Here is a 72,089-nt window from a genome sequence, read left to right on the forward strand (position 1 = left end):
GCCACAGACTAAGTCTTAGATTGCTCCCGAGCCTCAGTTTTCCCTTGTGTTGGGATTTGTAGAGACCTTCCAGACCTAACATGGTTATAATCTCTGAGGCTCTTCCATCACATTTCAGATGGTTTCAGTGGTGTGCTGGTAACTGTTTAACTGGCTCTGGGTAGGGAGTAGGGAGGTGTAGCCTTGATTTGTAGCATTTGTCAATTTCCATGGTGTAAAGCCTCCCATGATGGTCAATTTCAACTACTAACATGAAGTCAACTGGTTGGCAAAAGTCCTAAACATTTACAATGGGCTCTCATAAGCTGGATGAGCTGGCTCCGGCACCTTTGCCAGACCCTTTCCAGAGAGATGGAAGAGGCAAAAAGCCTGGGGTGGGGCACGGGGGTGTGTGTGGTATCTCCCGGCAAGTGAGGAGGGAGAAAAGCTGGGCTTTCTAGCCTCCCCATCTTCCTCTCAACACCGAAGTCATTCCTCAGGGAGAGGCTCAGAGCCTCTCGTCTGCACCTATTGCTCCTCCAACTTTAACCATTTGACATCCTTCCTAGGCTTTCTACCTACTGCGTTTCCTACTCAAAAGGGGTCTGGTACCCACAACCTCTTCCACTTTCCCCTCCTCCCTCTCAAAGGGGCACCTTTACTTGGAAACAGAGGCCAGACAGCCACAGGCCATGTCATAAGGACCCGTAGTCAGGCCACAGCTGTGGTCACTATAGACAGGTGACCCAGATATCTGGTGAGCTCTGCCACCAGCTCCCAGGACGTTCCTCCCCCTACCTGTCCTCAGTTTCCCCATCTGAAAGATAGGTAGCAAGTGCTGGCCTCTCCAAAGGCTCTTTCAACTGTGAGATTCTGCAGTCTCTACCTTTCCTTGTCTCAGCCCTGATGGCAGCTCAGGGCCTCCTCTCTCAGACACATTTCCCCAGCCTCCTAGACCCTCCCTGCTCCAGTGGCCCCCCACTGCCTCTGGCTCCTCAGGCTCCCCGATAAGGGGCCCAACTAATTACATTAGGATTTCATGTCAATTAGCAAACAATTACACGGGAAAATTGGTGCCTAATTTGGAGCAATAACAACAATTCCATTGGACATCTCCACTGGCCAAGGCGAGATAGCTGCAGACAAGACTGCTCAGCAGGTCTGGCCCCATCAGAGCCCCTGCAGGATGGGAGCTGGCTCTCAGCCCTGACCTGAGCCAAAGCCTACAGTTCTCCTTTAAGGATCTTTCTTTGAACAACTTTGTGCTGATGACATGGTCTGCCCAGGCCTTTGTTAAGTGAAGGTTATAGAGGAAAGGAGGGAAAGTGGGCAGTGGGGACAGAGGGGAGCTGAGGCAGACAGGGCCTCCTTCACTGAGGAGGTGGGGAGGGTTTGGGGAGGCAGGGAGGAGAGGAGACATGGTGGGGGGGACAGTAATTGACATGAGCAAAGGCTTGGATGCTGGAGTGGGTGATGTGAGCTCAAGACTAATGGAGAAACCAGCTGGGCCAGAGCACAGTGGGTGGGAGGAGCTGAGGCCACAGAGGTAGGTAGGGTCAGACTGGGAATGCCATTCCAGGGGATTGAAACATTCTCCTGGAGGCCTAGGGAGCCCCTGGGAGCTCAGGCGAGGAAGAGGAGGAGGAGGAGGAGGAGGAGGAGGAGGAGGAGGAGACTGTGCTGAGACTCATCTTGGGTTCCTGACCTTGGACCACCAGCAACTACCCATCTCACCCACAGCTGCTGTGGGGTCCCATCTGATCTCCTCTCTTAACATCTCTGGAACCCACTGCCTTTGTTCAGGACCACAGACATGTAACAGTAGCTGCTAGTCTTGTCCCTCATCCTCTGACAGTATTTTCCCCAGGTGATCACCCTGAAGAACAAATTCAACCATATTCCTCCTTTGCTTAAACCCCCACTGGCTCCCCAGTGCTCTCGGGATAAAGTTCAAACTCCTTACCTCAGCATTCACTGCCTTTTACCATCTGACCCCTGTAGACCCCCCAGCTTTCCCTTTCTTCCTGCCTCCACATCCACCCCATGTCCCAGGATCTAGACCCCATTTTCTGACCCTGCCAGCCTCTTTGTCACCTCCCAGCCTTTGACCATGCTATTCCTTCAGCCTGGATTTCTCAGTGAATCTTTCCAGGCCCCCTCCTCTACCTCCCAGATTCCTCCAGAAAGCATCAGTTCTTCTCTCCTTTGGGCTCCCTTTGTAACCTCCTTCTGTGACACTGTAAACTCTGTTTCAGAGCTCTTAGCACCAGCATCTGCTTGTCCCACTGGACTCAGAGCTGCTCATGGGCAGGGCCTGGAGCTGATTTACTCCGTGTCTCCTTCCTCAGCACCAAAAGTGAACAAATAAAGGAGACAAAGGGATGGGAGAAAAACTTTTTCCCCTGAGGGTGGTAGGGAAGCTGAGGCAGGGACCCAGAGAAATATTCATGAATCTGGTGATGCTTCACTTAGAAAGGAAAGCTGGGTCAGTTTTCAGCCCTCTGTCTGCTAGAGCCAAGCCCTGCCCCCATCCCTCCAGGGTTTTTTCCCAAACATCCTTACAGAGCCTGGAGCACCTCACTTCAATCCACTCTTACCCAGGTGTTTTCACCTCTGCTTTCAACGAATGAGATAAAGAAAGCCCCTACTAAGCCAAGGATACCCCACCCCCAAAAAGGCAGTTCTCAGGAGGGCAATGGCACAGTAAACTGAACTGCAGCGTGAAGGACTGTGGGCAGACTCAAGGAGGAACTTCCTGACCATCAGGGCTCAGCCCCTAAAGTGATCCCTAAAGGAATGACAAAGGGAGAGGGGCGGGGGGCCTTGGCCTATCCAAGGGAGACCAACCAGAGGCCAGGGATGGATACGCAGACCTTCCTGGAGGCAGGGGGATACCTGGCTGACTTTTCTGAGAGCTTGGTTCTCACTTGGGGGGGTTGCCACTCCATCTCAAGGCCCATCATTCACATTAATTACTGAGAAAAAGCTGATTTCTCCTCATCTCCAGACCTCAAATGACAGTATCATTAGGCTGGTAATGTTCAGAGAAATTGTGTGTGTCTGTCTTGGAACGTTTCCTGAGCCAGAATGGGTGAGGGTGCCCCCAGCGAGGCCTTGTCTCTAAGACACTCCGAGTGGCAGAGGGCCAATCTCAGAAAGAGATGCTGTGCCACCAGGGCAGAGGTGCTCTCCCTCTCTGGTGATGGTGATTAAACTATACCAGGCAATGGTGTGCGTAACAGCTCGCACCACAAAAACCCTGCCAGATGTGGACAGAGCCAGCAATTCCCCTCTGGGACTTACACAAGGACACAAACGTCCTTGAGTCAGCTGAACTTGAACTCAGGCCTGACAGTTGTCACAGGCCTTCCCGGTCTTACCTGGACTCTGTGCTCTGAGCTCCCTGCCCACCTCTGGACCAAGAGGCATCTGGGCACCATCTTGTCTCTGGGAAGGGCGAGTTGGCCATTGCCACACATTCCTTCCTCCCTCGGCCCCCTGAACATAAACATGAGCAGACCTCAAACAATACCTCACAGCCCTTTACATGCCTCTTCACACTCTTCATCATGTTTAACCCTCACTCAAACCCACTTATCATATGTGGAAACTGAGGCCCAGAGAGGTGAAGTAATTTGCCCAAATTCAATCCTCCGAGCTAAAGCTTGACTCCAGGTCTTCCCAATGTCAAAGTTTAGGCTGAAGACAGAGTCTTCAGTGAAATCCACCCAGGACACTGGGAACACCTCCTCTGTCCCTGCTCCTGAAACAGAGAATTGGACCCCAACAGACTCTGCCCTCAGAGCTGAGGTTGGTGAGGGAGAGGCAGGATGTAAAAATATAATTATAGCTCACTGTGATCTGTGCATGACACAAAAGAGGAGATACAAAAGCTTTATCCTCACCAGTAATCAAAGACATGCAAATTAAAATAATATGATGTAGTTTTACCTATTGAAATGAATAGTTTTTTTTAAAGATAGCACCAGTGTTGATGAGAACTGAAATCTGGGGCGCTCTCAGCCTCCATTGATGGAAGGGTAAAGGCCATCGGGCTGTGGTGTCAGGAGCTTTTAAAACAGACAGACCCCTTGGTGCTCTTAATCTACTTTTAGGAACTCAATCCAAGAAATAACCAAAGATGTTGAAAAAGAACCACGCATAAGGATGCTTATTGCCATTATTTATAACTGTGAAAAATCACAACCACCATAAATGTCTAGCAATAGAGGGTTGGTTAAATAAATTATGATATATCCATATATAAGAATATTATGCAAACATTAAAAGTCATGTTCTTGAAGAATTTTTAATAACCTGGGGAAAAGCTCATTATACAATGATAAGTGAAACAAAGCAGGAAAAGAAACTGTACATATAGGATATTCTTAATTTTATAATGAAAATATTCAATCAATTCATTTAAAGAAAGTCTGGAAGGAAATAAACAGAGAGTTAAATCTGAAGAGAGGATTATCGGTGATTTTTTTGTTTCAATTAATAATGTTCTGTTTCTTCTAAATCTTCTACAAAATTTTTGGGGAAAAGTCATTAGAAATATGTGCAGTGTGTGTGCAGGGGCGGAAGGGGGCAGCCCAGGATGTCATGAGAACACAGAGGCTCCTAACCCAGCCTGGGCAGTCAGGGAAGGCTTCCTGCTGGAGGTGATGCCTATGCTGAGTCTCAGAATGTGAAAGTTCATCCAAAGGAGGGAGGATTGGCTAGTATAAATGGTAAGTATAATTTTGGATATCTGGGTAATTTCTAAGAAAGATAGGATGCTCAAACATTGGTCATGAGGTATAGTCTATATCTAGCTTTGCTTTTTTTTTTTTTTTTTTGCGGTACGCGGGCCTCTCACTGTTGTGGCCTCTCCCATTGCGGAGCACAGGCTCCAGACCCGCAGGCTCAGCAGCCATGGCTCACGAGCCCAGCCGCTCCGCGGCATGTGGGATCTTCCCGGACCGGGGCATGAACCCGTGTCCCCTGCATCGGCAGGCGGACTCTCAACCACTGCGCCACCAGGGAAGCCCCGCTTCTTATTTTTATATGTTATGAAGTAGTTAGATCTTTGTGTCAGTCAAACTGTCACTTAAGAAGGTATAAAAGGGATGTGTATAGCAGTGGGGGTTATTTCACGTGTTCTTATAAACTCTTTTGGTTTGTGTGAAATTGTCATTTATAATAAGAAATATATATTTTGTCTTCCTCTTGAAAAAAAAAAAAAAAAAAAAAAAAGGAGGGAGGATTGGTCCCAGGCTAGGAAACATTATGTGCAAAAGCACAGAGGAAAGAGAGATCCTTACCTCTTCTGGCAACTCTTAGTAGATGTGTAGCTGAGTGAAGGGGCAACAGGTAAACCCAGTCAGTGAGCAGAGACCTAGACCAGGTTGAGGAGCTGGCGCTTTGCTGTGAGAATAAAGTGGATGGTCCTCTGCAGGGGCTGTAACGTAACAAGATCCAAGTTGTGTTTTAGAAAGATCGTTATTGTGGCCACAGAATGGGGCATGGGAGACAGGGTGAGGCCAGGAACTGGGGAGAGCCATTAGGAGTCTGTTGCATCATCTGGGTGAGAGAGGGGCTTGGCCTGGGCTGGGCGGTGGTGACAGAGAGGAAGAGAGGAGAGGCAGGCTGGAGCAGTGATCATGAGGAGGTTTGACAGGATTCCGTGATTAATTGGAGAGGGGAGGCGGGGTGGGGGAGGGGAGGCTCTGCCTCTGACAGTGACTGTAGCGCGCACATGCAGGCACTCAGATTTAGACCGCACGATTTCAGTAGTGGCTTTCTCCCCCATTCTCCCAAAGGGGCAGATTTGGGGCTTAGTCAATATTTGGCTGAAGACCCTGGAAGAAGCTGACCTTGGCCCAGTCACCACCTGATCCCTGGCTCACGCCGGGCACACCTGTGCCCCTGTGTGTGCCCAGCCTGCTGCGCCAGAACGTGGGGGTGGGCAGAGTTAAGGGGAAGCTCACATGGAGGGGGGCCGTGGGCAGGGGCAGGCACAGAAAGGCCAAGGCTAGGCCTTCCCTCATGACTCAGATACATATGGCCACACACATGGACCAGGATCCACAGAGAGAGGGCACAGTCGTCCACAGGGACTCTGAGAGTCACAGACAGCACAGGTAGAGAGGCACAGAGGCACAGCCTGATGTAGGCTGTCAGACGCAGGTCCTGTCGCACACACGGCCGCATATCCACGGTCAGACAGCCTCCAACACGGTCAGCCCCAGACGGGGCTCACGCTCCGGCCACTGTGCTCAGCTGGAGCCCCCAAGGGCCTCCCGGCTATTCCACCCCCAGCCCTACCACCCCACCTCCCTCCCCAGGAGGATGGGACGGAGGGGCCAGCAGAGGGGACTGGCACAGAGACCAGCAGCCAAACGGGGCAGCCGGGAGGGAGGCCTCTGAGAAGGGGTTGCCAAGGCAACAGGCTCCTGCAGAACCAACCAGGGGCTTAGATTCTTGACTCTTATTTTTAGAAGTTGGGCCTGGGCTGGTTGGACCAGCCAGCGGGCCAGGTTCCCCCAGGCAGCACCTGATGGTATAGACACCAGCCTCAACCCTGTCTCCGGGGGTTCAGGTGGGCACTGCTCCTGCTGAGACTTCCACACACCCGCAGCCTCCTTCCCAGGGACATGCCCTGGGCAGGATCTTCTACTTCCTTCTGTCTTCATGCAGACCCAGGATCCTTCTACCAGCACTAGCATCTAACCTCCAGGCCCCAGGAATGGGGACAGAGCCTGCCCTCCTACCACAGCCTGTTGATGTCTATGGCTTAATTTCTGGTGTGCTGGGGAAAGAAAGGGTGGGGAGCTTGGCCAGATTTGTGTGGTGGTGTGTGTGACACCTGTGTCTGAATAGTGCATATGTGTGTACATCTTAAGGGTGACTCTCGCACTCAACTCTGCATGCCTGTGTGTGTGTGTGTGTGCATGTGTGCGTGTGAATTCTCTCTTCTGCAGGGGCAAGACAGAGTTCTCCCACTCTCTCAGCCCCACTCACCACCACCCCCACCCTCCACCCCTGCCTGGATGTCTTAAGAGTGGGGAGAGGGCAGAGACCTCAGCTGGAAAGGTCATGGAGGGCCTGGGCCCTGGTGTCCCCTCTTGTCCAGGCCCTCTCTGTGTCTGAGCAGATAGCTCCTGAGGGGGGTGAAAGAGTGGCGTCAAGGACGGGAGGGACCAGACACATCCAGGTGGACAGAGACTGGATGAGGGGAGCTCGGGGAAGCTCCAGTGAGCTGACATCATGGCGACTCCTCCAGCTGCTGGGGATTTCTCTGTTAATCTGGGACTGCTCCGTTTGCATCTCATTTGCCTATATTTGCATAACAAGGACCTGGCTGGCACCAAAGATTGAAATTCCTAGCCTGGGTAATTATGTGAAAAAGCCTCTGGAGACCAGCAGGAATGCTGGGGCCAGGGAAACGGAGGCAGGGAGCTGGATGTGTTGATGTTACTGGTACCCATTCAATCCCAGAAGCCTCCACTCCTTCCCCAATCCCTGCTGCAGGAGGGGTGGGGATGTCAGTGAGAATGGGATGGGAGGGGCGACAAGACTGAGAATCAAGTCATCCTTGGGAGCCCCCAACGCCCAGATGGAGCTGGGCACAGAGCATTCCCATGGGGGGGATGGCCTGAATTTGGTCATGGCAGGGTTGGGAGTGGGGATGGAGAAGTAAAACTTAGCAACCTCTGCCCATCCCACCAGCCCCCTGCCCCCCTCAGCCCCCCTCAGCCCCCATCAGTCCGTTAAGAGCTGACTCTAACCAGAGAGCCTGGGATCGTATCCTGGATCTGCCATTTACTAGCTCCAATATTTTCAGAACTGGGCAACCAAGGCCCTTGCCCTGGACTCCCCACTTTAGATGACCCCACTTTGGCCCTCTTCTGCATGGGGTGAAGAATTTGAAGGTCCACAGTGCACAGGGTTGTGCCCACCTGGAGCTCCAGCCCCCTTCTAAACTGTACTCCAACCCAGGATCCTGGAATTCCCTCCCCAAACAGCCCTAAACCGGCCACCAGGGCCTGGTGGCCTCTTCCCACGTCCTTTCTCCTCAAGCTTGAAGGGTGGCAGAAGGGTGGCTCTTTGCCAGGAGTGTGGCAAGCAGGGTCTCGAGTGTCGGGGCATCAACAGGCATGCACACAAGGCCCCTCGTGCAGCCACAGGGAACCCAGGGATGGGAGAGAAGGGAACCGGGTGGAGGGCTAGAGGCCTCCTTTTGTACTCTGCCCTAGGCTCTTTAAACACTTGGGGTGGCTCTGACAAGCTGTTTGACCTTGGGCAAGTTACTTAACCTCCCTGTGCCCTTAAGTGGGGTTAATAATAGTAACTGCTTCATAGAGTTGTTATGAGAATGAACTGAGTTAATTCATGTAAAGCACTTAGAACGGCACCTGGCACAGAGTAAGAGCCTGTAAGTGTTAGCCATTATTACCTATTATCCTGGGACTTGGCTTTTTTTCCTTCCAGCTGCAGAAGAAACACCTTTTTTTTCACTTTGAGAGACTGAGGAAGAAGTAGGGGGTGGGGGATACCCTTTCCACTCGTTCCCCTTCTCCCTCAGAGCCCAGACCCACCTTTTCTCCCTTCCCAGCAATTGCATCCCCAGGCCAGGAGGCCAGGAGGCCAGGAGGGCAGCCAGGTTATTAGCCTGAAAGTAATGATTTGTTTAACGTCCTTATTCGTTGAATGAGTGAGTGAACAAATGAACAAGTGAAAAACAAAGACTGAATGAATAAAAGTCAAACAGAAGGCTCGATTGACTGACAGAAGGAGAGACTGACAGGCAGATGTTTTGGCTTTGGGGGGCCTCAGATCTGTTTCCTGTCTGCTTTCATTAGATGGTGGGAGGCCCAGGGGGAGTGAGGGGCCTGGCCAGGCGATCTGCAAGGTCAGCCCTGGCTTTGGCGAGTGGCTCGTGCCTTGGGAGGGGGTGCCACTGCCAGGGGCTGCTAAAGGGGGAGCGCCAGACACTGCCTGTGTCTGGGTCCTTTTGTGTCCTGTGGAGGTCTGCGTCTGTGTGGGTGGCTCCGTGTGAATCCCTGTAAATGTGTGTCTCTGCTCAGAAGCTCCTCCCTGCCCAACAGTGAGAGGCCCTGGGGCAGGCCGCACCTGGGTCTCGGTGGGTGGGGGGGATAGGGGATGTTGGTGAGCCTCATTACCCCCTTATTTACACCGTGGCCCCCTCTGGAAGAGCCAGGCCTCAATGTGCCCGCCTGTCAGCCAGCGGCTTAGCAGTGAGGGAGAATTCTCCTGGGGCCTGGAGGCCTCCACCATCTGGCCAGACCAGTGTTGGGGGAAGTGGGGGGACCTGTCGCAGGACGACCCTCTGGGTCCTCGGGCTTGGCATTAGGCTCATCTCAGAGAGGGATGGGAGTGTGGGCACGTGGGAGTGCAGGTGTGTGTGGGCATCGCTGCATGGGAGCCCGTGTGTGTGATTTTGTGTGTGAGACTGCGTGGGCAGATAGGTCTGGGTGTGACCATGAGTAGAATTTTATGTGTTTATATTCATGACTGTCTATGTTTATGTGTCTGCATGACTGTATCCTTGTGGTCTGGGGTTTCTGTGTATGATGGCGTATGTCCCAGGCTGTGAGCTAAGTGCATGAGTCTTGGGTCTGGGGGTTTTCCATGGGAAGCTCCAAGGTGGAGGCTGGAGTGAGAAGGGCCCGGTGGGGACTGGAGCTGTGGCCTTGAGAGGACGGTGAGCATTCTCAGTGAACTCCTGACTCGGCTTTCAACCAGGAAAAATTAATCTCCAAGTCCATTCCTTTAGAAACTGTTCTCATTTCTCTCCTCCTACCTGGGTGAGGCCCAATGGTGCTGAGTCCCACTAGAGGGGCTGGAAGTCCCTGTGAGGAAAACCAAGGAGTCCTAGAGGATGTTTGACAGTCTCTGAGCCTTGATCCCTGGAGGCAGACCCTGGAGTCAGCAGAAGTCGCAGGTTCCCCGTGAAGCATCCCATAGAGAATTCCCTCATCTGCCCCAGTACAGAGACAGCACACACATAAAGCCACTTTGAGGTACAGTCACACAGTTACCCAGACCTGGGCACTGACACAGCATCACACATGAACTGGAAACCCACGTGTGTAGTCACAGATCCGCTGCACACAAGCACATGTACCCATTCCCATGCACACATCACAACACGCGGACACTCGTACAGGCACTCAGATGTATAGACACATGCGTGCTTACACACAGGAACATGCCCATACATCGGTAACACACACTCTTGCAAGGACATACATGTTTGGGCTTACATGCACACAGACATGCTTGCATACATGTTCACAAATATTCTGTCCCTTCCTACCCGCACTCCGGTACTCTCAAACCAATGCCCAGCTGCAGCTCTCACCCACTGTGCATGACCCTTTGCAAGGTGGGCATCAAAGGAGGACAGATGCCATATGCATCTGGGACCCTAGGAGTATGGAGCTGTGTGTCTATATATCCAAATTGTATATGTGAGTGCCACTGTGTGTCTGGTCGTCTGTGTGGCTCTGTCTAAAACAGGGAAGTGTCTGTTTATGACACTGTGGGTATTTTCCTGTGTATGTCGGCGCGTATTTCCGAATGACCAATGTGTAGCTCTGTGTTGTGTGAATGTGAGTGTGGGTGACAGTATAGGATGTGTGGATCTGTGTGACTGCACTTTGTGGACTATCTCTGTGAGCATGTCTGTCTATGTGTGTCTACGTTTGTGTATATGCACATTTCCCATGTATATATGACTCTGTGGTCCTGAATCCACAGGCTGGCTGGCCTGACTCCCTCCCTGCAGAGGCTGCAGCCTGGGGCGGGGCCGGGAGAGACTGCACTGAATCCGTCAGCCATTGACAGTCGTATTTGCAGAGCCCCGAGTAGGATGTAATTGCTTCTATTAATCTTTCTCCGGTTGTTAATTGCTCACTTATTGGGTTGTGTATTATGCCGACTGTTGCTCTTAATTCGCCTCCATAGCTGCAGGTGTTTGCTGCCTTATTAACTGTTAATCGGCGCAGCTAGAGATGGAGACTTAATTGGCCCCCAGAGCGGGACACAAGCAGGCCAACTGGGCACTGCCAGGCTCTCAGCCTGTCCCTAGAATCCTTACCTGTGGAGCACAGGTGGCTACGAGGGAAGGAAGTGGCTCACTGCCATCCGCTGGCAGACAGTAGTCCTGCATACAGTGTCAGAGTGACAATGGCAGGGTATGGCCCCCAGGTAATTCCACCTCTTCCAGGAAGCCAACCAACCAATCGGAATCCAGCTTCTATACTCCCTCTTCATCACCAATAACCTTCCTCTACCCAGGATAGGAGCCAATCTCATTTATTTTAATTGTCTGAACCTAACTGAGAACTAAGAGACCAACACAGAGTGGAACTGATTCTCCTCCTTTAACACCTGCCCTGCCTCCCCTCTGACCCTAGCAGTCAAGGATGTTAAGGTTACAGAGACACCAGCAGAAAGGAGGGAGAGAAGGAGCTTCTGCCAGAGCAGGAAGGTAAAGTTAGACCCAGGAAGGACTTCCCAGCTTTTGAAGAGGCTATCTGGAACAATTAGAGTCCAAGTAAGAACAAGAACTTCCAGGAGATCTACTGCTCCATCCCAGCCACGCTCAAGGGGTAGGGTACCTCGAAGCCTCTGCCCCAACAGAAAACTCACTTCCTCCATGGCTCTGCTACAGAGCTGCAGCAGTGAGAGGGCTCTCCATACTGAGCCCTCCACCCCAAATCACAGCAGAGGAGTCCCAGTTGTCCACAATAAGGACCCTGAGGACCAGAAAGGGCAAAGGAGTGGCCCCAGGGTTCCCCAGTCCTCTCTGGTAAAGGCTCAGATATATGGCTCTTCAAGCAAAGTTTCTGACCTTAGCCTCCTGCTGGACCCTGCTCCATCCCAGATATCTCAGTCCTGGAGAGTACTTTCTCCATCACCTTAGCTCTGGTTCTTAAGTCTCTCAACCTCCCTGCTGCCGTTTTGAGACAGAAATGCAAGGTTTCTGGAAACAGTTGGCCACTGAGAGAGACAAGGATGTAAAGGTGTGTGTGGTGGTGATGGTGATGGGGGTGGTGGTGTCCGTGTTTCTCACCAACCTGGCCTCCAGCCTCCAAGAAAGACAAACAGGCAAACTAATAGTCCTCATCCTGTGCTTCGAACCCAGTCTGCCCTGACATCTGGAAGTTCTTCCGGGTGTTTAGTTGTCATGACATGAGCTGCAAAGAAGTCAGTTTGCTTTGGCTGGGGCCTGAGAGGAGCTGGGCTCCATGGAGGGAGGCAGAGAGCTACCACTGAGTGGATCCTGTATGCCAAGAGCAGCAAGAAGTGCACGTAAAAGTGGCATCCCATTGAACCCTCACATAACTTGATGAGTTAGGGATTAGTATCCCTATCCACAGAAAAGGAAACTGAGCCATAAAGAGGACAACTAAACTTGCCCAAGGCCACACAGACAAGAAAGGGCAGAACTGGGATTCCAACCAGGCCTGGCATTGAGTGGTGGGACTGGGTCTTTGGTCAAGGGTACGTGGACAGATTCATCCAAACAGCTCTATGAGGTGACTGGGAGGCCCGGGAACCGGTGGTCACTATTACAGTTCACCCGCCCACCCCAAATCTGGGAACATTAATAAGCAAAACACTCACGCATGCGCGGCCCACGTGCCCATCAGGCGGGATGAGAGAGAAGCAAACGGAACTGTCCAGGGATAGTTGCCCAAACAAGTTCCGGCTCCGCCTCTATGTTAATTACATGCAGATATATGTAAATTTGCACACGCCACCGCTCAAACCTTTGGGAGCAATGGGGTGACACTGGAGCGGTTGCTATGGAAACCCAAAAGCGACCCTCCCTCCCCCTACCGCACAAGCAAACGCGTAGACACGTGCACAAAGACCCAGGGTTCCTCGCTCCAGAGCCCAGAGGATAACGGAGTCGCGGAGGGTGTGACCGGAAGGACCCTCCGGGACGGCGTCCTGCCCAGGGGAAGCTGAAGCCCGCAGAAAGTCGCGGGGAGAGCAGCGTCGACGGCCGCCTTCCATTAAAACCGAGGGAAGCTAGCTGGCCCTTCGGGTCCCCTGATACACCTACTCCGGTCCAGCAACGTGAGCCCCGCCCAGCGTTGCTCAGCAACCCGAGCCCAGCAACCTCCGGTCACGCCCCCTAGCAACAGCTCCCCTAATCCGCGCTCCTGGCCTCCTCTGCCGAAAGAAAGGCAAGGGGCTTGTGGACTAGCGCCAAAAGGTGGGTGGAGGTCATGCTGTCCAGCCCCCAGCCTCGAAGCAGGCTGAGGATTTCGGGGTTCACCTATAGCCCTCTCTGCGGGGCGAGTTGCCAGAGGGCCGCATGATCACTCCCATTTACAGAGGGGAAAACTGACGCTCCGAAAGGCAGTCCCAGCCCAGAGTACGGAGCTTTTTTCCCCCTGAGTGCTCGGGAAGGGAGCAAACGGTCTCCCGTCTCCCTGGGAGGAAGTCCTGGGCTTGGAGGGAGGGGGCGCATAGCCGTCCCCCAACTGCCCTGTGTTAAGGAAATGACCCAGGTTGCTGCCGACTTGAGTCAAGCCGCAGGTTGCAGGGTAATTTGGGTAATTTGCATATAGCACTGAGGCCCTCACAAGGCCCTCGGAGCTCCCCCACACCCCCGGTTCACCTGTCCAGTCCCCCCCCTTGTCCCACCCCCGGCACCCCACCCCACCCACACACGCGCGCCCAATCCCTACGGCTAAATTCCCACACTTCGTCCCGCCTCCAGCTTGGCCTCCAGTCCTGCCAGCCCCGACCTCCATCCCAAGGCCTAGGGCCCCCTCTGCTGTCGGTCGCGGGTAGGGCAGCAGCACAGCTCATGGGGCAGAGAAGTGGGACTCCCCCAACTATTGCCCCATCTTTCCCAGCCCACGGTGAGGCTGGTACATGGGTAGACTTCAGAGAAGGGGTGGGAAGAGATACACCCCTTCAGGCCGGGGCAGCGGTGAACGGTGGGGTCCTGCCACAAGTTCTCTCCTCCAAGCCAGGCCCTGCTTCTGGACCCTGGGTTAGGTAGCGAGGAGGCAGTTAGTTCCCATGGCAATGCATAGACTCAGCTCTCCGGAGGTACACACACACTGAGATGCCTTACAACTGTAGCTGCTGTTAAGAGCTCACTCCAGGCCCCAGGCAAAGCAGCACCATCCTGCCCTATAACACCAGCCTCCAACCACATCCTGAATGTCCACCCCCACCCCCAGGCCAAGACCCTTGGCTTTCTCCAGTATCAGTCCCCAGGAGCTGGCAAGAGGAACAGAGAGGAGACATCCTATTTGGACCTCCCAACTTCCTCAACAGAGACCCACACAGACATATGGTCACAGGCATGCGCACACACAGAGACCCTCAGATACACACAGCGACACGCAGGGATTACAGCGGTAACCCCCGACTATCCAAAGGAAAAAGTCTTGGTAACTGAAAATTTTTAAATCCATTGCAACTTGCTCTTCTTTTCCTCTCTAACAATCTCTAAGTGTCTATGCCCCTTCAAAAGCCTCATTTTTCTCTCTCTCCCCCCAACCGAGTGCTGCCTTCTCTCCCATCACTTCTTCCACCCAGTTCAAAATACTTGCAAAATGCTTCCAGAGCCCACCATGGCAACAGCTGAACCCTGGCGCACAGTGATGGTTAAGGACCTCAGACAAGCAGCTGGCAAGGCTGCCCCCTCCATCCCTAACACGTTAGCTCTGCTATATCTGTGCACAGAAACTCCCAGACACACCCACGCCAACCCACACGTGGCCAGGCCCAGGGTCCCTCCTGTCCAGCCAGCAGATGCAGTCTCAACTTTGCCAAATTCTTTATTAAACCAAAAATTAACACCAAGCAAACTGCAGAACAGGAAATTCAAACAGCTAACCGTCCCCTTCCTCTGCCCCTGTTGCTCTTTCTGGAGCACCTTAGGGTTCAGCACTGGTTAGGGAATTAAAGCCCCTCTTTTGGTGGGTAATGAGGGTCAGGTCTCTGCAGGAAGGGGACACTCAGAGCCGGCTCCATCTGTAGACCCCAAAGAGGAGTCAAGGGATGGGCCAGGGGGCTCTGGAGCTGCAGGGGACTGGCAGAGGAGGCCAAGAATCCCAGGGGCTGCAGGAGGCTGGGCAGGAGGTCGGGGAAGTTGCTCCTGGCCTAGGGACCTCAGTGAGGCTTGGAACAGGTGGCTTATGGCCACCAGGGATTTGAGATGCTGGAGCAGGGCTTGGCGGTGACAGGAAGCCCTGTGGAGGTGCTGGTCATGGCCAGCTGGTGAAGCTGAATAGGGATGCCAGGACTGATGCCAGCCTGGGTTTGGAGGCCGTTGCCCTCGCCCAGGACCCTGCCAGGTCTCACACTCTCCCCACAGTCTCCCCCTGCCTCTGGGAGGCCTCTGCCAAGCACAGATTCCCCTTGGAGCCAGGCTGCCTTTGCCCTGGCCCTGCTGCAGGGCACCCACCGGGGGAGGGGATTCCTTCAGGGCCACGTCTGGCCCCGTGGCCTCTGGCTGGTAGCATCTCATCTCCGCTTTTCTGTTGAAGGGGAGCATTTTGCGAACCTTCCCCCACAAGGGGCTGGACTCTGCTGTGGCCAGAAGCCCTGCCTTGGGGAGCAGCACAGCCAGCAACAGGTTTGAGTGAGTGGTTTCCAGGCCTGGAGAAAGAGGGGGAAAGAGACCAAAGGCTTGGATGGAGAGAACTCATAGCCCCCAGAAGCTGCATTCTGGCTGTGGCAAGAGGTCTGGAGGTTAGACCCCAAGAAGAGCTTTCCAGTAGTGAGATGGGGCCCATGAGATGCTGGGAAAGTAAGTAGGAGGGTGTAAGATTTGCTCTCACAGTGTGTGAAAGGGTTCACTTGGCTGAGACTGGGGCATGGATGGTTTAATCTCAAGACCGTATGATTCATTCTACCACACTGTCCCCAGACAGGCAGCCCAGAAAGATCAAACACTACTCAGCAACAGGTACAGTCCACCCCTTGATACCCCCTCCAGCCCCCTCCCATGCTTTCCTGGATCCACGCCCTGGAGGTTATCCAGGAACAAAAGCCAAGCTTGGCCCAGGATAGCTGTGGTGAAAACATCTCTCCTTCCTCTTTTATTTAGGTCCTAATTTCAGCCAGTTGGTGGTTCCTGCCTCTATTCTGCTATGCTGGGGTCAAATGTGATTGGTGAGTTTCTCATCAAGGTGCCTGATTGGAGAGGCTGTATGTGTGGTGGTTAGGAGGCCAGTTTCTGCTACTGCCTGGCTCTGTGACTCTGGACATGTCACTTGCTTTCTCCCTACCTCAGTTTCCTCATCTATGAAGTGAAAAAATTAATAGCACCATCCTGAAGGGGTTATTTTGAGGACTAACTGAATTAATATAAGTGAAGCTTTCAGAATGTTGTCTGGTGCATAGTAAACAATATACAGGTCTGAGCTCTTCTTGTTTTTGTTCTCACGTTTGCCCATCTCAGAATTTCCCTTCTGAGATGTGCCTGCCTCCATGGAGACAGGGGTGACTGTGTCTACAAAGCCTGTCTGGTCACCAAGTGATGGGAGACAGGGCCTGGGATGGGCATCGGGCACTCACCTGGGCCTCCAAGAGGGCGCAGCCTGGAGGGCAGGGGCTGGAAGGCAGGCAGGGGCAGTAGGACCACCCCCATCTGTTCCACAGCTGCCAGGCCATGGCGCTGCTTGTTGTTGAGGTAGGAATAAAGCAGGTGGCAATTCTGGGTGTCCCGAGAGCCCTGTGGGCACAGGCTGACCACGCAGATGTCCTGAGGTTGCAGGAAGGAGAGCAGGTTTAGGAACAGTCATTCTTTGCTCCTGTGAACACCCCTGGTCTCATCTGAACCTCTGAGAACCCTGTGAGGAAGAGTGGCCCCATTTTCCAGAGGTGGAAACAGAAGGACTTGCCCAGGGTCACACAGTGAGTCTGCAGTCACAGTGGGAACTGGACCCGGATACCTTAAACCAGGCCTCTGCTCCAGAGCTGGAGCGAAAGAGAGCTCAGGGCTGGGGATATGGTGCTAGGAGGAGAGGTGGTGCCCAAGGGTGGGTGGTTACCTTGGCCTTGGCTGGGCAGATGCTGGCCAGAAAGTCCCAGACAGCACTGGGGGGGATGCAGCCTGCGGAGCGGATCACCTGGGGCAGGGCCTGGGGACAGGTAGGAGGCCAGTCAGCCTCCCAGCTTCCCGCCCACTTTAGGCAGACTCAATACTGGCTACCTGGAAGCCACAGCCTATGGCCAAGAGGATTGACAGGCAGTATATCAGGAGCCCCAGTGGCTGCTGGAAAGCCCTAACTACCCCTGGAGGCCTACAGCCTGTCCTGGCCAATCTCCTCCACTTCTCAGAAGCCCCTCACTCCCTCCTCTAACCCCCTACCCTCATCCAACACTTGGCTGATCATTCACTCACTCAACAATAACTCGTAAAACCCTTCTCTGGGCCAGGATGCACCAGACCCTTTTCCTGGGTCCTTCCTGCTTTATGCCTTGGGTTATAGGGAGTCATTTGCGCATGTGTCTCTGCAGGAGTGGGGCTGCATCTAGCCTAGCACAGGGCCAAGCACAGAGAGGGAGCCAATGACTTGTTTCAGAAGGAGTGAGTGGGTGAATGAATGAACGGGGGTGTGTGTAGCTGACTGGGCTGGTCAGTGTGCAAGGGAGTCTTCAGCGAGCCGGGCAGGAGTACCCGGATGAGCCAAGAGCTGTGCCCCGAGACCAGCTGGGCCTTGACCCGGAACTGCTTAATGGAGAACATGTCCAGAGACCCCTCCCAGGGTGGCTGGCTGGGCAGGGCTTTTGTGGACCCAGCAGGCATCTGGAGCCTAGAGGGAAGGACAGAGAGAACAGGGCCAGGTGAACTGGTCACCAGGGCTTCCCCAGCAGCTCCTTAGTTTTCAGAGAAGGTCCTGTGTCCCCACTGTGGGTGCCGGAACACTGGTCCAAACATGGCCTTATGTGGTAGAGACCAGTAGGCAGGGATGATTAGTTCCATTGCACAGATGGGGAAACCGAGGCCCACATAAGAGGCAGGATTTGCCTAAGGCCATATGGAAAAACCCAGCCTGTGTCTGCTGCCCCAGCAGGTGGCCTCCCCCACCAACCCTGCCAGTTGCCCACATCCTTGCCCGCTGCCCCATACCTGTCCTTGGGCTCTGTGGGAGGCTTCTCCTTGGTTTGGGGCATCTCTGGAGAGGACATAGGGACTAGGCTTGGGGCTCTCTGGAAAGCATCATCCCTCATCCTCCTGGTGGCTATGAAGGAGGCTGGCCGCTCATACAAGGGCTTCCAGTCTGCAAAGAGCAGAGGCAGGAGCTGAAAAGGGGGCCGGCAGCTAGGCTGAAGCCAGCCCAGGGCATTAGAAACGGAGTTTGAACCAGGTCCTTTTTGAGGTGACCTGGAACACAGGTACCCCCGCCCCACCACCTTCTCCCCAAGCCATGAATCCCTGTTGCCAGTGAACCCCCCACTCAGCCCCGGCCTACCCACCACCCCTGTGCCCCTCCTGTGTCTCCCTCCCACCCATGCAGATGCGGCAGCTGGGGTCTAGGAAGTGGTGCTTGTGCTGCTCTGTGGTGTCCTCGTGCTGCTCCGTGGTGCCCTTTGACGTGGCAGGCAGGGCCAGTGGGCCGCAGTCTATGGACACCTTGGGTCCCTGGGAGGCAAAGGAGGAGAGAGGGGTGGGCTGGGAAGGCGGCTGGGGAGGTCAGCAGCCCTCCATGAGTAGGGGGCCCTCAGGGCTGTGGTTTTATTTTTCTAAATAATATATTCTTTAATTACAAAAGTATCGTGAACTTGTTACAGAAAATTTAGAAAATATAGAAAATTTGAAAATTAAAAAAAAAAAAAATCACCCCTTGTCCCACCACTCAGAAACAACTGTTGATACTCCGGGTATTTCTTTATAATAGTTTATCTATACACAGAGTTTTGGGGGTCCTTTTGTGGCTCATGTGTCCATGAACCAGAGCAAAGGTATCTGCCGTGTTATACCGTCCCTGTAGACATTGCACTGATGGGGTGGGCTGGAGTGTACGCATAACCTCTGCTGCTAGACAATCAGGTCGTTCCCAGGCTTTCGCTGTAACAAATAACACTGAGGACATCCTTATGCTGAAAGTATTTTCCTAAACTTTCAATTATCTCCTTAGGACGAGTTCTTAGAGGCAGATGACAGAATTGGGGAGAATGAACGTTTTTAAGAACCTTGATGCCCAATGCCAAATCACCCTTTTTCCTCATAATAGAAACAGCTTTAAACACACAACAAATATTGATTGCTTCAGGAAGATTTGAAAAGATCTTGAAACTCTCACTATTGCCTTAAAACCACCTCCAGAGCAGTGACAAGGCACAGGCTTTGGAGTCAGAGAGCCTGGGTTCCAGTCTCCCCCACTGCCAACTAAGTGACCTTGGGCAAACGGTTTCAGGTGCCTCACCCAGGAAACTGGCATCACCCATCTCGTAGGTTATATCGTGAGGTTTGAATGAGGCATTGTTTGTAAAAGTGGCACACAGTAGGTGTTCAATCGGAGGAAATGTTACTATACTGTGTTATCTTCCCCTCCCCTACTCTGCCGCCCGCTCTCTCTTCCCTCTCTCTCTGGCTCCTCCCCCTACATTTACATTCAATTTACTCAGGGAATACAGGTTGGTTTGGGTTGGGGAGCAGCCACGCCCTCTTAGGTCTCCTCTCCGCACAGCCAGGAGGTCTGGTTGTTGGCCTGGATACTGGTGAGGGAGAGCAGGGGTTTTTGTCGGTCAAGGTCACTGCCATTTCCCCAGCGAACGAACATGGCTCAAGGGACCCTGCGCTCCCCCATCCTGGACACACAGCTGATTAGACCAGGGTGAACATCTGACCCACGGGACACCCAACCAAAGCCAGAGCAGCCTTCTCCTGAGAGCGACTGAAGTGAGCCAAGGGGGCGCTCTGATTGGCTGCAGAAGGCTGAGGGGATGGGTTCATTGATTTGAGGGCTGCTGAGCCATCCTGTTGAGCCATGTGCAAGGAGGAGGAGCCAAGGGGGAGGAAGAAGAAGGATGGACAGGAGGATGGGGCAGATCCCCCACAAAGAAAAGGACACTCTGCACAGGCTGCTCTGGACTCCAGGTGGTGCCCTGCCGGCGCATCCCTAAGTCCTTCTGCTGAATAGAGCAAGTCTCTGCTCCTTACATCCCAAAAGTCCCTGCCTCAAACAGTGTGTCCCTCCTGCTTCCCAACCTGGGATCTGGTCGGATTGCCTGAGGTTGGGGGGAACTGTGGAGATAGGACTCACTACTACTCACACGAGGTGCCTTGGGGTTAGGCCAAAAGGAGGGGAGCAGCACTGAGAACGTGCGGACAGGCCCGGTGCCAGCGTTTGTCTCACCCCGTGCTCACCCAGACCCTGTGCGGCGACCATCATTCCCCTATTTACGATGAAGACTGTGGGCCTCAGTGTAGTCAGATGACTTGCCCAAGGCCACACAGCTGGTGAGGTGAGGGGTGGGATCCGAGGGCACAGGCCCTGCCTGGTACCACATCAGGCTCCCACTTACCACCCGATCCTCCAGGGTCAGCGTCTGGTCCATGTCCTGCAGGATCTCGACTTCCCCCTTGTGGGTCAGTTTGGAGGCCGGGAGGCTGCACGGCTCCTTCTGTAGCTGCTCAGTGATCTCCAGGCCCTGAGGGGCGGGGCAGCCCCAGCTCAGCCAGGGTTGGAGGACTTTGGCCACCAAGAGCCCAAGTGCCCCCTTTCCTCCCTTGAGGCCCCTCCGCTGTGGCTCCCCTTCCGTGTCAGCCCTTTCCTTTCCTCCACGTCTCTGCTTCTGCCAGTCCCTCACCTGGAGACCCCCCACCATCCGCCTTACCTCTCCATTTTCCACTCATTCACCCTTCAACTCAAACACGGCCTCCCCCAGGAAGCCTTCTTGAACTTCGCCTTCTCGCACGAGCCAAATCTGCCCCTGACTGTATCCCACCCACCCTCTGCCCTGGGAAGAGTGTGGGGTAGTCGAAAAGAGCACAGGCGCTAGAGCACCAGCTGTCATTAATAAAGACCCACAAGATGGTGTGGCCCTGGGCAAGCCCTTCATTGCTCTAAGCCTTAGTTGATCTGTTCTCTAGAAATGAAATTAAGAGCATCATATTAAACAGCTTATGTTGAGTGCTTAGCCTGGAGCCTGGCTCACAGTAAATGCTACTTGTGATTCTTATTGTTGATAAGTGTCATCCTATCTGAAACGATTCCTGAAAGCCTGTCTCTTCCTTTCTAACAACCCCTGGAGGACAGAAGCCCTGTGCTCCCAGCAGGGTTGGCTTCGTGGGCATGGGCTCCATGCAGTAGCCCAGGGCCCTGCGCCTTGAAGGGCCCCATGCTAAATACTGCTGTCATCTTGAAATTCTTTTTTTCTTTTTTTCTTAGCCGCGCTGCCGGCATGCAAGATTTTACTTCCCCGACCAGGAATCGAACAAGTGCCCCCTGCAGTGGAAGCATAGAGTCTTAACCACTGGTCCTCCAGGGAAGTCCCTGAAATTCTTAATCATTGAACAAAGCACCCGCATTTTCATTCTGCACAGGCTCCACAATTTACATAGCTGGTCCTGGTCACCCACAGTGCCCGGACAGAAGCTCAGAGTGGACAGATGCTCCTAATGGATTCCAGTTATTAATTCTAACCAGCCCAGTGTCTGTCAGAACAAGGGCCTTAGTGCCCCAGCCCAGCCCACAGGCCCTGCTCCCTCAATCAGTCCCTCCCTTTCTCACTGGGACACCAACAAACATTATGCAAGCATCTCCTGAAGCTGGCTCGGTGCCCACCCCTTCCCTGCCCCTGTGCAGTTCCCTGGGAGAGAGAGAGACCCACGGACGCAGGGTGTATGGGGTGTATCTGTGAACTGCTGGAGGCTGTGGGGTTCCTCACTCAGCCTGGGGCACTAGGAAGACTTCCAGCCTTTTCTGGAACCTCTGGGGCTGGACTGGAGCAGGGGCATCACACTGGGTCTGTGCCCCATGGATGGCGGATGACAATCCTGGATTCCAGACTCTGGGCCAACATCCCCAGTCCCCCCACCCCCGAGCCCAGCTCCATAGAAAAGCAAGTGGAAGACGACACCCCCGGGGGCGTCACCTCTCTACTGAGCTCTCCATCTCCAATCCCCTTCATTTCTGCCTCTTTTCCCTTTTTTTTTTGGTGGGGAGAGTCTCTCTGACTCTCTCCCTGTCTGCCTGATCTTTCTGTTCCCTCGTTTCTGTTTCTGTCTGTCCTGTGCTCCCCTGTCTCATCACCTTCCTCCTCACTCTTTGTCTCTGTTTCTCCCGCTCCATCCTTGGGCCTCCCCCTCCCCAAACCCCTTCTCCATGTCCTGACTTGACCCAACAGCTCACCCTCTTTTCCTCCTGGTCCCGCCAGCGGGCCAGCTCTTGGGGGGCCAGCTGGGCCGAGCTCATCCGCACCAGGCTGTGGGGGCTGACGTCTCCGTGAACCACTTTGAGAAACAGGTCCTGCAGGGGCAGGGGCTGCACCACACCGCTTGGAGAGCCCCACCCAACATCCTGCCAGGGCTTCCCACCTCTGAGGGGGACCCAGCCCAGCCCGGAGCCCTACTCACCGGGTTCCTGGGGTCCCGCAGGTTGAACAGCAGGCTGCGGTACTTGTTCTTGTAGCGGCCGTTGGTGGCTTGTGTCAGGTCGAAGAGGGCTGCCTCAATGCCGGCAGCGATGCCCTCCACCGCCTCCTCACTCAGCACCAGGTCTGGGCGCTCCTGAAGGCTGTGGGGCACAAGGGCAGGGCCAGGGCACCGAGCCCGAGAGGGAGACATGGGTGGAGAGCAGGGTCTGGGCCAACTCTGGTTTCTATTCTGAACATTTTCCTCCATGAACCCATTTATTCTCCCCCCAACTCCGTGAAGAAGAGGTATTATCATTCTCCATTTACAGATGGGGTGACTGAGGCTCACAGAAGATAAGGGGCTTGCCTGAGGCCACACGAGGAGTAGAAAAGTAAGATCGGATTGCTCAGCCCCTGCTCGATCCCTGGCCAGTGAACCGGGGTATGGAGGGAGGGGAGGAAGCCTGGTGGGGGGAGGGTAAGGCATTGGTCAGGGGAGGGGATGGAGCCCTGACCCTGGATGTAACCCTGAATCTGCTACTGACTTGCTGTGTGACCTTTGCAAAACCCTGTCCTCTCTGGGCCTTGGTCTCACCATTAGTAAAATGACAGCTCTGTGCTCAGATCTCTGAGATAGTCCCAACTGTGATAGTCTCACTATGTCTGAAAGCATTTGCTGTGGGCGACGTCCACGAGGACCTGAGCAGACACTGAGAGCTGCAGCAGCTTAATGAGAAAGCACAACCCTGAAGCCAGAGAGACCCAGGTTCAAACGTGTGGGCAAATGACCTCACAGGATAAAATGGGGTTAGTCATACACACAGAAGCCCTTAGAACACGGCACAGCCCTGGAAGGTGGTGTGTGTGAAGGCAGCCCTTCAGGATGTCCTGGATGTCAGGGAACGAGGAACAAGGCCTTACCGACTCCACAGCGCCTCCCGCATGGCACGGACCACAGTGCCCCGTACCCCAGTATCCAGGGGTAGCTTCTCCTGTTGGGGCTGAAGCTGAGCTGTGGGGAAACAGAGTCTCTGGCGCCTAGTGGATGCTCAGGGGCAAGGGGAGGGGGTGACTCAATCCTGAGGGGCTTAGGCAGGCACGGGAGGGGTCCCACCCTCAGCGACCCAGGGCGTCTAGGATGTCTGTCTGGGAGCCGAGTCCAGGCAGCCAGCGGTCCCCACCCCTTTGGGGAAGGACTACAGGCTGATTGGGGGTGGGAGAGGAGAGGAGTCTTAGCAGGGGCTGGGGCCCGGAGCTGGGTGGGAGCCCCCTGCGTGCTCAGTAGTCCCTAGAAGACAGACAGCTGCTAAGGGGCACCCTCCACGGCCCCTCACCTGAGTCCTCTCCCCGCACTTGCTCACCAGGCTCTTCCTCTTCAGCCTCCACTGGGCCACACTGTAGGGGAGGGGTGAGGAACCGAGGCCTTGTCCCCGGGTGCAGCCTCCCAGCCCCAGGGGGACCCTGCTTCCCCAGCCACCTCCCCAGTCCCACATTCCCCCTACCCGTGCTCCAGGGAGGGATGCCGCGTGGCCAGGGCAGAAGCACTCACCCCCGGACACTCAGCACCAGCCTCCTGAACGGGAACCCCCTCCTGCAACAGAATGAGGATGTGGAGAAGAAGGTGGAGCCCCTGGGCAGAAAGGAATGACTCCTCGGATGGTGGAAGGGGTCAGAGAGGCCACCAGAGCCCCATGCTGTCCCCCCTGAGGGAGGCGGCTAGAGGATCTTGGGATGGCAGGACATGAGGGCGGCCAGGCACAAAGGTCAACAACTGCTCTCTCCCCAAATGCATGGAGGCCCAGCCCCTCCCTTCCTCCTCCGCTCCGGTCAAGCTCCTGAACTCAGCAGTGCAAGAGAAGGAATGCACAGACCACCGCCCGGGGGCGGCCAGCCAGCAGAGGTCTAACCCTGCCTCTGGCTATTATGTTCTGTGTGACCACGTGCAAGTCACGGCGTCTCTCTGGGCTGCAGCACCATCTCTGTGAATCAGGTGTGCATGTGCCTCTCCCAACAGGATGAAGAGACCTGTCAGTGTAAAGAACATCTTCTGTACCTGGCACCCCGCGGGGTCCCGGGCCATGGGCCTTTCCTTCCTTCTGGGCATCGGGACAGGTGAGGCTGAGTTGTCTTCCATCATGTTCTCCAGAACCTCCAGCTTTGGAGGCAGGAGCCCCCCTGCCTGGCCGTAGCCGATGGCCCCCAGGAGGTGGATCACTGCCCCAGAACCAACCTGCCAGGGGAGAAGAGCCCTTCAGAGCACTAACCTCACCTGCCATTGTTTACTGTCCTCGCTCTTCCCCACTGAACTGTAAGCTGCTTGAGGACAGGGAGCATGTATGTCTTAGCCCCCACTGTATTCCCAATGCCCAGAAAAGGCTGGCACAGAGGAGGGCTCTATAAATGTTTGCTGACTGCCTGGCCTCCATCCCAGGAGAGAAGTCTGTCTTCATTCCCATCCTCTCGGCTTCCCCTCTCACTCCCAGCCACGTTCAGAGTTACGTGGACCCTGTACTGAGACCCTTCTCACCCTTCTGACCAGAGATGCATCTTACCAGGGAGCCATATCCTGTTCTGAGCCCACCTTCTCTTCCTCAAAGCTCTGTCATGCCCCTTTTCCAGGGTCACTGACTTGCCTTTTGCCCTGAAACAGCCATGTGGCGAACACGTCCACTACCCCCTCTGAAAGACTGCTGATCACCCCTCTATTGCCCCTGAGAGGAAGCCCTTCATGACCATTTCAAGATGCAGAGTGGTTCTGGGTCTTCTAATGAGCTATAGAATCTCTCCTGCTCCCCTTTCTGCATTGGCTGCCAGGAAGCTTAGTATTAACTTTAAGCCTAGACGATGTACCTTCCCAGGATTGGCGGGGGGGAGTGCTGTAACAAGATTTCCCCTTCTCCTTCCCCTTTTCTTGCTTTCTTTAGACTTTAACCCATTTGAGTGTATTTTGATTATTTTAATTTATTACAAACCACAGGGAATTGTTTTGAAAGTAGATAGGTCTAAAAACTAATCCTTGAATGAATGATCATGAATGGTCAGGTTCCAAGGTTTGGGGGAAAATAGAGGTCTGAGATTCACATCATAGGAAGTGGGGAGTACTAGGAAGCTCCGGAGGAGGGCAGGCTGGGGCAGGGGGCTGGGATCGTCTCTGGGGAGGACCCCTCCCACCCCACCACACCTCAGGAGAGAGAGGAAAAACAGCAGTAATAAAAAGGAAAAACCTACGTAACACACATGCTTCACCCCATGGGCCATTTTCATTGCCTCCTTGGAGAGAAAGAGGAAACAGACATTAGAATTCAGAGGACCCAGTGACCCCACTGCAGGGAATTCACAAGAAAATACACACAAAGTTGAAAGATGTACATTCAGTGTTCACTGGGTTGGCATTTATAACAACAACAAAAAAATTGGGTACAATCCAGTGTCCATCAAAAGGGTAATGGTTAATAAATGGTTACATATCATACTATGGATTCTAAGTGGCCATTAAAAAGAGTGAGTAGTAATAAAAAAACTACCATTCACCAAGGGCTTATAAAGCAGCTGACCCTGGAAGAAGCATGTCATACATGATCTTATTAAGGTCTCAGAACAACACTATGAACTATGTACTATTTCCATCCCCATTTTACAGATGAGGAAACTGAGGCTCAGAGAGGCTCTGAAAAGTCCCATAGCTACTAAGTGACAGAGCTAGGATTAGAACCTAGTTCTGTCTGACTCCAAAGCTCAGGCATTTAACTGCTGGGCTATGTGGAGAGCACTGACAGACATGGTAAGATTAATGGAAAGATGTCAAGCTGTATTGTTTGGAGACAAAGAAAAAAATAGGTTATGGAGCAGTATGTGTTGCATAAGCCCATTTATGTAAATATATATTTATAGATGCATACTGGAAGTTATCTCTGGGGAATGAAATTCCAGGGGCATTTTCACTTTCTACTTGTAGACACTTGAGTATTTATGTTACTCAGAATAAGCATGTGTCTCTTTTATAAGCACAAACATACTTTTCAAATTAAAAGACAAGTTCAGAACAATGTGTGTAGTGTGCTACCATTTGCTTTAAAAAGAGAAAGATTTTTTCATTGTATTTGCTTGAATCTGCATGAAATATCTCTGGAAGTATCCACAAGAACCTGATAACAGAGGCGTCCAATAGGAAAGGGACTGGGAGTTGGGAAGGAGACTTTTCACTTTTTTTTTTTTTTTTTTAACCATGGGAATGAATCAGTCTTTCAAAAAAGTAAATTGAGATGGGGGGGGGCGGTGGCAGAGAGAAAACAGGGGACATCTGGGAAGGAAAACAGGAAAGAGATTAAGAATGGTCCTTCACAGTTTAAAACCTTTTGACTGGCCCCTGTTCTCAGGGGTCCACATACCAGTGTTATGAGGCTCCAAAACAATAGGCAGCAGAATCAGACCAGCAAAGACTTTAGATACTGGACTTATCAGACAAGAATACAACATATGTATGTATGATATGTTTAAAGAAATAAAAGGCAATGTCGAACATATGAGTGAAGGGAAAAACTATGTATTAAAAATATTATGTATATATATAAAATCTGAAGGGCAGATTTGATTGGGGACAAAACACGACTTCTGGAAATAAAAATATGATAATAATAACTATTAAAATTTTAAAGTCAATATATAGTTTTAATAGCATATTAGACACAGCTGAAAAAGCTAGTGAACTAGAAAATAGACTTAAAGAAATTATCCAAAATATTTACAGCACAGAGACCGTGAAACACAATCAAAGAGACACAAAGGCTAGAGCGAAAGGACTAATATCACTCTGAAACTAAAGTTCCAGAAAGAGAGAGGAGAGAATTGAGCAGAGGGAGTATTTGAAGATAGACGGCTAAGAATTTTCTGGACTTGATACGGGACGACAATTTACAGATTCAAAAAGCTCAGTGAATTTCAAAAAGTTTAAGTAAAAGTAAATCCACACCTAGACACATCATAGTGAAACTGCTCCATACCAGTGATAAGGAGATCCTGGGCTTCCCTGGTGGCGCAGTGGTTAAGAATCCGCCTGCCAATGCAGGAGATACTGGTTCGAGCCCTGGTCTGGGAAGATCCCACATGCCGCGGAGCAACTAAGCCCGTGTGCCACAACTACTGAGCCTGCCCTCTACAGCCCGCGAGCCACAACTACTGAAGCCCGTGAGCCACAATTACTGAAGCCCGCACACCTAGAGTCCATGCTCCGCAACAAGAGAAGCCACTGCAATGAGAAGCCCGCGCACTGCAATGAAGAGTAGCCCCCGCTCACCGCAACTAGAGAAAGCCCACGTGCATCAACGAAGTCCCAACACAGCCAAAAACAATAAATAAAATAAATAAATTTATTTTTAAAAAAAGGAGATCCTAAAAGGATTGAGAGAGGGGGAAAAAATCTAACACTTTAATAGCACTGAAAATGTGCTACCACTGTTCTGAATGCTTTCCTTGTTAGTTCACTTAATCCTCATCACAACCCTGTGAGTTAGGTACTGGTACCATTATTGCCTCCATTCTACAGAAGAGGAAACTGAGGCACAGAGAGGTTAATCAGCTTGCCCAGTGTCATACAGCTAGTAAACCAAAGATCTAAGATTTAAATCCTGGCAGTCTGATTCCAGAGGCCACACCTTTAACCGCTAATGCTATAATGCCTGCCTCTCACAAAAAGACATTCTACCTACAAAGGAATGGTAGTTAGACTAACAGCTAACTTGTCAATAGTAATATGGAAGCAAAACATAGTAGAATAATATTTTCAATATGCTTAAAGAAAATATCAATTGTGCACCCACACAAAACATTTTTTGAGAATGAAGATAAAATAAAGATATTATAACTTATTTACAAAACAGAAATAAACTCACAGACATAGAAAATAAAGTTATGGTTACCAAAGGGGATAGCGGGGGCGGGGAAGGATAAATTAGGAGTTTGGGATTTACATATACCCACTACTACATATAAAATAGATAAACAATAAGGACCTACTGGGTAACTCAGGGAACTATATTCAGTATCTTGTAATAACCTATAATGGAAAAGAATCTGAAAACAGATTCAGTGAACTGAATCACTTTGCTGTACACCTGAAATATTGTAAATTATACTTCAATTTTAAAAATGGTTTAAAATAAAAAATAAAGATATCATAGAGAAAACAAAGAGAGTTATTGTTTTTCTTGATAGTTTTATTTTTCTCAATAAACAAAATGTTAAAGGATGAACTTGAGGCAGAAGGAAGGAAAAATGATCCCAGATATAAAAGCTGAGATGTAGAGAGGAATTCTGAGCAAAGAAAATGATAACTATGTTGTTAAATCTAAAAAAACACTAATTATATGAAACTATAATATTTGTGTAATTTGTGGGATTAAAAAAATAACTTAGGACCAACTTACTAGATAACAACAGCACATAAATTGGGAAGGTGCATGCTTGGAACTAAAGCATTCCCAGATCATCATATTACTTCAGAGGAAGATAAAGACAGTAACTTCCTTTATACTTTGATAGGTCAGGTATTTGTGTTAACATTTCTACAACAGCCACCAAAAGAATACAAACAGGGCATAGAAGGATAAAAAGGAATAAGAAAAAGTAATCAATCTAAAAGGAGGTAATAAAAGGGAGAAAGTGTATAAGAAAATGCAGGATATATGCAAAGCACAAAATAAGACAGTAGGAATAGTCAAATAAATCATAACTACAACAAATGTAAATGGACTAATATTTCAGATTAATGCAAAAATTATCAGAACTTTAAAGAAAGGAAATCAAATTATAAGACACTTATAAAACCTATTTCTGAAACAAAACAATGCAAAAAGGTTAAGAGAAAAAAATGGAGTAATATGTGAGTGGGCAAATACTAACAAAAATAAAGTTTTGTAGCTATACTAGTCTCAGACAAAACGGACTTTAAGGCAAAAAATAATTAGAGGCAAAGACCTCATTACATAATGATTAGCAATTTCACCAGAAAGCTATAACAACTCTAAATGTATAAGCGTCTAATAACATAATCTCAAAAAACATAAAGTAAAAATTGACAAAGCTATGTGGAAAAAGACAAAACCACCACTATAGCATGAAATTTTAATGTATTTCTCTAACTATTGCTAAATCTAGCTGACAAAATAATCAGTAAGGATAAAAAAGATTGAATGAAAACTGCAGAAGCTTAACCTGTGTAATATATAGAACACTGTTCTTAATATACACATTCTTTTCAAGTATACATGTAACATACATGAAAATTAAGCACAACCTGAGTCATAAAGCAAATCTCAACAAATTTCAAAAGACTAGTATTTTTTAGACCAACACTGCCCAATTAATTACAAATGTGAGCCACAGGTGTATTTTTAAGTTTTCTAGCCACATTAAAAAAAGGTAAAAAGAAACAAGTGAAATTCATTTTATATTTTACTTAACTCAAAATAAACAAAATATTATCATTTTAACTTGTAATCAATAAAAAACATTATTAATGAAATTTTAATTTCTTTTTTTCAGTGACTAAGTCACTGAAATCCAGTATGTATTTTACGTTTAGAGTACATCTCAATTTGGACTGGCCAGCTTTCTTTTTTTTTGCCGTGCCACGCAGCATGTGGGATCTTAATTCCCAGGGATTGAACCCACACCCCCTGCATTGGAAGCATGGCGTTTTAACCACTGGACCACCAGGGAAGTCCCCTGGCCAACTTTCAAGTACTCAGTAGACACAAGTGGCTAGTGGCTACCACATCAGATGACTCAGATAAAGATCACTTTCTCAGACCACAATATGATTAAGTTAAAAAGCAATAACAAAAAGAAAAACATAGAGAAAGAAAGTAAAGAAAGAAACTCATATGAATGGAAATTAAGAAATACACTTCTAAATAACACATAGGCCAGGGACTTCCCTGGTGATCCAGTGGTAAAGAATCCACCTTCCAATGTAGGGGACGTGGGTTTGATCCTTGGTTGGGGAACTAAGATCCCACAGCCGAGGGGCAACTAAGCCCACGTGCCACAACTACTGAGCTTGCGCACCTCAACTAGGGAGAAGCCCATGTGCCACAAGGAAAGATCCCGCATGCCTCAACGAAGATCCTGTGTGCCGAAACTAAGACCCGATGCAGCCAAAAGATAAATAAAATAAATAAATATACAATAAATAAATAATACATAGGCCAAAGGAAAAATTGTAATAAAAGTTATGAAATACTGAGAATTGAATGATAATAAGAAAGACATATATTAGAGTGTGTGGATGAAGCTAACATCATCATTAGAGGTTCCTTTATAACTTTAAATGACTATTAGAAAGGAAAAAGATAGAAAATTAATAAACTAAGCATCATTCTTAAAATATTATAAAAATAAGAGAATAAATGGAAAGAACGATGATACTGAAAACAAACATATAATGGAGAGGATCCACAAAACCAAAAATCAGGTCTTTGAAAAGACTAAAAAAACAAACAATTCTCTGCCAAGATTAAGGAAAAGAGGGAAGGGACAACCAGACAATATTTAGAATGAGTAATCATGAGTGCACAGATATTAAAAAGAGAAGAGGCTATTGTGAAATACTTTATGCCAACATGCAAGTAGATCTGAAAACTCAGATTAAATGGATACATTTCTAGAAAAATGTAACTTACCAAAATTGACTCAAGGAAAAAAAATTTTTAACTGAATAAACCTATAAGCATAGAATTAATTGAATCAGTAGGGAAGGAATCATCTTCCCTAAAGAAAACACCAGTCGAGACTTCTTTTTTTTAACCAGTGATGCTACCGAAATGTTCAAAGAGCAAATAATTCCAACTTTATACAAATTACTGCAGCAAATGGAAAAAGGGAAAACACTCTACAATTCATTCTATGAGGCTGCAAAACTGAATACCAAAACCTCACAAGGACACTATAAGAATAAATCATTTCAGGCCAGTTAACTCATCAACAGAAATACAAAATTTCCAAACCAAATATTATCAACATGAATTCAGAAAACATAAAAAAGATATAACATGATCAATTTGGGGTTTATTCCAGAAATGCAAGATTGACTTAATATTTTAAAAACCCAACTCATTAAATTAACATTAGTAAGAGAATAAAAATCATATTATATCCAAAAATGCAGAAAATATACTTCTTAAAATGTACTGTCCATTCAGAATAACAAGCAAATCAGGAATAGAAGGGAGCTTCCTTAACTTGATAAAGTATCTATATAAAAACACACCAAACATCACACTCATGGTGAAATAATGACCACATTCCCTTTGAAATCCAGGACAAGACAAAGTTCCCTGTTACCCTATTACTACTTCTATTCAATATTATACTAAAGGTCTTAGCTAGCACAGTAAGGAAAGGGGGTGGGGGAGATGTGAGAATTGGAAAGGAAATAACAAAACTCTCATTATTTGCAGGTTATATGACTATCTACATAGAAAACAAAAAAAAATCCTAATAGGTAAATTATATAAATTAATAAAAGATTTCTGCAAAATCAACTGCATGTTATACGCCATCAATAGTTAGAAACAGCAATTTTTAAAAGTTACCATTTTATAATACATAAAAACATAAAGAAATAAAATCAGACAGTATGTGCTTTCTGATGGAAAGACCACACCACCACCTAAAAAGCAGTTGGCTCCAAAACTTTGAATCCAAATCTAATCAAAGCTCCAGGTTTAACCACCAGTTCACAGAAAATACAGAAGACAGAGGAACAGGTTTCACTATACAACAGCGATGCAATAAGCTACGGGAAAAACAGCCTAGTTTCTTCAAAAATGACTGCAAGAAAAACAAGATTGGAAACAGACCTATATGTTAAAAGAGGCTTACAAGGCATATCAACCAACTGCAACATGTAGATTTTACTTAGATCCTGACTTTAAAAAGACAAAGTATAAAAATAAATTATCATCTTTATGAAACTATTGGAAATTTGGATATTAAACAAATATTTGATATTAAGGAATTATGGTCAACCTTTAGAGAAAATAATGCGTGGTTGCTAGAGTTGGGTGATGAGTACAAGAGATTTCATTCCAGGGGCTGGTAATTTTTTTCCGTAAAGAGCCAGAGAGAAAATACTTTAGGCTTGCTGGCTATACAGTCTCCATTGCAATCACTCAACTCTGCCATTGTGGTAGGAAATCAGCCATGGACAATATGTTAACAAATAGTTGTGCCTGTGCTCCAATAAAACTTTATTTACTAAACCAGCTGAGGTGACCAAAGCGTGGGTGATAACTTGCCAACCCCTGCTTAAAATTCAATCTACTTTTACATATATGTGAAATTTTCCATAACAAAAAATTATATATAGATACAGTATTTAGGAATAAATCTGAAAAAGATATGCAATTCTTTTATGGAGAACGTATAAAACTTTATTGAAAAACAATAAAGATGATCAAAATAAATGGAGGAATATACTATGTTCATGGATTGGAAGACTCAATATTGTAAAAATGTTAGTTCTGTTTAAAATGATTTACAGGTTCAGTATATTTCCCATTAAAATCTCAACAGGTTTTTTCAAGTGTGGAAATTGACAAGCTGATTGTAATATTTATGTGAAGGAGAAAAAAAAAGTAAGAGTAAAGATCCTCCTGAAAATAACAAAATTGGGAGACTTTTCTTGCTAGATATCAAGAATTATTAATAGTTATTATAATTAATATAAAATATATGCATAAGGAAAGAAATTTTAAACAAGATGAGCATAGGGAGAACAAAACCAATCCCACATATATGGAGACTTGATTTATGACAGGGTTGGCATTGCATATAACTGGAGAAGGACAGAATTTTCAGTAAATGGTGTTGAAACAATTGGGTATCCATATAAAAAAGTGATATACCCCATATCACTCACAAAAATCAATTCCAGGCAGATTACAGACCTAAGTATAAAAGGAAACACAACACTACATAAAAGAACATCTTCATGACCTTGAGATAGGAAAGAGATTCCTTAAAAAGATTATACCTATTAGGATACATATAAATTAGGATACATTACAATTAAGAATTTCTCCAGCAATTCTACCTCTTTTTAATTCCAATTCAATTCAACTTCCACTTCTGGGTATAGACACAAAAGAACTGAAAGCAGAGACTTGAATATTTGTATACCAATGTTCACAGCAGCATTATTTACAATGGCTAAAAGGTTGGAAATAACCTAAATGTCCATCAACAGATGAATGGATAAACAATATGTGGCAAAGGCATACAATGGAATGTTATTCAGCCTTAAAAAGGAGTGAAATTCTGACGCATGCTACAACATGAACCTTGGAGACATTATGCTAAGTGAAATAAGTCAGTCACAAAAGGACAAATATTGCACAATTTCAATTATATGAGGTACCAAGAGTAGTCAAATTCATAGAAACAGGGCTTCCCTGGTGGCGCAGTGGTTGAGAGTCTGCCTGCCGATGCAAGGGACACGGGTTCGTGCCCCGGTCCGGGAGGATCCCACATGCCGCGGAGTGGCTGGGCCCGTGAGCCATGGCCGCTGAGCCTGTGCGTCCGGAGCCTGTGCTCCGCAACAGGAGAGGCCACAACAGTGAGAGGCCCGCGTACAGCAAAAAAAAAAAAAAAAAAAAATCATAGAAACAGAAAGTAGAATAGTGGTTATCAAAGGCTGGGGGAAGGGGAGAATGGGGAGTTATTGCTTAATGGGTACAGAATTTCAATCTGGGAAAATGAAAAAGTTCTGGAGATGGATGGTGGTGATGACTGCACAACAACGTGAATGTACTTAATGTCACTGAACTGTACACTTAAACGTGGTTTAAAAGGTATATTTTATGTGATGTATATTTTACCACAATAAAACAATTTTTAATAATTAAGAATTTCTATCCATCAACAGACACCATAAGGAAAGCAAAATATGAACCACACTTTGGGAGAATATATTTGCAAAACATATAGCTGACAAAGGAAGAGTATCTAGAATACATAAAGAACTCCTACAGATCAGTAAGGAAAAGTTAAAACCAAAAAATTTTTTTGGGCAAGACTTAACCAGAAATGACTAGAATGCATGCAAAGATTCTTCTTAGTAATAGGGAAATGAAAATTAAAACAACATTGAGACACCATAGAGTATCCCTATTTTGGCAAAAATTGAAGTCTGATAATATCAAGTGTTGGTAAAGATGTGGAGCTACTGGAATTTTGCACTGCTGGTGGGAGTACAAACTATTTTCAACCATTTTAGAAAACATCTGGCACTGTTTAAGTTGAATATGTGTATACCCTATAACCCAGCAATTCCACTCCCAGGAATATTCCATGGAGCCACTCTTGCCCATATGTACCAAGAAACATACAAAACTGTTCATCATAGCAGCACCATATGTAATAGTAAAAAACTGCAAACAACTCAAATGTCCACGTGGAGTCAAGGAATAAATAAATTATGGTATATTCGTGCAGTAGGATACTTACTGCCAATACCTAGGATATGTGTGATCTTGGGAAAGTTACTTAACCTCTGTGCCTCAGTTTTCTCATCAGTAAAATGGGGATAATACAAGTATCAACCTCATAGTGTTAATGCAAGGATCATTATCATTATTCAAGGCTCTTAGAACAGTGCCTGGAACTCAGCAAGCTCTCTCTATAAACTCTGATGTTGTTAAGTTTCCTTGGCTCCTGCCCCTGAGAGAGTCCCTCCTGGTACCTGACCAGACTTCAGTCTCTCCATTTCCCTTTAAGCAATGTTGTCCTCGATGATCTTTCCCGCCTTCCTCCCCCCCTCTTGACCCTACCCCCCCACTGCTCTGCTCCTGTAATGCTCCAAGCTGCTTCCTGTCTCTGTACTTTTACATGTGCTCTGCGTTCTTCCTAGTATGCCCTTCCTACCTTCTCTGCCTACTGCACACCCACTTCTTTTGCCCAGATCCAGCTCCCAAAGCCCCCTCCTGTGCCCTACCCTACCTCCAAGCCCTCCCACACACCCCTCCCTAGGGAAGACTCAATTGCTCTCTGGGTATCCAGAATCTGCTAGGTGTCGATCTGAATCTCAACTCTGGTTACTTGTTTGTCTCCCCACACTGGACTTTGAGATCCTGGAGGAGCACCCCCTGTTTGCTGAACAAATAAAGCCCCATAAAAATCTAAATCCCTTAGCCAGGCCTTTAGCATCCTGGCTCAGTGCACAGAGTGGAATTGAACAGGCCTGGATTCAAATCCTGACTCCACCACTTACTTACTGCGTGACCTTGAGTGAGTCACTTAGCTTCTCGGAATCCCAGTTTTCTTAATCAGCAAAACAAGGGTATTAACACTGACTTTTCATGCTATTGTGAGGATTAAACATGAGATGATGACCTATGTGAAGCTCCTGGTATACAGTAAGCACTTAAAGAGCTATTCTTAGGCTGTCCATCTGCTGGAGACATGCTCCTCCCTCACACAACTCCTGATGCTTCGTAGCTGCAGACGGGGTACCTGAGTGTGGGAGCCTAGGTGGGGCCGGAGGAGCTGTGTGCCTCCCGAGCTGTGACAGGCAGAACAGGGGACACTGCCAGAGCTGCCCTCCCCATGTCCCCGCTATGCCATCCACTGAGTGGCTCCAGACCTAACTGACCACCGTGGGGATCAAACAGAGAAGAAAATGGCACTTCAACCAACTTCCCCACCCCCCTCTAAGAGTCTCTATCTCATACTAAAAGAATACAACACAGCCAGCCTCTCATACCAGATTCCCAGCAGTTCTGGGGCCCAGCTGATTCCCACATTTCATAGAGGAGGCAACTAAGATTCAGATAAGAGACATCTCTCGTCTAAAGTCACTCCGTTGTTAAGAAGAAAAGCCTGACCTTGAACCTGTCTATCTGCCTCTGACACGAGCCAAGCTGCCTCCAGGAGAAGGTGCAGGGCCCTCAAAGGAGATGCAGACCAGCTGGGCACTATGCCCATGCTTGCCCACGCCCCACTCAGCCCTGTCCTCAACCACCTGCCCGTCCCTGTCACAGCCCAGCCTCAATTCTTCTCCTGCAGCTGGCACCAGCTGCCATGGCAACAGGTTGTTTGGGAAGCTGTGGGATGATGGGCTGTGCCGCAGAGTCAAGGATGGGGCCTGGAGGAGAGAGCAACTGTGGGCTGCTTCCAGTCAAGGTGGGCAGGAACCTGGCTCCACCACCAAGCTCAAATACCCCCTCAAAACGCTGCAGACCCAGGGATTCCAATTCCAGGCATCTGGCCCAAATAAATAATCTGAAATGGGGAGAAGCCAGATGCACAGGGGTGTTCACCCCGGCAGTCCTTAAAGCAGGACAAAATTGTATACATCAATAACAGGTAACATTTTTTAGTTTCTTCTTGTACCAGGCACTATGCTAAATACTGAACACACGTATGTGTCATCTCATTTGCTCCTCACACCGCCCTATGAGGTAAGTACTTTTAATACCCCCGTTTTGCAGATGAGGAAATTATACTCAGAAAGGTGAGGCCGCTTGCCTAGGTCACATTCAGAGAGCGGCAAAGCCAGGACTGAATGCCTGTCTGTCAGCCTCTGAGCTTTGTGCTCTTAACTTACATGACAGTGGTCGGAAATGAGAAGAGGAAGACCCAGCCCATCTTCCGGTCCTGGCAGTGCCTGTAGACCGCTATGATGCAGGGTTCAGGGAAAGCACAGATTTGGCAAAATTGTATGTACCAACAGGGAAACACCTTCAAATACTAAAGCACTTGAAAATTAAAGTATAAGTCCCAGAACAATGAGGCATGGCATGAGCCTACTTATATATAAAAAGGTGCCTTCAATATACAGATGTTCATATATGTATAGAAGTTATAAAAAGGATACTGGAAGGATGCTAACCATTAACAGCAGACAAAGGGCAGTTGGGCGGGAGGCATTAAAAGGGATTTCCTCACTCTGTGTTAACAAATTCATTGTAAAACAATTTTTTTAATACCTAAAATATCAAGTTATAAATTGTGACATGGGGCTTCCCTGGTGGCACAGTAGTTAAGAATCTGCCTGCCAATTCAAGGGACATGGGTTCGAGCCCTGGCCCGGGAAGATCCCACATGCTGTGGAGCAACTAAGCCTGTGCGTCACAACTACTGAGCCCACGTTCCACAACTACTGAAGCCCGCACGACTAGAGTCCGTGCTCCGCAATGAGAGAAGCCACGAAAATGAGAAGCCTGTGCACCACAATGAAGAGTAGCCCCTGCTCACCGCAACTAGAGAAAGCCCACGCACAGCAACGAAGACCCAACACAGCCAAAAATAAAAACAAATAGATTAATTACTTTAAAAAAATTTAAAAAAATTGTGACATGCATGATCCCCTTTCTAGGCAAAGAAAAGACATATATGCATAGGAAAAAAATGGAAGAAAGGACATATATCAAAATGTCAACAGGATGGAACAGAATAGAAAGCCCAGAGATAAACCCACGCACATATGGTCACCTTATTTTTGATAAAGGAGTCAAGAATATACAATGGAGAAAAGACAGCCTCTTCAATAAGTGGTGCTGGGAAAACTGGACAGCTACATGTAAACGAATGAAATTAGAACACTTCCTAACACCATACACAAAAATAAACTCAAAATGGATTAAAGACCTCAATGTAAGGCCAGACACTATCAAACTCTTAGTGGAAAACATAGGCGGAACACTCAATGCCATAAATCACAGCAAGATCCTTTTTGACCCACCTCCTAGAGAAATGGAAATAAAAGGAAAAATAAACAAATGGTACCTAATGAAACTTAAAAGCTTTTGCACAGCAAAGGAAACCATAAGCAAGACAAAAAGACAACCCTCAGAATGGGAGAAAATATTTGCAAATGAAGCAACTGACAAAGGATTAATCTCAAAATTTACAAGCAGCTCATGCAGCTCAATAACAAAAAAACAAACCACCCAATCCAAAAATGGGCAGAAGACCTAAATAGACATTTCTCTAAAGAAGAAATACAGATTGCCAATAAACACATGAAAAGATGCTCAACATCACTAATCATTAAAGAAATGCAAATCAAAACTACAATGAGATATCACCTCACACCAGTCAGAATGGCCATCATCAAAAAATCTACAAACAATAAATGCTGGAGAGGTTGTGGAGAAAAGGGAACGCTCTTGCACTGTTGGTGGGAATGTAAATTGATACAGCCACTATGGAAAACAGTATGGAGGTTCCTTAAAAAACTAAAAATAGAACTACCATACGACCCAGCAATCCCACTACTGGGCATATACCCTGAGAAAACCATAGTTCAAAAAGAGTCATGTACCACAATGTTCACTGCAGCTCTATTTACAATAGCCAGGACATGGAAGCAACCTAAGTGTCCATCGACAGATGAATGGATAAGGAAGATGTGGCACATATATACCATGGAATATTACTCAGCCATAAAAAGAAACGAAATTGAGTTATTTGTAGTGAGGTGGATGGACCTCGAGGCTGTCATACAGAGTGAAGTAAGTCAGAAAGAGAAAAACAAATACCGTATGCTAACATATATATGGAATCTAAAGAAAAAAAAAGGTTCTGAAGAACCTAGGGGCAGGACAGGAATAAAGACACAGACGTAGAGAATGGACTTGAGTGAGGACACAGGGAGGGGGAAGGGTAAGCTGGGACGAAGTGAGAGAGTGGCATGGACTTATATACACTACCAAATATAAAATAGCTAGCTAGTGGGAAGCAGCAGCATAGCACAGGGAGATCAGCTCAGTGCTTTGTGACCACCTAGAGGGGTGGAATAGGGAGGGTGGGAGGGAGATGCAAGAGGGAGGGGATATGGGGATGTATGTATATGTATAGCTGATTCACTTTGTTATAAAGCAGAAACTAACACACCACTGTAAAGCAATTATACTCCAATAAAGATGTTAAAAAAAAAGAATATTAACTGTATCTTATAACTTAACATATACTAGGTTCTAATAGAATTTTGACATTATTAATAAAACTTGTTGCAATTACAAAAAAAAATGTCAACAGGAGATAGCTGTGAATGTTGGCATTATGGGGATTTTTATTTCTTCCTTATTTTCTACGATAAACACATATTAGTTTTTTTTATTAAAAATTAATGTTTTTGAGTGATGTTTGCAAAGACAATGTAACAGCACTTCTAATGTAATTATAGTACCAAATGGTGGTAAATCACACAGGCAGCTCATTGGTTCCTATCCCAGTTCTACTAATTTGCTGTTTGGTCTTGACATAGTCACTTTACCTGTCTGAGCCTCAGTGCCCACAACATTAAAATGGGTATACATCATTAGCATCTACCTCGTATGGTTGTTAGGAAGATGGAAGAAAGAGCTCGGGAATATACCCAGCTCATGGTAGGCAGGCCAGCTGCTATTACTGCTGTGATGCTAGCAGGGAATGTGCACAAGCAAGCAGTAGAGCAAGCTCTCCAGACAGACTGCCTGGGTCTGCATCCTGGCTCTGTCATTTACCAGCTGTGGGACCTTGGGCCTATAACCTTACCTCTCTGGGCTTCAGGTGAAGACTAAACCAAAAGCACTTAGCACATAATACATATTCAATCAATGTGATAAAAATTTAACTATGTGACTACTATATATAAAATAGATAACCAACAAGGACCTACTGTATAGCACAGGGAACTAACTATACTCAATATTTTGTAATAACCTATAAGGGGAAAGAATCTGAAAAACAATATATATATAACATATATATGTATATATATGTGTATATATATATATATATATATATCACTGAATTGCTATGCTGTACACTTGAAACTAACATGATATTGTAAATCAAATACTTAAATAAAAAAAATTCAACTATGTGAGAAATATACATCAAACACAGGTAATGCCATCTTCTACCTTTGGTGTACAAACATGTTAGCTATGATTATTTATAAAATGACAAATATTACTATCAGTAAAAGAACAATGGAAAGGGAAGCAGTGAATACAGAGAACACAGCCAGGCACTGCCTCCCTTGCTGTGTGAGCTTAGAGAAGTTTGATAACTTCTCTGAGCCTCAGTTTCCCCATCTGGAAATACGGGGCTAATGCCCGGCTCATAAGGCTATTATAACACTCAAGGAAAAGCAAATTTAACATAAATGGATTTACCTTGTGCCTTATGCTAGGCACGTTAGTTTACACCATCATCTCATTTAACCCTCAAAACCAGGGGTCCTCATCCCCCGGCCACAGACAGGTACTGGTCTGTGGCCTGTTAGAAACCAGGCTGAACAGCAGAAGGTGAACTGCGGCTGAGCGAGCGAAGCTTCATCTGTATTTACAGCCGCTCTCCATTGCTCGCATTACCGCCTGAGCTCCGCCTCCTGTCAGATCAGCGGTGGCATTAGATTCTCATAGGAGCGTGAGCCCTACTGTGAACTGCGCATGCGAGGGATCTAGGTTGTGCACTCCTTATGAGAATCTAATGCCTGATTATCTGAGGTGGAGCTGAGGCAGTGATGCTAGCACTGGGGAGCGGCTACAAACACAGATTATCATTAGCAGAGAGGTTTGACTGCACAGAGACCATAATAACTCAATTTGTTGCAGACTCATATCAAAACCCTATCAGTGAGTGGCAAGCGAAAACAAGCTAAGGGCTCCCACTGATTCTGCATTATGGTGAGTTGTATAATTATTTCATTATATATTACAATGTAATACTAATAGAAATGAAGTGCACAATAAATGTAATGCACTTGAATTATCCCAAAACCATCCCCTGACCCCGGTCCGTGGAAAAATTGTCTTCCATGTAACTGGTCCCTGGTGCCAGAAAGGTTAGGGACTCCTGCTCAAAACAACCCCATTGGGGCTTCCCTGGTGGCACAGTGGTTAAGAATCTGCCTGCCAGTGCAGGGGACACAGGTTCCAGACCTGCTCTGGGAAGATCCCACATGCCATGGAGCAACTAAGCCCGTGCGCCACAACTGCTGAGCCTGCACTCTAGAGCCCATGAGCCACAGCTACTGAGCCCCCGTGCTGCAACTAATGAAGCCCACGTGTCTAGAGCCTGTGCTCCGCAACAAGAGAAGCCACCACAATGAGAAGCCCGCTCACCTCAACGAAGAGTAGCCCCCACACTGCAGGTAGAGAAAGCCCACGTGGAGCAACAAAGACCCAACACAGGCAAAAAATAATAATAAAATAAAATAAATTAAAAAAATAAAATAAAGTATAGGATGTGGATGTGTGTAGGTTATATGCAAATATTATGAAAAAAAATCCATTAAATTGGAATTAGTATTCCCTTTTTACAGATGAGGAAACAGGTTAAAAAATATTCCAGGGTCATTCAACAAGGAAGTGGGCAGAGATAAGATTTCAATCCAGGACTCACTGACTCCAAAAGATAATGATGCCCTTCCTATCTCAACCTTTCAGACTCAATCTACCAGTTTGGGGCAGTCTCCTGAGCTGGACTCCTCTGCCTGGTCCTGGTTGGAGTCGTCTGGGCATCTGTCAGTGCCCTGGTCCTGGGCATGGGGTACCGGGCCCCTTCTCAACTGTTTAGCACACTCGGATCTTCTCTGCCCCATGGATGGGCCTGAGCTAGCCTTACTGGCTACAGGCTGCAGGGCAGCAGCGAGTCCCTGTCCTGGCATCCCCCCAGACACTGGCTGAGCCTTGACCTCCAACTCCTCCTGGTTGTGTGAGGTGGCAGGGCCATCACCACCGCCAGGCCCCACGATGTGTCTGGCTTCTTGCTGCTCTGTGGAAGCCTTTCTGGACACTCCCAGGCACAGTACAGGGCTCTGTGGAGGATCCCGGGCAGCTGGCTGAAGGGACTCGCCTCCACTGGGCAGTAGCGACCTGACAGGGTCACAGGGGCTGCCTGGCTGGGTCCCGCCCTCTGAAGTGGGCAAATATTCAAACTTCTCAATCCCTGAGGCACAGCTCACCCAACTTCCACCTGGATCTCCAGGCCCACACCCAGTGTCCTTGCAAGAGAGAGGACTGCAAGGGCCTCCCAAGGACTCCACGTCAGCACCTTGGGGGGAGTCTCCCACAGACTGGGGCTTGTCCCCACCAGGGCTCTGACCAAGCCACAAGAAGTCATCAGCCCCCTCCTCATCCTCTGAGGGGGCCTCAGACCTCCTGCTTTTCTGTCTTGTTCCCACAGACACACTACAAAGATTCCTGGGCCAGCTTCCAGCTAAGATGTCGTGCATTGTAACCTGGAGCCTCTTGGAGGCCTGAGCCTTCCCGTGGGCAGGCACTGTGGGCGGCTGGATGCGGAGCCTGGGGCCGGGCATCGAATCCTGGCTCTCTCCCATAGCTTGCAGCCCCAGGACCACCACGTGGGCCTTGGCCTCCAGGCTAGTCCCAGGAGCACCCACTACCTGGGAGCTGGCACCTTGATGAGCCTCTTCCCTGAGGACCCTCTTCCTGCTGCCCACCCAAACTGGGGCCCCAGAGCTCTCTCCTGGCAGGTCTGGTGCCAGGCCTACCATGGAGCTGGTTTCTTCCATATCCTCCTGGAAAAGCCCACAGCTGTTGTGGAGACTGAGAACGGGGTCCTCTGTGCTGGAACCCTCTGCAGCTGCCTCCTGAGACATGTCTGCCCACCGACAGGGGCCCAAAGCAGAAGGCAGGCCCTGTGAGGAGACAGAAAGGGACTTCATCACGGAGGGTCTGACCCGCCAGCCCACTCAGGACACCAGGCCAGTGGGAACCTGGGAGGCAGCCTCCCTTACAGGTGGCACCTCCAGGTACCACTGATGTAAGCACCCCAGGTGAGGGAGGGGAGGCCTGTCTCCAAGCAGGGTTGAGCTACGGCCACCTTTAAGGTCTTCCCCTCTCTGAGAGTTCACACTTTTGCTTAAATGGGCCATAATAACAGCAGTTATCATTTATTAATTAGTTACTTCTGTGCATTATTTCATTGCATGCTGGCAGCCACAGGTGAGGAAACTGATATTTAGTGACTCGCCCAAGGACACGCGCAGATAAGAATCCCGGCTTCTCTCCCCAACAGAAAGCCCCAACAGAAAGCCCAGCCCTAAACCACTCTGAACCAAGCAGACCCGTAATGAGGTTAATTCCCATCACCCTGAACGTCCCCGCCTCACATCGAGCCGGGTCTGACAGCCACTCCAGTCAGGTTCCCAGGCCTGACCCGGCAGTCCCCCACCGGCCCACATGCTCTCACCTGGGGTCTCTGGGCTCCAACTCTCGGGGTTCCACCCCCAACTGTAAAGGGCCTGAGAACACGTGAGGCGGGCAGCCCTGAGGGAGGGATGGGGGCGGAGTCTGTTGATACGCAAAGGGCGGTACCCCAGGCGTGCTGGCGTCCCTGTTCCAGCAGAGGACGCTCTCCCCCACCGAGGGCTTCCCGGAGGAGGTGCCTGGTGACGAAGGACCTTGAATGCCTGCCTGCCTGCTTGCCTGCCTGCCTGAGAGTTTAAACTTGTTCATAAGGCGATGGGGAGTTCCTGAAAGTGCCTGAACCTCTAGAGGAATGTCAGAATCAGATCTAGATTTTTGCTCAATTATTTATTTTAATTATTGTTATCTCAAATATAATTCATATAGATGAAAATGCACACCCGATGCAATGCCCAACAGAGAGATTAGAAATAAAAAGCTAAAAATGTCATCTCACTCCCCAACTCTTGGGAGCAACCTTCCTTCCTTCCTTTCTTCCTTCCTTCCTTTCTTTCTTTCTTCCTTTCTTTCTTTCTTCCTTTCTTTCTCTCTCTTTTTAAAAAATTCATATAACTATGAATAATATACTCATGCTTCTATTACTTGGTTTATTATTGTTAACAGTATCTATTGACTACCTGCTGTGTGATTTCATTAATCAACCTTTCCCCCTTTCTCCTCCCAGTTTTTGTTTTTATATTTATCTTTTTTTTTTTTTCCATTGGTTGCTGTTACAGTCTTCTCTCTGTATGGGGGATTCGGTTCCCCAGCCCCCAGGTGTACCAAAATTCCCGAATGCTCAAGTCACTTATATCAAATGGCACAGCATTTGTATATAACATATGTACATCTTCCCAAATACTTTGTCATCTCTAGATTATTTATAATACCTCATAGAATGTAAATGCTGTGTAAATATTTCGCATGTGCCCAGCAAATTCAAGTTTTGCTTTTGGGGACTTTCTTGAAAATTTTTAAAAAATATTTTCCATCTGAGGTTGGTTGAATCCAGATCTGGAACCAGAACATATGGAGGGTCAACTGTATCAGTTTAAATAATAATCTTAAATGTCTGTTTCTTCTTTAGATTGTATCTCTTGACTCTCCTGTGTGAAATGAATAATTTCCCTTGATTTCCCCTCCCCGCTTCTGCCTTCCTCCATCAACTCAACCTTAACTTTTGCTTTAAGGTTGTTAGCATGTACATTCTCTCTTGTAAACATAATTCAGTTTGCCATACTTTGCCTGTATGTATTTCTTAACATTGAAAATCAAATGACATTTATAACATTATGACTATGTAAATACTTTCATTTCAGAACCAGGGATTTGATAGACCTCACTGAGAGGGAGATGGAATTCCCCAGCACTAAACCTGTGACATGTGAGGCTGAGAAGCTTCCAGGTCAATGAATTACTACACCCAGTTAGAATTAATACATTTAGATATATGTAGATTAACATGGATGTATCTCAAAGACATAATGTTGAATTAAAAAAGCAAATGTTAGTGAGGGAAACTGAGTGCTGGGTATATGCAAACTCTCTATACTAATCTTCAATATTTTTCTTTAAATCTAAAACTCTTCTAGAAAATAAATTTTAATTAAAAAAAAAAAGGAAGTTGTAGCGTGATCCATATTGAAAACTCTCACGATATGGCTGCCAGGGTCACAAATGAGGTAAGAGTTGAGATTGGATGTCACCAATGACCACAATTACTGCTCTAAAGAAAAGAATTTTTGGAGTGAGATGACCTCCCACTATGGAATGTCCTGGCCATAATAGCAGAGACGTGGACCAGGGCCCCTAAGACCAAGTGGACTGTTATTCTGGTCCATTCAGATAATGGATGTCTCCCACCACTGGGCAAAGAAAGGGGGAATGAAGGTACCACGTGGCATAGAGGATAAAAGGACAATGGTGGCTAATACAAATGGTGCTACTTCAAGCCAGGGATTGGTCTAAATCCTTAACCTATATTAATCCTATGTTTATCTCTTTTAATTTACCTATATTAATTCTTATACCAAGTCTAAGATACTGTTATTATCCCTATTTCATTCTTTAAAATGTATTTATTTTTATTATTTATTTTATTTTTGGCTGCATTGGGTCTTTGTTGCGGTGCGTAGGCTTCTCATTGCGGTGGCTTCTCTTTTTGCGGAGCACAGGCTCTAGGCGCGCGGGCTTCAGTAGTTGTGGCTCGCGGGTTCTAGAGTGCAGGCTCAGTAGTGACGCATAGGCTTAGTTGCTCCGCGGCATGTGGGATCTTCCCGGACCAGGGCTCGAACCCGTGTCCCCTGCATTGGCAGGCGGATTCGTAACCACTGTGCCACCAGGGAAGTCCCTAGGTTTTCTACTCCTTAAAATGTTTGGTGAAATTCATTGGAAAATTATATGGTGCCATTTGGTGAATGAGACATTTTACTACTACATTGATTTATTAAATGACTATTGGTTTGTTCAGTTCTATTTGTTTTTGAAACAATTTTAGCAATTTATATTTTCCTAAAATTTGTCCATTTTATCAAGGTTTTCAAATGTAATGGCACAAAGTTGTCCATAGTATTCCATGATTCAAAAGATCTCTGTTGTATCAGAGTTATATTCCCCTTTTCATTCCTAATAATGTTTATTTGGGCTTGTTCTCTTTCTCTCTCTCCTGATCAGTCTTTCTAGGGTGTTTTTCAAAGAATTAGACTTTTGTTTTGTTTGTTATCTCTTTTTTTTTGTTGTTGTCATCATATATATACATATATATATATATATATATATATATATATATATTTTTTTTTTTTGGCCGCACCACACAGCTTGTGGGATCTTAGTTCCCCAACCAGGGATTGAACCTGGGTCCCAGCAGTGAAAGTGCCGAGTCCTAACCACTGGACAGCCAGGGAATTTCCATTGTCATTATATTTTCTACTTCCTTATCTTCTGCTCTTTCTTTCATTACTTGATTTCTTCAACTTCGTTTGGTTTACTATTGTTCTTTTAACTCCTTCTTAACCTGAACCTTCAGCTCATTTTAAAAACTATTTTTATTCATAATTAATTCATTTAATGCTATACATTCTTCTCTAAGTACTTCTTTAGCTGCATCCTACAAGCCCTCATAGGTAATGGTGATGCTTTTATCGTCATTCAGCTATAAGTATTTTATAATTTGTTATAATTTACTCTCTTATTCATGGATAATTTAGAAGTTTATGTGTGCATTTAGGGTTCAAATAAATGAAAAAAATTAAAGCTACCTGTTATTATTGAAAATAAATGTAATTTTACTGCATTGTGATGAGATAAAATGGTATATAATGTTGACTTTGAGAAATGTTTAAGATTTCCTTTGTGAGCCGTTAATATTTGTTGTGTGCTTCAACTACTGAGCCTGAGTGCCACAACTACTGAAGCCCACACACCTAGAGCCCATGCTCCGAAGCAAGAGAAGCCACCGCAATGAGAAGCCCACGCACCTAAACAAAGACCCAATGCAACCAAAAATAAACAAATAAATAAAAATAAAATAAAATAAATTTTGAAAATATTTGTGTGCTTGAAATAATGTAAATTCTCAGTTTAATGGTGTAAGCTTTTCTTGCCTCTTTATATATTAAATGTTTATAACCACATTTTCAAATCCATAGTAATCTATAGTAATCTGAATCTGTAGAAATCAGCGTTCAGTGCAAAAGACAGAAACCACTCCAGGTAGTTTAAGCAATATGAGCATTAAGTTTTTACAGAGTCATTGGAAGGGCTGTAGGAGTGCACTTGAGGTTGGGTCTCTGGGATGCTATCTATCCCTAGAGCCACGTTTATGATACACTGTTGTAACAAGCCAAAGAGTGGAACACAAGTACTGCCAACACTGACACTGCTTCCTAACATTCACAAAACCAGAGGCCAGTCATTGACACAGAAAAACTCGATGGCTCTAGGATTGTGCTTGTAAGCAATAACAGCCCAAGGAAAAGGACAACGATCTCTGCCTCTCATCCACCTTCTAGATCTTGCACTGTGGCACCAAGTGGTGGAAACTAATCCACATCTGGAACACTAGCTGTAAGAGACTCTGGGAAACAGTTTTTAGCTTTCCATCCTCTGCACACTAGGGTGTGGGAATAGATGCCGAGTGAGTCCTACCACATTTTCCTCTATAATATATTAATTTTTCATTTACTTGATCTATCAACTTCTGAGAGGTGTGTTTTTAAATCTCACACCATTATTGTGGACTTGTCAATTTCTCCCTTTACTTCAGTACGTTCCTGCTGTATATACCTCAAAACACTTTTTTTTTTTTTGCGGTACGCGGGCCTCTCACTGTTGTGGCCTCTCCCGTTGTGGAGCACAGGCTCCGGACGCGCAGGCTCAGCGGCCATGGCTCACGGGCCCAGCCGCTCCGCAGCATGTGGGATCTTCCCGGACCGGGGCACGAACCCACGTCCCCTGCATCGGCAGGCGGACTCTCAACCACTGCGCCATCAGGGAAGCCCCTCAAAACACTTTTTAAAGTGCATACAAATTCATAAATAATTTTAAATCTTTTTGGTACATTATAACTTTCATCAATGCCAAATGTTCTTCTTTCTTCTTATTAATGTTATTTTGCTTTAATTCAGTTTTTCTGATATTAATATGAATACATTTCTGCCTTTCAGTCAGTATTTACCTGGTGTAATTTTTCTATTATTTTCAACCTTTATGTGTAGTTTTGCTTTTCACTATTCGTCTTGTAAACGGCATATAGTTAGGCTTTAGAAATCCAATCAGAGCCTCTTTGTCTCCCATTAGTGTGTTTTACCTATTCTTATGGTTGGGACGACTGATATATTTGGTCTTATTTCTACCATTGCTCTTTATGCTTTCTTATCACGAATTCTCTGCTTTCTTTTTATTCCTTTTGCCTTCTTTAGGACTTGTCAAATTATACTTACCCCCTTTATTTTCCTCCACCAGATTGGAAATTATATTTTCCTATTTCTAATCTTTAACAGTTACCCTTAAATTTATAACATATGAACTTTCATTTATATTTATCCAAGAAAGTCTACATTGACATTTTTGTTCTTCTCCCGAGTAAGACAATTTCCTTTAACATGACTTCATTCCTCCTAAAACATCTCCATTTCTTTGCTATCTTAATTTCACCCTTTTTTCTCTTTCTTTTAAGACATATAAAATTATTCTTTAAATTTTACAGTCAATACTTACTTCAATTTATCACCAGGATTTACTTTTTTTCCCCTCTCAAATGCTTCTTGCATTAAACCCATAGAAGTGAAACTAGAGATGGAGTAACCACATGGGAGGATGCAGACAGGATGCAGGTGTCAGATGGTTTCTTTAGAAAATACCTATTGAACATTTGCTATGGGTCAAGACTTTCTGTATATTAATCTCATTTAATATTCTCATCAGCACTATAAGGCATCATTATTCACTTTTTACAGAAGAGGAAAGCTGAGGTTCAAGTAGGTGAAGTAACTTCCCTAGGATCATGCAAGATCTGAAGAGAAGTAGAGCTGGTAGTTCAACCTCAAGCCCAACTCCAAGGAAAGAGTATTTTGGTTTCTGTGAGGTTTTTTCCCCCCTACTAATAAGTCATTTCTCTTGGAATAATTTTAGGCTCCCAGAAAAGTTACAAACATAATATAATACATAATTAGGTTTATCATAGTCATTGGGTATATAGTACACATTCTCATCACTGGTCCATACAAGGCTTCCCTTAAATTGCTTATGAATTTATGTATTTATTTTAATAATATAAAACAATCCATGGAGTCACTGCCCAATATGAAAAATAAAACACTGATAAGAACTTGCATCTACAGTCTGGTCCTCCACACTTCAATCCACCCAAAGTGAATTTGAATCCTGTGTTCAGTGTTCTCTTGATTTCTTTTTTATGTAGTTTTATCAAATCTATATCTATTTCCCAAAAGTATATTTTTTCTAGTATTCAATTTTTATAAAAAGGGTACCAGTTGCGTGTGATATTTGGTGATATACTTTTATTTTAATTAATTAATTAACTTATTTATTTATTTATTTATTTTTGGCAGAGTTGGGTCTTCATTGCTGCTCACGGGCTTTCTCTAGCTACAGTGAGTGAGGGCTACTCTTCATTGCGGTGCGCGGGCTTCTCACTGAGGTGGCTTCTCTTGTTATGGAGCACGGGCTCTAGGGTGCGGGCTTCCGTAGTTGTGGCAAGTGGGGTCAGTAGTTGTGGCGCACTGGCTTAGTTGCTCCACAGCATGTGGGATCTTCCCAGACCAGGGCTCGAACCTGTGTCCCCTGCACTGGCAGGCGTATTCTTAACCACTGCACCACAAGGGAAGCCCCTGGTGATATACTTTTTTTTTTAATATAAATTTATTTATTTTTGGCTGGGTTGGGTCTTCGTCGCCACGCACGGGCTTTCTCTAGTTGCGGTGAGTGGGGGCTGTTCTTCGTTGTGGTGCTCAGGCTTCTCAATGTGGTGGCTTCTCTTTGTTGTGGAGCATGGGCTCTAGGCACACGGGCTTCAGTAGTTGTGGCATGCAAGCTCAGTAGTTGTAGCTCTTGGGCTCTAGAGCTCAGGCTCAGTAGTTGTGGCGCACGGGCTTAGTTGCTCCATGGCACGTGGGATCTTCCCTGACCAGGGCTCGAACCCGTGTCTCCTGCATTGGCAGGCAGATTCTTAACCACTGTGTCACCAGGGAAGTCCCCCTGGTGATATACTTTTCTTTTTCTTTTTTTTTTTTTTTTTTTTTTTTTTTTTTTTGCGGTACGCAGACCTCTCACTGTTGTGGCCTCTCCCGTTGTGGAGCACAGGCTCCGGACACGCAGGCTCAGCGACCATGGCTCACAGGCCCAGCCGTTCTGTGGCACATGGGATCTTCCCAGACCGGGTCACGAACCCATGTCCCCTGCATCAGCAGGCGGACTCTCAACCACTGCGCCACCAGGGAAGCCCTGGTGATATACTTTTATCACTCAAAATTATGTTGCTAAATTCCATGCAGACTTGCACTTAACCTTACTGCATTCATTTTGACTGCTGTATAATACTCCATTGTATGTTATTCTAGAATTTCTGTGTCTGTTCTCCTGCCAGTGCTTTTGTGCCAACAGGAACATTCTTGTATCTCCTGATGTACCTGGTAAGATTATCTCTTGAATATGGAGCTAGGAGTGGAATTGCTGGGTCACAGTTGTCTTAGTTTGGGTCCCCTAAAGCAGAGCCTGAGACAAAAGGGATGCTGATAATTTATTTGAGGAGTCATGCCAGGAAGCAGGAGAGAGTGAGACAGCGAAGGAGGAAAATACAACATAAGGGAGAAATATTGAGGTGACTGCTGGGGGCTGGTCCCCAGAATTGTGGGCCTGAAGGATGGACAGCAGGGGCATTTATCTGCAGGCTCCTGAGCCCCATTGATCAAGGGATGCCCCCAGGATGTTAACTTCCCTACATTTCTAGGCTGTGCTTGTGGATGGGCTGAGTGCTGCTGCCCCCAGCCACCCAGTGGAGAAAACCCTGGGCAGAAAATAGAAAAATGTGTACTTATGCTGTGTGGGGAGCTGTCAGCACACGTGAGTCCTGAGCTAGGCGGAGGGGGATTACAGCTGTGGCTTAAAGGTGAACTAAGGGGATGTGACACTGGCACCAGAGGCGACTACTAGATAGGATGGGTGAATGTTGGAGTTTACACACTAATGCTCAACGGTGTTCCTAAGTAGTTGTGCCAACTTACACTCCCACCACCAACGTGGGAGAAACCCAATGACTCTGCATCCTAACAGTGCCGTTTTCTCACTTCTTAATGACCACTTTCTTTTTCTTTTTCTTTTATTTTACTTTTATTTTATTTTATTGAAGTATAGTTGATTTACAATGTTGTGTTTATTTCTGCTGTACAGCAAAGTGACTCAGTTATACATATATATACATTCTTTTTCATATTCTTTTCCATTATATTTTATCACGGGATATTGGATATAGTTCCCTGTGCTATACAGTAGAACCTTGTTGTTTATCCATTCTATATAAAATAGTTTGCATCTGCTAGTCCCAAACTCCCAATCCATCCCTCCCCCACTACCCTCCCCCTTGGCAACCACAAGTCTGTTCTCTATGTCTGTGAGTCTCTTTCTATTTCATAGATAAGTTCATTTCGGTTAATGACCACTTTCTAATTCTTAGTAGCCTGCCTCTCTCTCTCTCTCTCTCTCTCCTTCTTCTTTCTTTCCTGCAATAAATATTTTTTGGGGGGTCATATATTTCCTTTACATTTTTAAGGAAAAACAAATCGTTTATTTTTTCAAGGAGTAGTTTATCTGTTGAGAGTGTCAATTGCCTGGGACTTCCCTGGTGGTCCAGTGAGTGAGAGTCTGCGCTCCTAGTGCAGGAGGCCCAGGTTTGATCCCTGGTCAGGGAACTAGATCCTGCATGCATGCTGCAACTAAGAGTCTGCATGCTGCAACTAAGACCCGGCGCAGCCCAAAATAAATAATAATTTTTAAAAAAGAAAGTGTCAATTGCTACAGAAGAACCTGGAAATATAAAGACTAAGAAAAGGCCCAGCATATCACTTGTATGTGGAATTGAAAGTATGACACAAATGAACTCATTTACGAAACAGAAACAGACTCGCACACACATAGAAAACAAACTTATGGTTACCGAAGGGGAAAGGGGGTGGGGGAGGGATGAATTAGGAGTTTGGGATGAGCAGATACAAGCTACTATACATAAAAGAAACAACAGGGCCTTACTGTATAGCACAGGGAACTATATTCAATATCCTGTAATAAACCATAATGGGGAAAAGAAAAAAAAGAAAGGGCCCATCGTGAAGCCTGGGGGGTATTGGTGACTCCAGCAGGAGTGGCTGGGCTGGGTGTGCGGGTAAGGGGTGAGGGTTGAGTTGATCAAAACTCAGAGGGATAAGGGGTGGGGTGACAGAGGGAACCAAGCTGGCAGTTTGATAGCAAAAGGAAAGAGAGGATTGCAAGGTCAAGGGTAGAGGATTTCCAGAAAAGGGAGCATTGAGTTTACAGCCAAGTGAGAAGGAAGCAGGGAAGAGGGGATGATGGAGATGCAGGAGCAAGGGGCTGCCTCAGTGTTTAGAGCACGTGGGCAGTACAGCTGTCTCCTCTTGCGCAAAGAGCACTGACTTTGGAGCCAACCAGATGTAGGTTCAAATCCCAGGGCTGCCATTAGTGAGAGGGCGGCAATGCACCTGGCAGAGTGACATGAGGAGCACCTAGACCAGTAGCTACTCAACACTTGGTGGTTCTTTCCCTCCCTTCCCCCTCCCAAAGTGTCTGAGGCCCAGTCTAGATTGGCAAGCTGGGAGGTGACACTTGGCTGAGTGGCTGGAGGGCTGGAAATTCCATGCATCGGAGGAAGGGAAGGGGATGGGGAGAGCTGAGGCCTGGAGCCCAGGTGGGAAGAAACAAAGGGGCTCCTGAGAATCAGGGAGAGACAGGGTGCTGATGGAGGAGGCTGAGGTGCTGCTCGTATGGCAGAGAAGTTGCCACTGATTGAGGGCTCCGGGGCTGGGCCTTCCTGGCTGGGCACCAGCCGAGTGAGTAGATGTGGAGTCCTGACACAAAGGGCTTTGTCCTCCCTGTCCAAGAGGCGCCATCTCCACTCCCAGCCTCTAGCCAGCTGCTGTGACCCATGCTGGGTTCCTGCCCCGCCTGGTCCTCCTCCTACCTCCCCCTCCCAGTGTCCTGGGGTCCATCCACTGAGTCCTCCCAGCCAGCAACCTGAAAGTCAGACTTCCCTGTCATCAGCTGTAAGGTCTATCAATTCCACCTCTCCCTCTGCTTTTCCCAGCAGTTCCCAGGGTTGGGGGCCTTCCTGGGGCACCAGGCAGCTCTCATATGGCAGGATTCCCTCCAGTCAATTACTCAACAGGCTGGGCCTTGGCTCTGCTGTTTCCCTCTGGCTACCACACTGGATTCCACTATGGATTCATCTAGGGGGAAGCTCAGTCTTCACTCCCTGAGATGAGCTGATTTTTGTAAATTGGCTTCTCCAGCAGCTGGGGAGGGCCAGAGAGGACAAAGTTCATTTTCCATGGATGCCTTTGTGCACTTTCTTCCACCTGGCTTCACAAGCTGTGGAACCCAGAGAATGAAGGGACTGAGCTGGACCACACTGAGCGGCCAGGAGGCGAGCCCCTGGAGGGAAAACAGAAGTCACGGGGAACTAAGCTTCCCGGGAGGCACCCCCTGCACGGCCAGTTCCCAGCCAGCTCCTGCCAGCCAACAGCAGCACTACTGCTGTGCACTGCAAGCCCCAGACCCAGAGATCTTCAGCAGAAGGCAGTGGGGCGGCTCGCTCGTAGGTCACCATGCTGTCCCCTCCACCGAGCCCAGCCTGGACGGGCCTCTGGCTCAACGTCGCTCCGCCTCCCAGGTTCCCTGATTTGCTGAAGGACATGTTCCAGGTTGTTGACTCATGAACTGGAAAACCAGAAGCAGACCCTCTGGGCCCCAGGCAAGAGGCTCCAGAACACAAGGATGCAGCTCCTTGTCCTGAGGCTTGGTCTCGTCTGAAGGTGGAGATACACCACTGTATCTCAGGACTCTGCTGAGGCTGCCAGCTGCCTGGACCCCAGCCCCAGGGGCCTCCTCTGGGCACTTTTGCTCCTCTGACTCAAGGTCATGCCACTGGCACTGTGAACTCTATAGCCAGGGATCCCAGTCAAGGTTGCTGGGCACTGCTGGGCCTCTGAGAGAGCCCTCCCAAGATGCTGCTTGAACCCGGCTCCCCCTCTAAGACCTGGGCCATGGTTGAAGGGACTGGATTTCCTGTGCCTCTGAGCTCTCGGCAGCTGAGGCGATCAATGGCCAGATGCTCCAGGGTTCCTGGTCCCCATCCCACAGGGTCGTGGACAGATGCAGTCAGCAGTAACCCCGGGCTGTGGCCGCTGCAGGTGGGCATGCCTGGTTTTTGTTTGTTTGTTTGTTTTTGTGTGTGTGTGGTACACGGGCCTCTCACTGTTGTGGCCTCTCCCATTGCGGAGCACAGGCTCCGGACGCGCAGGCTCAGCGGCCATGGCTCACGGGCCCAGCCGCTCCGCGGCATGTGGGATCTTCCCGGACCGGGGCACGAACCCGCGTCCCCTGCACCTGCAGGCGGACTCTCAACCACTGCGCCACCAGGGAAGCCCTCATGCCTGTTTTTATTCAAAGCTGCTGGCACCCTGCCCAAGACTGCTGATGGACACACGTTGTATCAACATGACTACTTAGCACTGTCGACCTTGATCACCTGGCTGAGGTTGCGTTTGCCAGGTTTCTCCGCTGAAAAAGTTACTCTGTGCCCCCCTTCCCCCCACCATTGTACTCAGGAAGGCAGTCACTGTGTGTAGCCCACACTTAAGCAGTGGGGAGTTATGCTCCACCTCCCTGAGGGCGGAATGTCTACATAAATTATTTGGAATTCCACATGGGGCATTTGTCTCTTCTTAATCATTTATTTACATAATTTATTCAATCATTTATTTGTATCAGTAAGGACCCATGGATATTTATTGTACACTTTGGGTTGTAATCCAATGCTACTTTATTTCTTTTGTCACTCAAACTGGTCCAGCTTTGGTCACCAGGAGCTCTTTCAATTGGCTCCTATGTCCCTTTGACATTTGACGTACCCCATTATTGTATGTGTGTCAGGGGATGGGTATATTTCCTATCTCCTTGGAGACTTTTTTTTTTTTTTTTTTTTTTTTTTTCGGTACGCGGGCCTCTCACTGCTGTGGCCTCTCCCGTTGCGGAGCACAGGCTCCGGACGCGCAGGCTCAGCGGCCATGGCTCACGGGCCCAGCCGCTCCGCGGCATGTGGGATCTTCCCAGACCGGGGCACGAACCCGTGTCCCCTGCATCGGCAGGCGGACTCGCAACCACTGCGCCACCAGGGAAGCCCTCCTTGGAGACTTTTGATGTCAGATATCAGATGCAGCTGAGTCTCAGACTGACCCATCCCCCTTCACTCACCCCTGCCTCTTGCTACTGGGCTTCCACATCCCGAGCCCCGGCTGCACCTCTGACCATGGGGGACCTCAAAGCTGCTGGACACACCTGAACTTTGGACCCTGCCCTTTCCTCCTTCCCCAGCCACTGCCCTGCAGAAACAATGCCCTTTCCCCTGGTTGAGTCTGTCTGCCAGTTCCGGCCCCAGAAAACTTTGTAACCGTAGTGACGTAACTGCTGTCCTCAGTGTGTGTGAATAAACTTATTTAAAGAACAAAACAAAATAAAAATTCTGCCTCTCTATGATCTTTGCAACCTACCTTATCTTCTTCATTCCTGGACTTTAGATAAATGTCCTTTTGCCTAAAACTGTTTTTATTACTCACCCTCCCATCTGGTCAGGGTAGCATCAAGGTCTCTGCAATCAACCAGACTCGGATTCCAATCCTAGTGGCCCTGGGCAGTTATTTGACCTCTCAATACCTCAGTTTTCTCATCTATAAAAGAGAAATAATAATAGCCTCCAAACAGCTACCATTGAATGAGCCCCCCAAAGTATATTAGGTGATAACTTATGAGATGCACCTAATACTCCTAACACACATAGTAGGTGCTCAATAAATGGAAGCCATTACCACTATTAGTAGTGGGAGTAGTCCCAGTCTCTCCCTCAAATCCATCCTCTACTTCTAAAGCTCATACATGACAATATCACTCTTCCATTCACAATCTTTCCAGAATCCAGAATCCAGAACCCCCTGGGATTCAAGATCTTACAGAATCTTGCCCTGCTCTAGGCCTTGGGCTCATCTTCCTTCTCAACCCAAATCTCACTAGACTATTCATTGTTCCCCAAAGAGGCTTGCACTTCACACTTCCCTGCCTTTACCTGTGCTGTTCCCTCTGCCAGGCTTTCTTATCTGGAGACTCCCAGGTTGGAAAGAGCATGGACTTCGAGTCCCACAGACCTGGGTGTAATCTGCATTTGGACCCTGACTCTGCAGCTTATCAGCCATGTGACCTCAAGCGAATTCTCTAACCTCTTCAAGCCTCATTTTCCTTACTCATAAAATGATGATGATAATAGTAGTCATTTCATAGGAATGTTGTAAAGATCTCAGTAGATAATCCATGTGAAGCATGCCGCATAATGCCCAGCACACAGAAAATACTTAATAAATGGTCTCTGTCTCCCTTCTTACTAATATCAGGCAGCCAGAAGTTGCCTTCTCTGCCGGGTTCTGTTTATTGATGGATTCAAGGCTAAAAATAGAACTGCAGCCTTGGGGAGTAGGTCCTTCTGGAGCTGGGAATTGATGCCCTTGGTCCAGTGGATGGGGAAGGAGACAGCTTCTCCCTCTGGGGGCTGCTCAGAGAAACACAAATCTTAGTGCCTCTGGCCTTTCTCCGTTATTCCCAGGGCAGGCATGTGGAGGCTGGACCAGCCCAGGCTGACGAGCTCTTCTAGCAGAGCGTTCTGCAATCCCACAAGCTGGCTTCTAACTCCAGAGCTGACATTCACTGGCTCTGTGACCTTGGGATGGCAACTTTCCCTCTCTGAGGATCATTATTACTCCTAGCCCGGGAAACTGACAATGGTAATAACAAACAGCTTACATGTACAGGGACATTGAAGTCAAGGACCAGCTCTAGGACTTTGGGTAATGACTCCCCTCTCTGAGCCTCGGTTTCCATATCTCTGAAATACTCACAGTAGTTCTGACCCTACCAGGCTGTCATGAGGGTCTAGAGAGGCCATGGCCAGCAGTCGCTGACAGCAGTGGAACCTGATGGGAACCTGAGTTATCTAATGGCGCATCTTCCCACCTGAGGGTATAAGGAGCTGAGACAGAAATTCATTTGAGCTGTCTGTAGCTATTGATCCACCAGCTTTGGAAAATGCAAAGAAATGCGTCCAGCAGAAAAATACCTCGTGTCTTTTGCTGCTAACAGGCAGGCCCTGCTGTGGATAGACGACTTGTGTGCAATCGACTTCCCTTGCTGTCAGTTCAGTGCTCTGGGCGAGTTGTCTTGTCTCCCAGAACAAGATGCTGAGTTAACTAAAGCAGATCCTGAATTGCGGGCAGGAGTCTCCATTTTCCCTTCTGCAGTAGTAGTCTTAACAGTGAGGTCAAGGGCAAGCAGCTGGCTTCCAGGGGCATTGAGCCCTCCTTCTCCACAAAGACACAGACGTGGGGGGCTCGGATGGCCCACAGCCTCCAGGCCACACAACCTGGGTTGTTTCTCCCCTTCTTCCCTTCCTGCGACAGGCCCTGTCAGGCTGTAGCCCTCCCTTATTTCTGACCATGAGATGGATATAGAATTGCGTGACAGTAACATTAACGAAAATACACAATCCCATCGCCTTGCAGTCCTCAGGGCAGGAAGATAGTACAGCTGTCGCTGCAAGAGATCAAGAGCCTGGGACCAGGGCGCCACATGAAAAGGCTTCCTTCCCAGCCACCTGCAAACGGTGCGCCTGACAAGGGGAGAGGAAATCGTGTTCTTCTACATGAAAGGTGGAAGACTGGATGGTCACCTAAGGCCAGCAAGCCCTGTAGGACTGAACCCACTAGGCAGGGGGCGCTGATCCAGTGGCATCTAGGAGGAGATGCTTGCTCTGGATTCTCACTCTCCTGGGTTCGGATCTCGGCTCCACCACTGGGGAACCCTGGGCAAACCCCCTGGTTTCCCCGGTGTGCATATTTATTTGTTTGTCGGCATATTCACAGTATTCTTGCTTGCTGACAGTTGAGTCCACTCTGGCCAATTTAAGTAGAAAAAGAATTTACTTAGGGATGTTAGGCTCATTGGATGATGGAGAACTGAGCTGTAGATGCAGCTCAGGAGCATCTCCAAGAAGCACATTGCAGAACTTGGACTGATGGGGGAGCTGCTGCTGTCACAGACCCTGGAACCAGTACTGCCTTGGCCACCACCCAGGCCAGCAAAAGGTGTGCCCCACGTGTAGCTGTTCCCACACATAGCCCATCTCCTGGTTGGTTGGTCTCAGGGGGTGAGTGTGATTGGAAAAAAGTAGGTCACACGTCTGTACCCTTCAAGGGGGGCTGACTTCTGCTTCGGGAAGGAGAAACTCAAGATATAAGGGCTCATCAACATATAGAAGGGAATTTTTTTAAACTGTTAAGCAGTGATGAATGACAAATGTTCAGTACATCTTTCTTGTCTGTTTCCCCCACCTTGAACGAAAGCTCCATGGGGCAGGTATCTTGAATGTCCTGTTCGTCTCTGTATCCCTAGCACCTAACATGGAGCCTGTGATGAATACACAGATAAATAAAATGTGGGTAATGAAAGAACCACCTGTACTTTGAGGCTACTGGCCAAATTACAGTCTCTCAGGGGAGTCACAGCTTCATGCCTTTGGAAAAGCTGCTCCTTCTTTATGGCATGCCCGTTCCTCACAGACCCTTGCCTGAGGGTGAAGTTGTCTTCATCTTTCATTTCTCAGTTTCGACACCTCCTCCTAGAGGCCCTCCTTGATGTACAGCTCCATCCCTACCACTGCTGTCCTCACCACCATCACCACTCTGGGGATGCCCTGGGGAGCTGGTTTAGTCTGGTGGTTAGGAAGGCAAGCTCTGCAGCCTGACTGGCTGATTTCAAATACTGGCTTCAGCTCTTACTAGCTGTTGGAGCTTGAATAAGTCTTGTAATCTTTCTGAGGGTTGTTCTCCCCATCTATCAAATGGGGATAATAACAGTATTTAAGTCACAGAGTTGTTGTGCGGCTTAAATGAGAGAGTGTATGCAAATTCTTAGAACGGGGCCTGGCGCAGAGAGAAAGCTCAGTCCACTGCTGGTGCTGGTGCAACCTTTACTGGTCTGGCACTTACTGGGCAACATCGTGACTGTGTTCATGTCTGTATCCCCAACTTGAGACCTTCTGGAAATCAGGAGATGGGGTGTCCTTTACTCCCTCCCCCCACCTCTCCATGTGCCTCTTTTACACATGGTGTTTGTTGGTTAAACAATGAACTCAACCAAGGAAATCACAAACACAAAGACTGATAGATGAAACACCTAAAGTTTGTCTATTAGAAAACAACTAAAATTAAACTGTCCCCATGGAGTGGGGAAAATGGCAAATGGTTAATGTCTATATTATGTAAAGATTTCATACACGGCAATAAAAAATATCTGAGTTGCTAAGAGAAATCCGGACAAAGGTCATGAGCAGGCAAGTCAGGTGAGGAAATAGAAGGAGTAAGTAAACATGCAAGAATATTCAACCTTCAGTAGGAGAAATACAAATGAGATACCAGTGAAAGCAACAATAACATAGTATACAGAATTCGATACGGAATTATTTACAACACTGAAAAATGTCCAATAGCAGAAGAATGGCTACATAAATAATGACACATTGATTCAGTCGCACGTCCACTATGAAATAATCATGAAAATGTTGAAACAAGTGCTTAGGCTACAGTAAGTGTACAAGCAGACTGCAAAATTAAATTTAAAGCATGATCACAAGTGCAAAATGTTCATCTGGACTTGATGAAGCCTTGGCAGAAGCTTTCTGAAAATTTCAAGAAAATGAAAACAGTTGCCTTGATTTAAAAAAAAAAGAAGCTTTGCTAAGTATCCACCATACACCAGACACTATGCCAAACGGCTTCCACGTACGTGATCGCACTTACTTCCCCAACTGTCCCCAAATCCCCATGAGGTAGAAACTGTTCCCCTTTACAGGTTAGGCAACTAAGGCAGAGAGAGGGCGGCAACAGGCTACCCGAGGTGGTACAGCCAGGAATCGGCAAAGAGGGCTGCCAAGCCTGGTGTGCTGGACTCCAAGCCCAGGCCTCTTTCCAGCACATCAGATGTGTAAGATGGATGGGGTCCAGTGGCTTTTCTTTCTTTTTAAACATTGCCTTTAGTGTTGTTTAAAGGTCCTTTGTGCAATCAAAACACAATTAAAAGAACAACCGAAGCTGTCTCAGGAAGGCAGCTTAGCCCTGTTCCCTCCGGAGAGTTCTGTGGACCAGTGCCCCACCCCGCCACTGGCCGACGCCCTAACAATACCAGGAAACAACCCTGCTGAATCTTCTGTCCCTCTTCGTTGGATTAAACACTCCTGGGGAGGCGCCTGGCTTTTCTTCACAAAGACCCTCCTTCCATCCCTGGGAGTCCCAGGAACTCTGGCTACCCCTGCAATGGGGATCCCAGTACTATTGTCAGGATTTCAAAAGGCCAAATGGAAATTGTGCTTTCACCCTGAACAGAGCCTCATGGGCTACTGAAGTGCCCAGTTTCACTGCTTGGATGGAATTAGAGCAGCATGGGGGGGGAAAGATCACGATGTGTCCTGACTGTGCACCAGGAGGAAAGGTGATGAGCACTGGAGCATTTGACAGCGTTGTGGAACCCCAGCTGGGAAGTCAGGGAGAGCTCCCTGGGGAGGTGGCTCTTTCAGCTGAGATCTGGAGGATGTGGAGGAGTCAGCCAGGTAAAGAGCAGAAGGAAGGGGGAGCAGGATGAGTAACAGCCCCGAGGCAGGAAAGACCTTGGGCTTTCAAGGAAATGAAAGACTGCACTGTGGACAGAGTGGAGGGCAATGAAAACGAGACCAGAGAGGTCAACAGAGGCCGATCCCGCAGAGCTCACAGACTCGACGGGCAGCCACCGTAGAGGAGAGAAGTGGAAGTATTCATGATGCAGTTGGAACGTCTTGTTTGAAAATGATAAAGTTGGTCCTTCCCCACTTCTCTTCCCAGAAAGCAAGAAAAAGGGGGGAAAAGATGCAAAGGCCATCTTTGAGGAAACCAGGAGAAATCTGACAATGGAATCACAATTCGGTGGAAAAGCAGATAACTGCAGGGCAGGTCGGAAAGGGGCTCAGGAGGAAGAAGAGAATTCATCTTTCAGAGTGAGATGGTGAGGGGCACGCCACCAGGGAAATGGAATGGATGGGGTGGGTAGAGGCCCGCATCAGGAGCTTCCCTGGACCTGCTTGGGTTTCATGAAACAGAGAAGTTGAGGCTGAATTAAGAATCACACAGACAAAGGAGGTTTGGGGCAGGGGAGGGACTCTAAACGGTGAAAAGCCCTATCATGATTAGCAACCTGGTAAAGGCTCAAAGAACTCATACACACTCCTGAGTCAAAAGAATAACTCCTGCTATCCTGAAACAGCCCTGGCCCCTCCCCAGCATAAACCTCTTGCAAACAGCTGGTCCAGGGAAAACTTGCACCACTCAAATATTAGTAATCAACAATGAACCATTTCAAGTGCAGTACACAGATACAAGAAACAAAAACAAGAGGACAAGAGCAAGCAAAGGCATCAAATGAAGAATCAAATAAACAAAAACCAAAGAACATTCACCAGAATAAAACCAAACCAAAACAAAAATCCTCAATGAGCATTTATTTCTACAAGAGTACAGAGAAGAAATCTAAGAGCTCATGGAAATAACAGCAAGATGACAAAAGGAAATAAAACAAGCTGTCAGGGTTCAGGGAAATTACAATGTCACAGAAATGAAAGCCAAGGTGAAAGTAGCACAAAAGAAACTGAAACACAATAAGGGACAGAGGGGAGAGAAATAAGGAGAGTGAGAAAAATGAACTGAAAAGGTTTTTTTCTTTTTAATTTAACTGATGAAAGAAAATAACAAAGAGAAACCGTATGTACCTAACAGAAGAAGTAAACCAAAATAATGGCATCAAACAATGATTACAAGATATAATTCAAGAAAATGTTTTAGGAAAAAAAAGAGACATTAAAAAGTAAATGAGACCCAGGGAAACTGACTTGAAATGATCCATACCAAATATATTCTAATAAAGTGATGAGATTTCAAAGTTCAGAAAGAATCTTTTGGACAACTCCATGAAAGGGAACAAGTCACTTACAAGGCGGGGACACCAGGCTGGCCTCTGACTTCTTCGTGACAGCATCCAGCATTAGAATTCAATAGAGCACCACCTACAATGTCAGCCAAGGAGAGAAAGTGTGACTCAAGAATTTTATTTTCAGCCAAACTGTTGATCCACTATAAAGGCAGAAGACAACATTTTTGAACACATGCGGGAGTTTGGAGGCTGAGGCCTAGATTTGTTGGAAGAATGGGACTTTTTTTTCCTTTTGGTGACCTGGAGTCTTAGGGTTCATTTATGTGTATGTTCAACAGACACTTACAGACCCTTGTATGTGATGCAGCCTGTGCCCCAGACTGTAAAAGAGTCTTATACCAAATGCTAGAGAGGGTAGGAGGAAAGCATCCTTGGAGAGGTGAGCTGGCCTTTGAAAGATGAGTGGGAGTACATGAAAGGAAGGGTATCCCAGGCAAAAGGAAGAGCATTATGCAAAGGCAGGCAGGCATAAAGGCACAGAACAAATATTATAAAATATAATTCAAGATACCATCAAGGGTGTGTTCTATAATGTTCGGACATTTGGAATGAGAAGAGTGGGTGAACCCTGAAGACATAGGATTGGGAAAGGGTAAGAGGCCTTGAATGCTGGGCTTTTGTTTTTGTTTTTTAATGCTTAAACTTTACCCCATAGGTAATGTGGAATCCTGGAATGGTTGAAGCATGAAAATCATTGTTTAGTTGCAAGAAGTAAAGGATCAGAAGTTCTGTGAGGACTCAGATTTCACCACTCCCACATTTTCTTAAGCTAGCATTCATCTCGGATGGTGCACATTCTAACCATTCTTTTGAAAGTCAGGAACAAGGCAATGTTGCCCACTATTACTGTTTTTGTTCTATGTTGTATTGAAAGTTCCAGCCAGCACAGAAAGAAGAAAAAAAGTAAAAACTTAAGGATTACTGTGAACGTCTAAATATTGTTCACTGCTGAGTCAAGGAGTGTGCTTGTATATTTCCTTACTTCTGCATCTTTATGTTTTTCTTGGCATTTTAAATTATCTTTCCTTTGTTCTTGCCTTTATTATTGAGAATTTTCCCAACAACTCAGTCAGGTCAATAATCTTACCCGCATTTTACAGAGGGAGAAGCAGGGGTTGACAAAGTCCACAGCCGATACACAGTGGAGCTGGGGTCTTACCTCTCTTGATGGGATGACTCTCAACTCCTAGGCTGGCTGTACTCAGAGAAGGAATACATACTGGGGAGATGGTGGTGTAGTGAGGGTGTGACTCAGTCATTTGATCTTCACCAAGTTCACGAAGAGGAGGATGGTTGCAGGAAATCCCAAAGGGCACCTAATCAGTGAAGATTCTATAAAAAGATGGATGGAAGGCCAGCTACTCTGGCCAATATTCAACTCCCCAAAGGGGCCAAGCAACCTCTCTCCAGCCTCAGGACTTTTGCACATGCTGTCCTCTTGCCTAGAATGCTCTTCTCTGCTCTTCATGTGCCTGGCACTTCCTCATCCTTCAGGTCACCACTTCGTTCCCCTCCTCAGAGAGCTTCCCCAGTTACTCTTCATCTTTACTTCCCTGGATTGCTCAAGGCTTTGTTACCAAGTGAGGCTCCCTCCTCCCTTAGAGAGGCTGTTTCTTGGAGGCTTCCTAGGCCTCATGCAAAGAAGCCCTGGGCTGTCCACCTCACCAGGTCATCAGATTGGTCCATTCCTGTAGGGGTCCCAGTCTGGGTGCCAGGAGACGCCATCCCAAGCCCCTGCAGAAATACAGGAAGTAAAGCACTTGGACAGTTCCATGTTATTTGGTGCCTGAAAGTAGAGAACTCTTTTTTTTTTTTTGGCTGCACTGCACAGCTTGTGGGATCTCAGTTTCCTGACCAGGGATTGAACCCAGGCCATGGCAGTGAAAGCGCTGAATCCTGACCACTAGACCACCAGAGAACTCCTGTAGAGAACTTCTTTTTGAGCACAAATGAGAACCCCTCAGGGGCTTCCTCATCTCCTTCTCGCTAAACCCCACATCGAATCATCAACTTATTCAATAAATTTCTTCAGTGCCTCCCATGTGCCAGGCCCAGGCTAAGCACTGACTATACACACAGGGCAGGTCACCCACTGCACAAGGGCACCCAGTATGGGACAAGTGGGGGCTGAGTTGCAGCGCATGAACCAGTCACCAAGTTGGGGGCTCACAGAGCTGTGTCTGTTCAGAAGGATGCCTTTTTTGAACTCCCTGGAAAGCACCGTATGAGCTAGCAGCAGCCCTGCACATTGGTGAATTAAACCCATATGGACCCTGCCCGTGTGGAGTTACAGTCCAGTGGGAGACAATTAATTAAACAGCTAAATATATAATTAGAATTCACCCTTATTTTGCTCGTGAGGACACTGAGCTTCTGAGAAGCTAAACAACTGGCCCAAGGCCACACAGCTAGTGAGAGACAGAGTCAGGGTTCAAACTCAGGTCTCCTGGCTCCAAAGCCACAATTTGCTCTGCAGAGGAAAAGAGGCATTTTAACTACATCAGCATTAATGTTGAGCTTCGGTCCCGACCTCCAGCTTCTCCGTTTCTCCCTCTGACCCCTTTTTAAAATTTTTTAAAATTTTTTTTTTTTTTGCGGTACACGGGCCTCTCACTGTTGTGGCCTCTCCCGTTGCGGAGCACAGGCTCCGGATGCGCAGGCTCAGTGGCCATGGCTCACGGGCCCAACCGCTCCGCGGCATGTGGGATCCTCCCGGACCGGGACACGAACCCGTGTCCCCTGCATCGGCAGGCGGACTCTCAACCACTGCACCACCAGGGAAGCCCCCTCTGTCCCCTTTGATGACAAACTCAGGTTTCTCTGATCCTGAGGGTCGTCCCTCCTCTTGCCCTTGCCACCTCTTTGGCTCAGCTCTCTTGGATCTGCCTGCTGCCTATTGCAGAGGCTTCTGGCAATTCTTCCTGTCTCATGTGTCTTTTGGACGCTGTCACTCATCTCAGGGGCTGGGCTGGGGACAGACCTGAGTGACAGCCCTGTGCTACACTCATGATTCCAGTCACAGTGGCAACTAAAGCCACTATATATCTAGGAATAAGCTGATGTGAGTAAAGCTATAAAACTTTATTGAAGGACATAAAAGGAGATCTGAATAAATGGAGAGACACACCATGTTCCTGGATGGAAAGACCCGGTATTATAAAGATGTCACTTCTCCCCTAAGTAACCTATAAATTTCAATCAAAATATCGAAGGTATTTTTAAAATAAATTTATTTATTTATTTTTGGCTGCATTGGGTCTTCTTTGCTGCATGTGGGCTTTCTCTAGTTGCGGCGAGCAGGGGCTACTCTTCATTGCGGTGGCTTCTCTTGTTGCGGTGCACGGGCTCTAGGCGCGCAGGCTACGGTAGTTGTGGCTTGCAGGCTCTAGAGCTCAGGCTCAGTAGTTGTGGCGCATGGGCTTAGTTGCTCCGCGGCATGTGGGATCTTCCCGGTCCAGGACTCGAACACGTGCCCCCTGCATTGGCAGGCGGATTCTTAACCACTGTACCACCAGGGAAGCCCTGGAAGGTATTTTTTAATGGAATTTGACAAGCTGATTCTCAAGTTATACTAGAAGAAAAGATACATAGAAAACACACACAAGTAGAAATCAATTTTAGAATTTTTTATTGTGGTAAAATACACATAACATAAAATTTACCATTTTAATCATTTTAAAGTATATAGTTCAGTGGCGTTAAGTACCGTCACATTGTTATGTGACCATCACCACCATCCATCTCCAGAACTATTTTATCACCCCAAACTGAAACTCTGTACCTATTAAACAATAGCTCACCATCTCTCCCTTTCCCCACAAGAAAAAATAATTTAATGAATAAAATTAAGGGACAACTGCCAATCCAGAAATAAAAATACTTATAAAACAAGAGAAATTATATTATCTATCTATCATAAGTGTAGCATTTCAAATCCACAAGGGAAATATAGACTGTTTAATCAATGGCATGAGGACAAATGACTGTCCAATTTGAAAAATATAAAATTTGAACTCTACCTCACACCAGACACACGTACAAAGTACCTTTGATTTAAAGAACTAAATGTAAAAATACAAAACCTCATAAACCATTAGAAGAAAAGTGGGACAGGTGAATAGATTTGACTACATAGAAACATTTCACTTCTGAATGACAGGAGACTATAGGAGCAAAGTTAAAAGACATGTAACAGACTGGGAAACAAACCTGCCATAGACATGGAGGAAGGTAACACAAGCACATCTCAAAGTAACTATTTTGCTTTTATTTTCCCCACTTCCTCACGTCAATCAGAGGTTCCACTTTATCTCCAGGAGAATTAGTGCTTTTATAGCTGGAATATAAAGAGAGGGAAACAGCCAACGTTCAGATGTCATTGTTTTTTTAACTTCCCAGATAGTCTGCTGAAGCTCACATCAGAAACCACACGTTTGAAAGGCAGAGCCTTTGATTTTCAAGAGGCTTCTTTTGCCGAGAGAAGAAAATGCTATTGAAAATCGAAAGGGAAGGTCCTGAAGGAAGCAGGAGAGAGAGTTTATGCCTTAACTATAGATTGAAAAGAGAAAAGAGAAGACCCACACCATGTGCCACCTGGGAAGTAAATGGGGTCACCGGGCTGGGAGAGGGAAAAGGATCAGGATGAGGCATGACCTTGAAAGAGGTCAGGGGGGCTTGGGATGAGGGAACTGGACCTGTGGGACCACAAGGAAGGGAAGAGAGTCAGTGCCCAGAGAATGCTAAGCCCTCTCCATCACCGCTACCAGGAGGCTTTATGGGCACTGGACCGTCACCAGAGATGCTCTGGGGCCACTTAAGTGGGCACCAGGGGCCACCTTGGCTGAAGAGTCACATTAGCCATTGGCTCTTCATCTTTGAGCCCACGTGAGAATCTGCCAAGATGCTTACAGACCATGGTGGTGCCCCTCCCCACATCCCACTGGCCCAGTGACTCCTGGCAGCTAGGGGGCTGGTTCTGTGCACCTTGCCTGCACCCCGACCCCCACTTCAAATGCGCCCTGTGGTTTCCCTGGGCTTTTCTGCCTCGGCCTTCTCTTTAGCTGGGGAAGGACTCTCAGCCTTCCAGCAGGCATAGTTTGGAAATGTAGCAAGCTGACACCCCTGGAGCTACCTTCCACTGTGGGGGACGGGAGTCCTGGATAAACGCCTCAGCTTCTGGCCTTAAGAGGCACAACTCCAAGGCCTGCTCCTCGCGGGTCCTCAGAGGGGCTCCAGTGGGATCCGGCCTGTTGCCCCCAGTGGTAACCAGCTCAGAGAACAGCATGTTGAAGAAATCACTTGTTCTGTAGGATGTCCTCCATTCTGGGTTTGTCTACCTGCTTCTGTGTGTATCATTCACCTCGTCCCTCCATCCCCGGGTTTTCCTGTCTCTAGAAGTCAACTCTTCCGGCAAGGCACCAGAGCAGCTGGCATTGGTGCCTGGCCAGCTCCTCTTGGCCAATCCTGGAGGCCACTTGCAGGCGGGCTGTACCAATGCCCTTCATTTTTTTTTCTTTTCTTTTTTTTTTGGGGCCACACCACACGGCACACAGGATCGAACGAGTGCCCCCTGCAATGGAAGTGCAGAGTCCCCCCAGTGCCCTTCTGAGTCTTGCATCCTGAGGGCATTCTCTGGTCCTGAGAGGAGCCAGGGTATTAATACCCCAGGAGCGATCTTTGACCAGAGCAGGGTGGGGTCAGGTGGCTCAACACTTCCAGCTTCCTTGCCTCTCAGAGGAGGTTTCTAACATATGTCCTGCACAGCATTTCAGAGGGTGCCCAGAAGAACTGGGTCCCAGCTGTCTGAGTGGTATCCCACTCATTAATTCATTTTTATTGGGTTTCCACCTTCCCTGCCTCACCTCCCCACTCCCTTAAAGGTACTTCCTCTGATCATCTCCCAAATAAACTACCTGAACCCAAATCCTTTTCCTAGGGTCTGCTTTTTTGAGGGAATCCAAGCAAAGGCAGACACTTGATAGGCGGGGCTGTCACATGACACCACATCAGGAGACACAAATAGCGGTGCTAAGATTAACTAGTGAGCTCAGGCGGTGACAGCCTGATTCCTCCCATGATAAAACTCCCCAACAACTTTTCATATAATAATTTCATCCGTTGGTGATTATTGCCTGAACCCATTATTTTATTAGGGGCTGTAAAAAAGATGATTTTCTAATCCTATCAATCCTTCCACATTTATTAGCTGGAATTTTTTATAAGGAACTTTCTCTCATAAACTAGGGCTTTTTGGTTGAGATGAAATAGTAGAAGAATGACAGGATAAAGTCTTAATTCTTTCCTTTTCATTGCTAATCCTCAGGATGAGGAATTATGCTCTAGTTACCTTCAATGGTATTTAATGATATTTGGTTGATTTGCGGTTTTCTCTCTCTGAGCATCAATATGGACAAATGAGTGTTTATATATTCAGTGTGTTTCAAGCATTATCAGTCACTGTTCTTTCTGCTATTCAAATTCTCCCATCTTTAACCAGTGGATGTCTCTTCTTTTTGGCTTCTATATTTCCTTTGGACATGATCCCATTACTCTTTGACAAATGTCCTTGCTTTCTGACCCAACAAGATGTCCCAGGTTCACGTTGTCTATTTCCTGCCCCAGACCTGGAATTAGCCAATCCTCCAAGGAGCCGTGGTTCGTGGTAGTTGGAAAAGACATCAGGGCACTAGGTATGCTCATTGATAGTGGGTTATCACTGCATCCAAATTTTTCAGTGAACAGAACTGGGAAGTACATACTTTTGAACAGAAAAATAAAAGGATTATGAGTTTCTGCTAATATTTCCAATTCACATGTACATTCAAGGCTTTTACTTAACTTCTTTGGTCTTATCCTCATATCTCTTTTCTCAGACACTGAAGATCTTGGATTCCAGTATTAACATCATTACTGATTTGCATTATCATGTGATCTATATAAAATAGTTTCAAAAATAATGCCAATATTTTTACTAACAATAAGACTTCCAAATGAAGTGTTAAGATTTCTTTGCAGTTCTTTTGTCCCTGAAAAATGTTTCTTTAAAGATGTCCAGCTAGGGCTTCCCTGGTAGCACAGTGGTTAAGAATCTGCCTGCCAATGCAGGGGACACGAGTTTGGTCCCTGGTCCAGGAAGATCCCACATGCCGCGGAGCAACTAAGCCTGTGTGCCACACAACTACAGAAGCCTGCACGCCTAGAGCCCATGCTCCACAACAAGGGAAGCCACCACAACGAGAAGCCCATGCACCGCAACAAAGAGCAGCCCCCGCTCGCTGCAACCAGAGAATAGCCTGCGCACAGCAATGAAGACCTAATGCAGCCAAAAACAAATAAATAAATGAATAAAATAAATTTATTTTTTAAAAAATTAAAAAAAAAACAAAAGATGTCCAGCTTTACAACAAATGCTAAAGAAACTTCTCTAGGTAGAAAACACAAGGGAAGGAAAAAAACCCACAAAAACAAACCCAAAACAATTAAGAAAATGGTAATAGGAACATACATATCAATAATAATCTTGAATATAAATAGATTAAATGCCCCAAGCAAAAGACACAGACTGGCTAATGGATACAAAAACAAGACCCATACATATGCTGTCTACTAGAGACCCATTTCAGACCTAGGGGCACATACAGACTGAAAGTGAAGGGATGGAAAAAGATATTCCATGCAAATGGAAATCAAAAGAAAGCTGGAGTAGCAATACTCCAATCAGATAAAATAGACTTTAAAATAAAGACTGTTACAAGAGATAAGGAAGGACACTACATAATGATCAAGGGATCAATCAAAGAAGAAGATATAACAATTATAAATGTTTATGCACCCCACATAGGAGCACCTCAATACATAAGGCAAATGCTAACAACCATGAAAGGGGAAATCGACAGTAACACAATAATAGTAGGGGACTTTAACACCCCACTTACACCAATGGACAAATCATCCAAACAGAAAATAAATAAGGAGACACAAGCTTTAAATGACACAATAGACCAGATAGATTTAATTGATATTTATAACATTCTACCCGAAAGTGGCATAATACACATTTTTCTCAAGTGCACATGGAATATTCTCCAGGATAGATAACATCTTGGGTCATACATCAAGCCTCAATAAATTTAAGAAAATTGAAATCATATCAAGCATCTTTTCTGACCACAACACTATAAGACTGGAAATCAATCACAGGAAAAAAAAAACCTGTAAAAATCACAAATACATGGAGGCTAAATAGTTTGCTACTAAATAACCAAGAGATCACTGAAGAAATCAAAGAAGAAATAAAAAAATACATAGAAACAAATGACAATGAAAACAAAACAACCCAAAACCTATGGGACACAGCAAAAGCAGCTCTAAGAGGGAAGTTTATAGCAATTCAATCTCACCTAAAGAAACAAGAAAAATCTCAAATAAACAATCTAACCCTACACTTAAAGCAACTAGAGAAAGAAGAACAAAGAAAATCCAAAGTCAGTAGGAGGAAAGAAACCATAAAATCAGAGCAGAAATAAAAGAAACAGAAACAAAGAAAACAATAGCAAAGATCAATAAAACTAAAAGCTGATTCTTCGAGAAGATAAACAAAATTGATAAACCCTTAGCCTGACTCATCAAGAAAAAAAGGGAGAGAACACAAATCAATAAAATTAAAAATGAAAAAGGAGAAATCACAACTGACCCTGCAGAAATACAAATGATTATAAGAGACTACTACAAATAACTATATGCCAATAAAATGGACAAGCATGAAGAAATGGACAAATTCTTGGAAAGGTACAATTTTCCAAGACTGAACCAGGAAGAATTAGAATATATAAACAGACCTACCAAAAGTAATGAAATTGAAACTGTAATTAAAAATCTTCCAATATGGGCTTCCCTGGTGGCGCAGTGGTTGAGAGTCCGCCTGCCGATGCAGGGGACACGGGTTCGTGCCCCGGTCCGGGAAGATCCCACATACCACAGAGCGGCAGGGCCCGTGAGCCATGGCTGCTGAGCCTGTGCGTCCGGAGCCTGTGCTCCGCAACGGGAGAGGCCACAGCAGTGAGAGGCCTGCGTACCACCAAAAAAAAAAAAAAAAAAAAATCTTCCAATAAACAGAAGTCCAGGATCAGATGGCTCGAATTCTATCAAACATTTAGAGAAGAGATAACACGGATCCTTCTCAAACTCTTCCAAAAAATTGCAGATGGAGGAACACTCCCAAATTCATTCTACAAAGCCACCACCGCCCTGATACCAAAACCAGACAAAGAATAACAAAAAAAGAAAATTATAGACCAACATCACTGATGAACATAGATGTAAAAGTCCTGAACAAAATACTACCAAACAGAATTCAACAACATATTAAAAGGATCATACACCATGATCAAGTGGGATTTATCCCAGGGATGCAAGGATTCTCCAATATACACAAATCAATCAATGTGATACACCATATTAACAAATTAAGGAATAAAA

General features: G+C 47.0%; 1 protein-coding gene across 1 annotated transcript; it reads right to left on the reverse strand.

Annotated features, from left to right (window-relative positions):
- Nucleotides 1-14,956: 14,956 nt before the first annotated feature.
- On the reverse strand, nt 14,957-43,165 carry SPOCD1 (SPOC domain containing 1; the record flags this gene model as incomplete). Its single annotated transcript, XM_079698074.1, has 15 exons — nt 14,957-15,624; nt 16,546-16,732; nt 17,022-17,111; nt 17,651-17,786; nt 18,104-18,254; nt 18,484-18,616; nt 20,503-20,628; nt 22,332-22,448; nt 22,556-22,715; nt 23,476-23,566; nt 23,889-23,949; nt 24,104-24,145; nt 24,608-24,784; nt 25,783-25,824; nt 42,002-43,165. The coding sequence occupies 15 exons, from the start codon at nt 43,163-43,165 to the stop codon at nt 14,957-14,959; spliced, it is 3,345 nt and encodes a 1,114-aa protein (XP_079554200.1).
- Nucleotides 43,166-72,089: the final 28,924 nt, after the last annotated feature.

The sequence above is a fragment of the Hyperoodon ampullatus genome (assembly GCF_949752795.1).
Source record: "Hyperoodon ampullatus genome assembly, chromosome: 2".
Classification (NCBI taxonomy): Eukaryota; Metazoa; Chordata; class Mammalia; order Artiodactyla; family Ziphiidae; genus Hyperoodon; species Hyperoodon ampullatus.